A 66,416-nucleotide genomic window follows, 5' to 3' on the forward strand; every position below is an offset into this window, starting at 1 on the left:
ACCAGTGCTTTCTCTACCAGTGCTTTCTTAACCAGTACTTTCTCTACCAGTACTTTCTCTACCAGTACTTCCTCTACCAGCACTTTCTCTAAAAGTACTTTCTCTACCAGTGCTTTCTTAACCAGTACTTTCTCTAACAGTACTTTCTTTACAAATACTTTCTCTACCAGTGCTTTCTCTACCAGTACTTTCTCTACCAGTACTTTCTCTATCAGTACTTTCTCTACCAGCACTTTCTCTACCAGTGCTTTCTTAACCAGTGCTTTCTCTATCAGTACTTTCTCTACCAGTGCTTTCTTAACCAATACTTCCTCTACAAGTACTTTCTCTAAAAGTACTTTCTCTACAAGTGCTTTCTTAACAAGTGCTTTCTCTACCAGTACTTTCTCTACCAGTGCTTTCTTAACCAGCTCTTTCTCTACCAGTACTTTCTCCGCCAGTGCTTTCTTAACAAGTCCTTTTTATACCAGTACTTTCTCTACCAGTGCTTTCTTAACCAGCACTTTCTCTACCAGTGCGTTCCCTCCCCAGGAAAGTGCCTTCCCTCCACTGGAAAGTGTTTTGCCTCATCAAGAAAGTGCCTTCCCTCCCCAGGAAAGTGCCTTCCCTCCCCAGCAAAGTACCTTCCCTCCCCAGGAAAGTGTCTTCCCTCCCCAAGAAAGTACCTACCCTCCCCAGGAAAGTACCTTCCCTCCCCAGGAAAGTGTCTTCTCTCCCAAGGGAAGTGTCTTCCCTCCCTTGGAAAGTGTCTTCCCTCCCCTGGAAAGTGCCTTCCCTCCCCAGGAAAGTGCCTTCCCTCTCCAGGAAAGTGCCTTCCCTCCCAAGAAAAGTGCCTTATCTCCCCTGGAAAGTGCCTTTCCTCCCCAGGAAAGTGCCTTATCTCCCCTGGAAAGTGCATTCCCTCCCCAGGAAAGTGCCTTCCCTCCCCAGCAAAGTACCTTCCCTCCCCAGGAAAGTGTCTTCCCTCCCCAAGAAAGTACCTACCCTCCCCAGGAAAGTACCTTCCCTCACCAGGAAAGTGTCTTCTCTCCCAAGGGAAGTGTCTTCCCTCCCTTGGAAAGTGTATTCCCTCCCAAGGAAAGTGTCTTCCCTCCCCAGGAAAGTGTCTTCCCTCCCAGGAAAGTGCCTTCCCTCCCCAGCAAAGTACCTTCCCTCCCCAGGAAAGTGTCTTCCCTCCCCAAGAAAGTACCTACCCTCCCCAGGAAAGTACCTTCCCTCCCCAGGAAAGTGTCTTCTCTCCCAAGGGAAGTGTCTTCCCTCCCTTGGAAAGTGTCTTCCCTCCCAAGGAAAGTGTCTTCCCTCCCCAGGAAAGTGTCGTCCCTCCCAGGAAAGTGCCTTCCCTCCCCAGGAAAGTGTCTTCCCTCCCCAAGAAAGTGCCTTCCCTCCCCAGGAAAGTGTCTTCCCTCCCCAGGAAAGTGCCTTCCCTCCCCAGGAAAGTGTCTTCCCTCCCCAGGAAAGTGCCTTCGCTCCCCAGGAAAGTGCCTTCCCTCACCAGGAAAGTGTCTTCCCTCCCCAGTAAAGTGTCTTCCCTCGCAAGGAAAGTACCTTCCTTCCCCAGGAAAGTGTCTTCCCTTCCCAGGAAAGTGCCTTCCCTCCCCAGGAAAGTATCTTTCCTCCCCAGGAAAATGCCTTCCCTCCCCAGGAAAGTGCTTTCCCTCCCCAGGAAAGTGTCTTCCCTCCACAGGAAAGTGCCCTCCCTCCCCAGGAAAGTGCCTTCCCTCCCCAGGAAAGTGACTTCCCTCCCAAGGAAAGTGCCTTCCCTCCCCAGGAAAGTGCCTTCCCTCCCAAGGAAAGTGCCTTCCCTCCCCAGGAAAGTGCCTTCCCTCCGCAGGAAAGTGCCTTCTCTCCCCAGGAAAGTGCCTTCCCTCCCAAGGAAAGTTCCTTCCCTCCGCACGAAAGTGCATTCCCTCCCCAGGAAAGTGCCTTCACTCCCCAGGAAAGTGCCTTCCCACCCCAGAAAAGTGTAATCCCTCCCCTGGAAAGTGCCTTTCCTACCCAGGAAAGTGCCTTCCCTCCCCTGGAAAGTATTTTGCCTCCTCAAGAAAGTGCCTTCCTTCCCCAGGAAAGTGCCTTCCCTCCCCAGCAAAGTACCTTCCCTCCCCAGGAAAGTGTCTTCCCTCCCCAAGAAAGTACCTACCCTCCCCAGGAAAGTACCTCCCCTCCCCAGGAAAGCGTCTTCTTTCCCAAGGAAAGTGCCTTCCCTCCCCTGGAAAGTGTCTTCCCTCCCCAGGAAAGTATCTTCCCTCCCCAGGAAAGTGTCTTCCCTCCCAGGAAAGTGCCATCCCTCCCCAGGAAAGTGTCTTCCCTCCCCAGGAAAGTGTCTTCCCTACCAGGAAAGTGACTTCCCTCCCCAGGAAAGTGTCTTCCCTCCCCAGGAAAGTGCCTTCCATCCCCAGGAAAGTGTCTTCCCTCCCCAGGAAAGTGCCTTCGCTCCCCAGGAAAGTGCCTTCCCTCACCAGGAAAGTGTCTTCCCTCCCCAATAAAGTGTCTTCCCTCCCAAGGAAAGTGCCTTCCCTCTCCAGGAAAGTGTCTTCCCTCCCCAGAAAAGTGTCTTCCCTCCCCAGGAAAGTATCTTCCCTCCCAGGAAAATGCCTTCCCTCCCCAGGAAAGTGCCTTTCCTCCCGAGGAAAGTGTCTTCCCTCCCCAGGAAAGTGCCTTCCCTCCCCAGGAAAGTGCCTTCCCTCCCCAGGAAAGTGCCTTCCCTCCCCAGGAAAGTGCCTTCCCTCCCCAGGAAAGTGCCTTACCTCCCCAGGAAAGTGCCTTCCCTCCCCAGGAAAGTGCCTTCCCTCCCCAGGAAAGTGCCTTCCCTCCCCAGGAAAGTGCCTTCCCTCCCCAGGAAAGTGCCTTCCCTCCCCAGGAAAGTGTCTTCCCTCCCCAGGAAAGTGCCTTCCCTCCCCAGGAAAGTGCCTTCCCTCCCCAGGAAAGTGCCTTCCCTCCCCAGGAAAGTGCCTTCCCTCCCCAGGAAAGTGCCTTCCCTCCCCAGGAAAATGCCTTCCCTCCCCAGGAAAGTGCCTTCCCTCTGCAGGAAAGTGCCTTCCCTCCCCAGGAAAGTGCCTTCCCTCCCCAGGAAAGTGCCTTCCCTCCCCAGGAAAGTGTCTTCCCTCCCCAGGAAAGTGTCTTCCCTCCCCAGGAAAGTGCCTTCCCTCCCCAGGAAAATGCCTTCCCTCCCCAGGAAAGTGCCTTCCCTCCCCAGGAAAGTGCCTTCCCTCCCCAGGAAAGTGCCTTCCCTCCCCAGGAAAGTGTCTTCCCTCCCCAGGAAAGTGCCTTCCCTCCCCAGGAAAGTGACTTCCCTCCCCAGGAAAGTACCTTCCCTCCCCAGGAAAGTGCCTTCCCTCCCCAGGAAAGTGCCTTCCCTCCCCAGGAAAGTGCCTTCCCTCCCCAGGAAAGTGCCTTCCCTCCCCAGGAAAGTGCCTTCCCTCCCCAGGAAAGTGCCTTCCCTCCCCAGGAAAGTGCCTTCCCTCCCCAGGAAAGTGTCTTCCCTCCCCAGGAAAGTGCCTTCCCTCCCCAGGAAAGTGCCTTCCCTCCCCAGGAAAGTGCCTTCCCTCCCCAGGAAAGTGCCTTCCCTCCCCAGGAAAGTGCCTTCCCTCCCCAGGAAAGTGCCTTACCTCCCCAGGAAAGTGCCTTCCCTCCCCAGGAAAGTGCCTTCCCTCCCCAGGAAAGTGCCTTCCCTCCCCAGGAAAGTGCCTTCCCTCCCCAGGAAAGTGCCTTCCCTCCCCAGGAAAGTGCCTTCCCTCCCCAGGAAAGTGTCTTCCCTCCCCAGGAAAGTGCCTTCCCTCCCCAGGAAAGTGCCTTCCCTCCCCAGGAAAGTGCCTTCCCTCCCCAGGAAAGTGCCTTCCCTCCCCAGGAAAGTACCTTCCCTCCCCAGGAAAGTGCCTTCCCTCCCCAGGAAAGTGTCTTCCCTCCCCAGGAAAGTACCTTCCCTCCCCAGGAAAGTGCCTTCCCTCCCCAGGAAAGTACCTTCCCTCCCCAGGAAAGTACCTTCCCTCCCCAGGAAAGTACCTTCCCTCCCCAGGAAAGTACCTTCCCTCCCCAGGAAAGTACCTTCCCTCCCCAGGAAAGTGCCTTCCCTCGCCAGGAAAGTACCTTCCCTCCCCAGGAAAGTGCCTTCCCTCCCCAGGAAAGTGTCTTCCCTCCCCAGGAAAGTACCTTCCCATCCCAGGAAAGTGCCTTCCCTCCCCAGGAAAGTGCCTTCCCTCCCCAGGAAAGTGCCTTCCCTCCCCAGGAAAGTGCCTTCCCTCCCCAGGAAAGTGTCTTCCCTCCCCAGGAAAGTGCCTTCCCTCCCCAGGAAAGTGACTTCCCTCCCCAGGAAAGTGCCTTCCCTCCCCAGGAAAGTGCCTTCCCTCCCCAGGAAAGTGCCTTCCCTCCCCAGGAAAGTGCCTTCCCTCCCCAGGAAAGTGCCTTCCCTCCCCAGGAAAGTGCCTTCCCTCCCCAGGAAAGTGCCTTCCCTCCCCAGGAAAGTGCCTTCCCTCCCCAGGAAAGTGTCTTCCCTCCCCAGGAAAGTGCCTTCCCTCCCCAGGAAAGTGCCTTCCCTCCCCAGGAAAGTGCCTTCCCTCCCCAGGAAAGTGCCTTCCCTCCCCAGGAAAGTGCCTTCCCTCCCCAGGAAAGTGCCTTACCTCCCCAGGAAAGTGCCTTCCCTCCCCAGGAAAGTGCCTTCCCTCCCCAGGAAAGTGCCTTCCCTCCCCAGGAAAGTGCCTTCCCTCCCCAGGAAAGTGCCTTCCCTCCCCAGGAAAGTGCCTTCCCTCCCCAGGAAAGTGTCTTCCCTCCCCAGGAAAGTGCCTTCCCTCCCCAGGAAAGTGCCTTCCCTCCCCAGGAAAGTGCCTTCCCTCCCCAGGAAAGTGCCTTCCCTCCCCAGGAAAGTACCTTCCCTCCCCAGGAAAGTGCCTTCCCTCCCCAGGAAAGTGCCTTCCCTCCCCAGGAAAGTGTCTTCCCTCCCCAGGAAAGTACCTTCCCTCCCCAGGAAAGTGCCTTCCCTCCCCAGGAAAGTACCTTCCCTCCCCAGGAAAGTACCTTCCCTCCCGAGGAAAGTACCTTCCCTCCCCAGGAAAGTACCTTCCCTCCCCAGGAAAGTACCTTCCCTCCCCAGGAAAGTGCCTTCCCTCCCCAGGAAAGTACCTTCCCTCCCCAGGAAAGTGCCTTCCCTCCCCAGGAAAGTGTCTTCCCTCCCCAGGAAAGTGCCTTCCCTCCCCAGGAAAGTACCTTCCCTCCCCAGGAAAGTGCCTTCCCTCCCCAGGAAAGTGCCTTCCCTCCCCAGGAAAGTACCTTCCCTCCCCAGGAAAGTGCCTTCCCTCCCCAGGAAAGTGCCTTCCCTCCCCAGGAAAGTACCTTCCCTCCCCAGGAAAGTACCTTCCCTCCCCAGGAAAGTACCTTCCCTCCCCAGGAAAGTACCTTCCCTCCCCAGGAAAGTGCCTTCCCTCCCCAGGAAAGTGCCTTCCCTCCCCAGGAAAGTACCTTCCCTCCCCAGGAAAGTGCCTTCCCTCCCCAGGAAAGTGTCTTCCCTCCCCAGGAAAGTACCTTCCCTCCCCAGGAAAGTGCCTTCCCTCCCCAGGAAAGTGTCTTCCCTCCCCAGGAAAGTGCCTTCCCTCCCCAGGAAAGTACCTTCCCTCCCCAGGAAAGTGCCTTCCCTCCCCAGGAAAGTGCCTTCCCTCCCCAGGAAAGTACCTTCCCTCCCCAGGAAAGTGTCTTCCCTCCCCAGGAAAGTGTCTTCCCTCCCCAGGAAAGTACCTTCCCTCCCCAGGAAAGTACCTTCCCTCCCCAGGAAAGTACCTTCCCTCCCCAGGAAAGTACCTTCCCTCCCCAGGAAAGTGTCTTCCCTCCCCAGGAAAGTGTCTTCCCTCCCCAGGAAAGTACCTTCCCTCCCCAGGAAAGTACCTTCCCTCCCCAGGAAAGTGCCTTCCCTCCCCAGGAAAGTGCCTTCCCTCCCCAGGAAAGTACCTTCCCTCCCCAGGAAAGTGTCTTCCCTCCCTAGGAAAGTGTCTTCCCTCCCCAGGAAAGTACCTTCCCTCCCCAGGAAAGTACCTTCCCTCCACAGGAAAGTACCTTCCCTCCCCAGGAAAGTACCTTCCCTCCCCAGGAAAGTGTCTTCCCTCCCCAGGAAAGTACCTTCCCTCCCCAGGAAAGTACCTTCCCTCCCCAGGAAAGTACCTTCCCTCCCCAGGAAAGTACCTTCCCTCCCCAGGAAAGTGTCTTCCCTCCCCAGGAAAGTACCTTCCCTCCCCAGGAAAGTGTCTTCCCTCCCCAGGAAAGTAATTAACTTCTCGTATTATTTATTTTTCCTGACAAAATTTGGATCAACTTAAACTTATTAAGTCAAACTAACTTTGAATTATCACGAGGATTATCATGAATTATCACGAGGATTATCATGAATTATCACCAGCATTATAATGAATTATCACCAGGATTATTATGAATTATCACCAGGATTATTATGAATTATCACCAGGATTATTATGAATTATCACCAAGATTATCACGAATTATCACCAGGATTATCATGAATTATCACCAAGATTATCATGAATTATCACCAAGATTATCATGAATTATCACCAGGATTATCATAAATTATCACCAGGATTATTATGAATTATCACCAGGATTATTATGAATTATCACCAAGATTATCACGAATTATCACCAGGATTATCATGAATTATCACCAAGATTATCATGAATTATCACCAAGATTATCATGAATTATCACCAGGATTATCATGAATTATCACCAGGATTTTTATGAATTATCACCAGGATTATCATGAAATATCACCAGGATTATTATGAATTATCACCAGGATTATTATGAATTATCACCAGGATTATTATGAATTATTACCAAGATTATCATGAATTATCACCAGGATTATTATGAATTATCACCAGGATTATTATGAATTATCACCATGATTACGAATTATCACCAAGATTATCATGAATTTTCACCAGGATTATTATGAATTATCACCAGGATTATTATGAATTATCACCAGGATTAACATGAATTATCACCAAGATTATCATGAATTATCACCAGGGTTATTATGAATTATCACGAGGATTATTATGAATTATCACCAGGATTATCATGAATTATCCCCAGGATTATTATGAATTATCACCAGGATTATTACGAGTTATCACCAGGATTATTATGAATTATCACCAGGATTATCATGAATTATCACCAGGATTATTATGAATTATCACCAGGATTATCATGAATTATCACCAGGATTATCATGAATTATCACCAGGATTATCATGAATTATCACCAGGATCATCATGAATTATTACCAAGATTATCATGAATTATCACCTGGATTATCATGAATTATCACGAGGATTATCATGAATTATCACCAGGATCATCATGAATTATCAACAGAATTATTATGAATTATCACCAGGATTATCATGAATTATCACCAGGATTATCATGAATTATCTCCAGGATTATCATAAATTATCTGCAGGATTATCATAAATTATCTCCAGGATTATCATGAATTATCATCAGGATTGTCATGAATTATCACCAGGGTTATCATAAATTATCACCAGGATTATCATGAATTATCTCCAGAATTATTATGAATTATCTCCAGGATTATCATAAATTATCACCAGGATTATCATGAATTATCTCCAGGATTATCATGAATTATCTCCAGGATTATCATGGATTATCACCAGGATTATCAGGAATTATCACCAGGATTGTCATGAATTATCACTAAGATTATCATGAATTATCACCAGGATTATCATGAATTATCAAAAGGATTACCATGAATCATTAATTATCATGAAGAATATCATGAATTATCACCCGGATTATCATGAATTATCAACAGGATTATAATGAATTATCACCAGGATTATCATGAGTTATCACCAGGATTATCATGAATTATCACTAAGATTACCATGAATTTTCATGAGGATTATCATGAATCATTAATTATTTTGAGGAATATCATGAATTATCACCAGGATTATCATGAATTATCACCAGGATTATCATGAATTATCACCAGGATTATCATGAATTATCACCAGGATTATCATGAATTATCACCAGGATTATCATGAATTATCACCAGGATTATCATGAATTGTCACCAGGATCATCATGAATTATCACCAAGATTATCATGAATTATCACCAGGATTATCATGAATTATCACGAGGATTATCATGAATTATCACCAGGATCATCATGAATTATCACCAGGATTATTATGAATTATCACCAGGATTATCATGAATTATCACCAGGATTATCATGAATTATTTCCAAGATTATCATAAATTATCTGCAGGATTATCATAAATTATCTCCAGGATTATCATGAATTATCACCAGGATTGTCATGAATTATCAAAAGGATTATCATAAACTATCACCAGGATTATCATGAATTATCACCAGGATTATCATGAATTGTCACCAGGATCATCATGAATTATCACCAAGATTATCATGAATTATCACCAGGATTATCATGAATTATCACGAGGATTATCATGAATTATCACCAGGATCATCATGAATTATCACCAGGATTATTATGAATTGTCACCAGGATCATCATGAATTATCACCAAGATTATCATGAATTATCACCTGGATTATCATGAATTATCACGAGGATTATCGTGAATTATCACCAGGATCATCATGAATTATCACCAGGATTATTATGAATTATCACCAGGATTATCATGAATTATCACCAGGATTATCATGAATTATTTCCAAGATTATCATAAATTATCTGCAGGATTATCATAAATTATCTCCAGGATTATCATGAATTATCACCAGGATTGTCATGAATTATCACCAGGATTATCATGAATTATCACCAGGATTATCATGAATTATCACCAGGATTATCATGAATTGTCACCAGGATCATCATGAATTATCACCAAGATTATCATGAATTATCACCAGGATTATCATGAATTATCACGAGGATTATCATGAATTATCACCAGGATCATCATGAATTATCACCAGGATTATTATGAATTATCACCAGGATTATCATGAATTATCACCAGGATTATCATGAATTATTTCCAAGATTATCATAAATTATCTCCAGGATTATCATAAATTATCTCCAGGATTATCATGAATTATCACCAGGATTGTCATGAATTATCACCAGGATTATCATAAATTATCACCAGGATTATCATGAATCATCTCCAGGATTATTATGAATTATCTCCAGGATTATCATAAATTATCACCAGGATTATCATGAATTATCTTCAGGATTGTCATGAATTATCTCCAGGATTATCATGGATTATCACCAGGATTATCATGAATTATCACCAGGAATGTCATGAATTATCACCAGGATTATCATGAATTATCACCATGATTATCATGAATTATCACAAGGATTATCATGATTTATCACTAAGATTATCATGAATTATCACCAGGATTATCATGAATTATCAAAAGGATTATCATGAATCATTAATTATCATGAGGAATATCATTAATTATCACCCGGATTATCATGAATTATCAAGAGGATTCTAATGAATTATCACCAGGATTATCATGAGTTATCACCAGGATTATCATGAATTATCACTAAGATTACCATGAATTTTCACGAGGATTATCATGAATTATCACCAGGATAATCATGAATTATCACCAGGATTATCATGAATTATCTCCAGGATTATCATAAATTATCTCCAGGATTATCATGTATTATCTCCATGATTATCATGAATTATCACCATGATTATCATGAATTAATACCATGATTGTCATGAATTATCACCAGGATTATCACAAATTATCACCAGGATTATCTTGAATTAACACAAGGATTATCATGAATTATCACCAAGATTATCATGAATTACCACCAGGATTATCATGAATTATCACCAGGATTATCATAAATTATCACCAGGATTATCATGAATAATTAATTATCATGAGGAATATCATGAATTATCATCCGGATTATAATGAATTATCAACAAGATTATCATAAATTATAACCAGGATTAACATGAGTTATCGCCAGGATTATCATGAATTATCACCAAGATTATCATGAATTTTCACGAGGATTATCATGAAATATCACCAGGATTATCATGAATTATCACGAGGATTATTATGAATCTTTTATTATCATGAGGAATATCATGAATTATCACCAGGATTATTAAGAATTATCACCAGGATTATCATGAATTATCGCCATTAATATCATGAATTATCACCAGTATTATCGTGAATTATCATCAGAATTATCATGAATTATCACCAGGATCATCATCAATTATCACCAGGATTATCATGAATTATCGCTAGAATTATCATGAATCATTAATTATCATGAGGATTATCATGAATTATCACCAGGATTATCTTGAATTATCACCAGGATTATCATGAATTATCTACAGGATTATCATGAATTATCATCAGGATCATCATCAATTATATCCAGGATTATCATGAATTACCACTAGGATTATCATGAATTATCGCCAGAATTATCATGAATCATTAATAATCTTGAGGAATATCATGAATTATCACCAGGATTATCATTAATTATCACCAGGATTATCATGAATTATCACCAGGATTATCATGAATTATCACCAAGATTATCATGAATTATCACGAGGATTATCATGAATCATTAATTATCTTTAGGAATATCATGAATTATCACCAGGATTATCATGAATTATCACCAGGATTATCATGAATTATCGCCAAAATTATCATGAATCATTAATTATAATGAGGATTATCATGAATTATCACCAGGATTGTCATGAATTATCACCAGGATTATCATGAATTATGTCCAGGATTATCATGAATTATCACCAGGATCATCATCAATTATCTCCAGGATTATCATGAATTATCACAAGGATTATCATGAACTATCACCAGGATTATCATGAATTATTTCCAGGATTATCATGAATTATCACCAGGATTATCATGAATTATCACCAGGATTATCATGAATTATCGCCAGAATTATCATGAATCATTAATTATCTCCAGGATTATCATGAATTATCACCAGGATTATCATGAATTATCACCAGGATCATCATCAGTTATCTCCAGGATTATCATGAATTATCACCAGGATTAACATGAATTATCTCCAGGATTATCATGAATTATCACCTGGATTATCATGAATTATCACCAGGATTATCGTGAATTATCACCAGGATTATTATGAATTATCACCAGGATTATCATGAATTATCACCAGGATTATCATGAATTATCTCCAGGATTATCATGAATTATCACCAGGATTATCATGAATTATCACCAGGATTATCATGAATTATCACCTGGATTGTCATGAATTATCTCCAGGATTATCATGAATTATCACCAGGATTATCATGAATTATCTCCAGGAATATCATGAATTATCACCAGGATTATCATGAATTATCACCAGGATTATCATGAATTATCACCAGGATTATCATGAATTATCACCAGGATTATCATGAATTATCACCAGGATTATCATGAATTATCACCAGGATTATCATGAATTATCACCTGGATTGTCATGAATTATCTCCAAGATTATCATAAATTATCTCCAGGATTATCATGAATTATCACCAGGATTATCATGAATTATCTCCAGGATTATCATGAATTATCACCGGGATTATCATGAATTATCACCAGGATTATCATGAATTATCACCAGGATTGTCATGAATTATCTCCAGGATTATCATGAATTATCACCAGGATTATCATGAATTATCACCAGGATTATCATGAATTATCTCCAGGATTATCATGAATTATTTATTAATAATTGTTAAAGGTTGAGGTCCCAGAGCTGTTGTAGATCGATAAGAGCCTCTCCTCCCTCCTCCCCTCCTCCCTCCTCTCACTCCTCTCCCTCCTCCTCCTCCCTCCTTCTCTCCCTCCTCCTCCTCCCTCCTCCCTCCCTCCCTCCTCCTCTCTCCCTCCCTCCCTCCTCCCTCCTCCCTCCTCCTTCTCTCCCTCCCTCCTCCCTCCCTCCTCCTTCTCTCCCTCCCTCCCTCCTCCTTCCCTCCTGCCTCCCTCCTCCCTCCCTCCCTCCTCCCTCCTTCTCTCCGTCCCCCTAACTCCCTCCTCCCTCCCTCCTCTCCTTCCCTCCTCCCTCCCTCCTCCCTCCTTCCCTCCTCCCTCCTCCCTCCCTCCTCCTTCCCTCCTCTCCCTCCCTCCCTCCCTCCTTCTCTCCTCCTCCCTCCCTCCCTTCCTCTCCTCCTCCTCCTCCCTCCCTCCCTCCTCCTCTCCCTCCCTCCTCCTCCCTCCCTCCTCCTCCTTCTCCTCCCTCCCTCCTCCTCCCTCCCTCCTCCTCTCTCTCTCCCTCCCTCCCTCCTCCCTCCTCCCTCCTCCTTCCTCTCCCCCTCCCTCCCTCCCTCCCTCCCTCCTTCCTCTCCCTCCCTCCATCCTCCTTCCCCTCCTCCCTCCCTCCTCCCTCCCTCCCTCCTTCTCTCCCTCCTAAGCTCCCTCCCTCCCTCCCTCCTTCTCTCCTCCCTCCCTCCTCCTCCCTCCTCCTTCCTCTCCCTCCCTCCCTCCTCCCTCCTCCTCCTTCTCCTCCCTCCCTCCCTCCTCCTCCTTAACCTCCTCCTCCTCCCTCCTCAACCTCCCTCCCTCCCTCCTCCTCCTCCCTCCTCCTCCCTCCTCCCTCCTCCTCCCTCCCTCCACTCTCCTCCTCCCTCCCTCCCTCCCTCCCTCCCCTCCTCTCTCCCCTCCCTCCCTCCCTCCCTCCCTCCCTCCCCTCCCCTCTCTTTTCTCCCTCCCTCCCTCCCTCCTCCTTCCTCCTCCTCCTCCCTCCTCCCTCCTTCCCTTCCTCCTCCCTCCCTCCTCCCTCCACCTCCTTCTCTCCTCCTAACTCCCTCCCTCCTCCCTCCTTCTCTCCCTCCCTCCTCTCTCCCTCCTCCCATCCCTCTGTCCTCTCCCTCTCCCCTCTCTCCTCCCTCCATCCTCTCTCCTCTCTCCTCACACTATCCCTCCCTCTCCTAACTCCCTCACCTCCCTCCCTCTCTCCATCCCTCCTCTCCTTCCTCCATCCCTCCTGTTTACCACCCTCCATCCCTCCCCTCTCTCCCTCTCCTCTCCTCCTCTTTCCCTCTCTCTCTCCCTCCCTCCATCCCTCCCTCTCTCCCTCCCTCACTCCCTCGCTCTCTCCATCCCTGCCTTCCTCCTCTCTCACCCTCCTACCCTGTCTCCCACCCTGTCTCCCTCCCTCCATCCCTCCCTCCATCCCCTCCCCTCCTCCTCCCCTCCCTCCATCCCTCCCTCCTCTTCCTCTTCCCTCCTCCTCCCTCCATCCCTCCTCTCCCTCCCCTCCTTTCCTCCCTCTCTCTCCATCCCTCTCTCCCTCCCTCTATCCCTCCCTCCTCCCCTCTCCTCCTCCCCCCTCCCTCCTCCCTCCCTCCCTCCCTCTCTCCCTCTATCTCCCTCCTTCGATCTCTCCCTATCTCCCTCCCTCCATCCCTCCCTCTCTCCCTTTCTTTCTCCCTCCCTCCATCCCTCCCTCTCTCCCTCCCTCGATCCCTCCCTCTCTCCCTCTTCCTCTCCCTCCCTCCTCCTCCCTCCCCTCCTCTCTTTCTTTCTCCCTCCTCTCTCCTTCCCTCCCCTCCCCTCCCTCCCCTCCTCCCCCTCTCTCTCTCCCCTCTCTCCCCTCCCTCCCATTTCTCTCTCTCTCTCCATCTCTCCCCTCCCTCCCTCTCTCCCTTTCCCTCCTCCCTCCCTCCCTCCTCCTCCCTCTCTCCTCTCTCTCCCTCCGTCTCTCCCTCCCTCTATGCCTCCCTCTCTCTCTCCCTCGGCCCCTCCCTCTCTCCCTCCATCCATCCCTCCCTCTCTCCCTCCCTTCATCCCTCTCTCTCTCCCTATCTGCTCTCTCCTCCCCTCCTCAATCCCTCCTCCCTCCCCTCCTTCCCTCCCTCCCTCTCCTTACCTTCCTCCTACACTCCCTCTCCCTCCTCCTTCCTCCTCCTTCTCCCCTCCCTCCCTCCCCTCCCTCCTCCTCCTCCTTCCTTCCCTCCTCCTTCCTTCCCTCTCTTCCTTCCTCTATTCTCTCTCCCTCCCTCCCTGCCGCAGCCGCAGGTAACTGTGATGGAGTTTGCCGCAGCTGCAGCTAATTGCATTCCGCAGCGTCAGTGGAGGGAGGGAGGGAGGGAGGGGGAGGGTCCGTGGGAGAGAGGGAGGGAGGGTGAAGGGAGAGTAGGAGAGGCAGGGAGTAAAGTCTACACTGGCAGGGCTTCCACTGCTGACCATACTGTGGAGGAAGAGGTTTAATAGTTAATCTGGTGTATATCTCAGTGTATAAACACTGTATTTTTTTAATATATCGTCCTTTTGTCCACCAAGGCAGGGTGATCCACCAAGGCAGGGTGATCCACCAAGGCAGGGTGATCCACCAAGGCAGGGTGATCCACCAAGGCAGGGTGATCCACCAAGGCAGGGTGATCCACCAAGGCAGGGTGATCCACCAAGGCAGGGTGATCCACCAAGGCAGGGTGATCCACCAAGGCAGGGTGATCCACCAAGGCAGGGTGGTCCACCAAGGCAGGGTGATCCACCAAGGCAGGGTGATCCACCAAGGCAGGGTGATCCACCAAGGCAGGGTGATCCACCAAGGCAGGGTGATCCACCAAGGCAGGGTGGTCCACCAAGGCAGGGTGGTCCACCAAGGCAGGGTGGTCCACCAAGGCAGGGTGGTCCACCAAGGCAGGGTGGACCACCAAGGCAGGGTGATCCACCAAGGCAGGGTGATCCACCAAGGCAGGGTGATCCACCAAGGCAGGGTGATCCACCAAGGCAGGGTGATCCACCAAGGCAGGGTGATCCACCAAGGCAGGGTGGTCCACCAAGGCAGGGTGATCCACCAAGGCAGGGTGGTCCACCAAGGCAGGGTGGTCCACCAAGGCAGGGTGGTCCACCAAGGCAGGGTGGTCCACCAAGGCAGGGTGGACCACCAAGGCAGGGTGATCCACCAAGGCAGGGTGATCCACCAAGGCAGGGTGATCCACCAAGGCAGGGTGATCCACCAAGGCAGGGTGATCCACCAAGGCAGGGTGATCCACCAAGGCAGGGTGGTCCACCAAGGCAGGGTGATCCACCAAGGCAGGGTGGTCCACCAAGGCAGGGTGGTCCACCAAGGCAGGGTGGTCCACCAAGGCAGGGTGGACCACCAAGGCAGGGTGGTCCACCAAGGCAGGGTGGACCACCAAGGCAGGGTGGTCCACCAAGGCAGGGTGGTCCACCAAGGCAGGGTGGTCCACCAAGGCAGGGTGGACCACCAAGGCAGGGTGGTCCACCAAGGCAGGGTGATCCACCAAGGCAGGGTGGTCCACCAAGGCAGGGTGGTCCACCAAGGCAGGGTGGTCCACCAAGGCAGGGTGGTCCACCAAGGCAGGGTGGTCCACCAAGGCAGGGTGGTCCACCAAGGCAGGGTGGTCCACCAAGGCAGGGTGGTCCACCAAGGCAGGGTGGTCCACCAAGGCAGGGTGGTCCACCAAGGCAGGGTGGTCCACCAAGGCAGGGTGGTCCACCAAGGCAGGGTGGTCCACCAAGGCAGGGTGGTCCACCAAGGCAGGGTGGACCACCAAGGCAGGGTGGCCCACCAAGGCAGGGTGACCCACCAAGGCAGGGTGATCCACCAAGGCAGGGTGGTCCACCAAGGCAGGGTGGTCCACCAAGGCAGGGTGGTCCACCAAGGCAGGGTGGTCCACCAAGGCAGGGTGATCCACCAAGACAGGGTGATCCACCAAGACAGGGTGGCCCACTAAGGCAGGGTGGCCCACCAAGGCAGGGTGGACCACCAAGGCAGGGTGGTCCACCAAGGCAGGGTGGTCCACCAAGGCAGGGTGGCCCACCAAGGCAGGGTGGCCCACCAAGGCAGGGTGGTCCACCAAGGCAGGGTGGCCCACCAAGGCAGGGTGGTCCACCAAGGCAGGGTGGTCCACCAAGGCAGGGTGGTCCACCAAGGCAGGGTGGTCCACCAAGGCAGGGTGATCCACCAAGGCAGGGTGGTCCACCAAGGCAGGGTGGACCACCAAGGCAGGGTGGTCCACCAAGGCAGGGTGGTCCACCAAGGCAGGGTGGTCCACCAAGGCAGGGTGGTCCACCAAGGCAGGGTGGTCCACCAAGGCAGGGTGGTCCACCAAGGCAGGGTGGTCCACCAAGGCAGGGTGGCCCACCAAGGCAGGGTGGTCCACCAAGGCAGGGTGGACCACCAAGGCAGGGTGGTCCACCAAGGCAGGGTGGTCCACCAAGGCAGGGTGGTCCACCAAGGCAGGGTGGTCCACCAAGGCAGGGTGGTCCACCAAGGCAGGGTGGTCCACCAAGGCAGGGTGGTCCACCAAGGCAGGGTGGTCCACCAAGGCAGGGTGGCCCACCAAGGCAGGGTGGTCCACCAAGGCAGGGTGGCCCACCAAGGCAGGGTGGTCCACCAAGGCAGGGTGGTCCACCAAGGCAGGGTGGTCCACCAAGGCAGGGTGGTCCACCAAGGCAGGGTGGTCCACCAAGGCAGGGTGGTCCACCAAGGCAGGGTGACCCACCAAGGCAGGGTGGTCCACCAAGGCAGGGTGGTCCACCAAGGCAGGGTGGACCACCAAGGCAGGGTGGTCCACCAAGGCAGGGTGGTCCACCAAGGCAGGGTGGTCCACCAAGGCAGGGTGGTCCACCAAGGCAGGGTGGTCCACCAAGGCAGGGTGGTCCACCAAGGCAGGGTGGTCCACCAAGGCAGGGTGGTCCACCAAGGCAGGGTGGGCCACCAAGGCAGGGTGGACCACCAAGGCAGGGTGGTCCACCAAGGCAAGGTGGTCCACCAAGGCAGGGTGACCCACCAAGACATGGTCGTCCACCAAGGCAGGGTGGTCCACGAAGGCAGGGTGGACCACCAAGGCAGTGTGACCCACCAAGGCAGGGTGACCCACCAAGGCAGGGTGGTCCACCAAGGCATGGTGGTCCACCAAGGCAGGGTGACCCACCAAGGCAGGGTGGTCCACCAAGGCAGGGTGGTCCACCAAGGCAGGGTGGTCCACCAAGGCAGGGTGGTCCACCAAGGCAGGGTGGTCCACCAAGGCAGGGTGGTCCACCAAGGCAGGGTGGCCCACCAAGGCAGGGTGACCCACCAAGGCAGGGTGGCCCACCAAGGCAGGGTGGTCCACCAAGGCAGGGTGGTCCACCAAGGCAGGGTGGTCCACCAAGGCAGGGTGGTCCACCAAGGCAGGGTGACCCACCTAGGCAGGGTGGTCCACCAAGGTAGGGTGGTCCACCAAGGCAGGGTGGTCCACCAAGGCAGGGTGACCCACCAAGGCAGGGTGGTCCACCAAGGCAGGGTGGTCCACCAAGGCAGGGTGGTCCACCAAGGCAGGGTGGTCCACCAAGGCAGGGTGGCCCACCAAGGCAGGGTGGTCCACCAAGGCAGGGTGGACCACCAAGGCAGGGTGGCCCACCAAGGCAGGGTGACCCACCAAGGCAGGGTGGCCCACCAAGGCAGGGTGGACCACCAAGGCAGGGTGGCCCACCAAGGCAGGGTGGTCCACCAAGGCAGGGTGGTCCACCAAGGCAGGGTGGTCCACCAAGGCAGGGTGGTCCACCAAGGCAGGGTGGTCCACCAAGGCAGGGTGGTCCACCAAGGCAGGGTGGCCCACCAAGGCAGGGTGGTCCACCAAGGCAGGGTGGTCCACCAAGGCAAGGTGGTCCACCAAGGCAGGGTGGACCACCAAGGCAGGGTGGTCCACCAAGGCAGGGTGGTCCACCAAGGCAGGGTGGTCCACCAAGGCAGGGTGGACCACCAAGGCAGGGTGATCCACCAAGGCAGGGTGGACCACCAAGGCAGGGTGACCCACCAAGGCAGGGTGACCCACCAAGACAGGGTGGACCACCAAGGCAGGGTGACCCACCAAGGCAGGGTGACCCACCAAGGCAGGGTGGCCCACTAAGGCAGGGTGGCCCACCAAGGCAGGGTGACCCACCAAGGCAGGGTGACCCACCAAGGCAGGGTGACCCACCAAGGCAGGGTGATCCACCAAGGCAGGGTGACCACCAAGGCAGGGTGACCCACCAAGGCAGGGTGGCCCACCAAGGCAGGGTGGACCACCAAGGCAGGGTGACCCACCAAGGCAGGGTGACCCACCAAGGCAGGGTGACCCACCAAGGCAGGGTGACCCACCAAGGCAGGGTGGCCCACCAAGGCAGGGTGACCCACCAAGGCAGGTTGACCCACCAAGGCAGGGTGGATCCACCAAGGCAGGGTGGCCCACCAAGGCAGGGTGACCCACCAAGGCAGGGTGACCACCAAGGCAGGGTGGCCCACCAAGGCAGGGTGATCCACCAAGGCAGGGTGGCCCACCAAGGCAGGGTGGACCACCAAGGCAGGGTGGTCCACCAAGGCAGGGTGACCCACCAAGGCAGGGTGACCCACCAAGGCAGGGTGATCCACCAAGGCAGGGTGACCCACCAAGGCAGAGTGACCCACCAAGGCAGGGTGACCCACCAAGGCAGAGTGACCCACCAAGGCAGGGTGACCCACCAAGGCAGGGTGACCCACCAAGGCAGGGTGACCCACCAAGGCAGAGTGACCCACCAAGGCAGAGTGACCCACCAAGGCAGAGTGGCCCACCAAGGCAGGGTGATCCACCAAGGCAGAGTGACCCACCAAGGCAGAGTGACCCACCAAGGCAGGGTGACCCACCAAGGCAGAGTGACCCACCAAGGCAGGGTGATCCACCAAGGCAGGGTGACCCACCAAGGCAGGGTGACCCACCAAGGCAGAGTGACCCACCAAGGCAGGGTGACCCACCAAGGCAGAGTGACCCACCAAGGCAAGGTGACCCACCAAGGCAGAGTGACCCACCAAGGCAGAGTGACCCACCAAGGCAGGGTGACCCACCAAGGCAGAGTGACCCACCAACGCAGGGTGATCCACCAAGGCAGGGTGGCCCACCAAGGCAGGGTGATCCACCAAGGCAGGGTGACCCACCAAGGCAGAGTGACCCACCAAGGCAGGGTGGCCCACCAAGGCAGGGTGATCCACCAAGGCAGGGTGACCCACCAAGGCAGGGTGGCCCACCAAGGCAGGGTGATCCACCAAGGCAGAGTGACCCACCAAGGCAGGGTGGCCCACCAAGGCAGGGTGATCCACCAAGGCAGGGTGGCCCACCAAGGCAGGGTGACCCACCAAGGCAGGGTGATCCACCAAGACAGGGTGATCCACCAAGGCAGGGTGATCCACCAAGGCAGGGTGACCCACCAAGGCAGGGTGATCCACCTAGGCAGGGTGATCCACCAAGGCAGGGTGGACCACCAAGGCAGGGTGACCCACCAAGGCAGGGTGATCCACCAAGGCAGGGTGATCCACCAAGGCAGGGTGATCCACCAAGGCAGGGTGATCCACCAAGGCAGGGTGGCCCACCAAGGCAGGGTGACCCACCAAGGCAGGGTGACCCACCAAGGCAGGGTGACCCACCAAGGCAGGGTGATCCACCAAGGCAGGGTGATCCACCAAGGCAGGGTGATCCACCAAGGCAGGGTGACCCACCAAGGCAGGGTGATCCACCAAGGCAGGGTGATCCACCAAGACAGGGTGATCCACCAAGGCAGGGTGACCCACCAAGGCAGGGTGATCCACCAAGGCAGGGTGACCCACCAAGGCAGGGTGATCCACCAAGTCAGGGTGATCCACCAAGGCAGGGTGACCCACCAAGGCAGGGTGATCCACCAAGGCAGGGTGACCCACCAAGGCAGGGTGATCCACCAAGGTTGGGTGACCCACCAAGGCAGGGTGATCAACCAAGGCAGGGTGATCCTCCAAGGCAGGGTGATCCACCAAGGAAGGGTGACCCACCAAGGCAGGGTGATCCACCAAGGCAGGGTGATCCACCAAGCAGGGTGATCCACCAAGGCAGGGTGACCCACCAAGGCATGGTGACCCACCAAGGCAGGGTGATCCACCAAGTCAGGGTGACCCACCAAGGCAGGGTGATCCACCAAGGCAGGGTGATCCACCAAGGCAGGGTGGTCCACCAAGGCAGGGTGATCCACCAAGGCAGGGTGACCCAACAAGGCAGGGTTATCCACCAAGGCAGGGTGGCCCACCAAGGCAGGGTGATCCACCAAGGCAGGGTGATCCACCAAGGCAGGGTGACCCACCAAGGCAGGGTGATCCACCAAGTCAGGGTGATCCACCAAGGCAGGGTGGCCCACCAAGGCAGGGTGAGCCACCAAGGCAGGGTGGCCCACCAAGGCAGGGTGACCCACCAAGGCAGGGTGATCCACCAAGGCAGGGTGATCCACCAAGGCAGGGTGGACCACCAAGGCAGGGTGACCCACCAAGGCAGGGTGATCCACCAAGGCAGGGTGATCCACCAAGGCAGGGTGATCCACCAAGGCAGGGTGATCCACCAAGGCAGGGTGGCCCACCAAGGCAGGGTGACCCACCAAGGCAGGGTGGATCACCAAGGCAGGGTGACCCACCAAGGCAGGGTGACCCACCAAGGCAGGGTGATCCACCAAGGCAGGGTGATCCACCAAGGCAGGGTGATCCACCAAGGCAGGGTGACCCACCAAGGCAGGGTGATCCACCAAGGCAGGGTGATCCACCAAGGCAGGGTGATCCACCAAGGCAGGGTGACCCACCAAGGCAGGGTGATCCACCAAGGCAGGGTGACCCACCAAGGCAGGGTGATCCACCAAGGCAGGGTGATCCACCAAGGCAGGGTGACCCACCAAGGCAGGGTGATCCACCAAGGCAGGGTGACCCACCAAGGCAGGGTGATCCACCAAGGTTGGGTGACCCACCAAGGCAGGGTGATCAACCAAGGCAGGGTGATCCTCCAAGGCAGGGTGATCCACCAAGGAAGGGTGACCCACCAAGGCAGGGTGATCCACCAATGCAGGGTGATCCACCAAGACAGGGTGATCCACCAAGGCAGGGTGACCCACCAAGGCAGGGTGACCCACCAAGGCAGGGTGATCCACCAAGACAGGGTGACCCACCAAGGCAGGGTGATCCACCAAGGCAGGGTGGCCCACCAAGGCAGGGTGGTCCACCAAGGCAGGGTGAACCACCAAGGCAGGGTGACCCACCAAGGCAGGGTTATCCACCACGGCAGGGTGACCCACCAAGCCAGGGTGATCCACCAAGGCAGGGTGATCCACCAAGGCAGGGTGACCCACCAAGGCAGGGTGATCCACCAAGGCAGGGTGATCCACCAAGGCAGGGTGGCCCACCAAGGCAGGGTGATCCACCAAGGCAGGGTGACCCACCAAGGCAGGGTGATCCACCAAGGCAGGGTGATCCACCAAGGCAGGGTGACCCACCAAGGCAGGGTGACCCACCAAGGCAGGGTGGTCCACCAAGGCAGGGTGGACCACCAAGGCAGGGTGGTCCACCAAGGCAGGGTGATCCACCAAGGCAGGGTGATCCACCAAGGCAGGGTGGTCCACCAAGGCAGGGTGGTCCACCAATGCAGGGTGGACCACCAAGGCAGGGTGGTCCACCAAGGCAGGGTGATCCACCAAGGCAGGGTGATCCACCAAGGCAGGGTGATCCACCAAGGCAGGGTGGTCCACCAAGGCAGGGTGGACCACCAAGGCAGGGTGGTCCACCAAGGCAGGGTGGTCCACCAAGGCAGGGTGGACCACCAAGGCAGGGTGGTCCACCAAGGCAGGGTGGACCACCAAGGCAGGGTGGACCACCAAGGCAGGGTGGTCCACCAAGGCAGGGTGGTCCACCAAGGCAGGGTGATCCACCAAGGCAGGGTGACCCACCAAGGCAGGGTGATCCACCAAGGCAGGGTGGTCCACCAAGGCGGGGTGGACCACCAAGGCAGGGTGGTCCACTAAGGCAGGGTGGACCACCAAGGCAGGGTGATCCACCAAGGCAGGGTGGTCCACCAAGGCAGGGTGATCCACCAAGGCAGGGTGATCCACCAAGGCAGGGTGGTCCACCAAGGCAGGGTGGACCACCAAGGCAGGGTGGTCCACCAAGGCCGGGTGGACCACCAAGGCAGGGTGGCCACCAAGGCAGGGTGATCCACCAAGGCAGGGTGGTCCACCAAGGCAGGGTGATCCACCAAGGCAGGGTGGTCCACCAAGGCAGGGTGGTCCACCAAGGCAGGGTGGTCCACCAAGGCAGGGTGGTCCACAAAGGCAGGGTGGTCCACCAAGGCAGGGTGGTCCACCAAGGCAGGGTGGTCCACCAAGGCAGGGTGGTCCACCAAGGCAGGGTGGTCCACCAAGGCAGGGTGGTCCACCAAGGCAGGGTGACCCACCAAGGCAGGGTGATCCACCAAGTCAGGGTGGTCCACCAAGGCAGGGTGGACCACCAAGGCAGGGTGGTCCACCAAGGCAGGGTGATCCACCAAGGCAGGGTGGACCACCAAGGCAGGGTGGTCCACCAAGGCAGGGTGGTCCACCAAGGCAGGGTGGTCCACCAAGGCAGGGTGGTCCACCAAGGCAGGGTGGTCCACCAAGGCAGGGTGGACCACCAAGGCAGGGTGGGCCACCAAGGCAGGGTGGACCACCAAGGCAGGGTGGTCCACCAAGGCAGGGTGGTCCACCAAGGCAGGGTGACCCACCAAGGCAGGGTGATCCACCAAGGCAGGGTGATCCACCAAGGCTGGGTGGTCCACCAAGGCAGGGTGGTCCACCAAGGCAGGGTGGTCCACCAAGGCAGGGTGATCCACCAAGGCAGGGTGGTCCACCAAGACAGGGTGATCCACCAAGGCAGGGTGATCCACCAAGGCAGGGTGGTCCACCAAGGCAGGGTGGTCCACCAAGGCAGGGTGGTCCACCAAGGCAGGGTGGTCCACCAAGGCAGGGTGGTCCACCAAGGCAGGGTGGTCCACCAAGGCAGGGTGATCCACCAAGGCAGGGTGGTCCACCAAGGCAGGGTGGTCCACCAAGGCAGGGTGGTCCACCAAGGCAGGGTGGTCCACCAAGGCAGGGTGGCCCACCAAGGCAGGGTGGTCCACCAAGGCAGGGTGATCCACCAAGGCAGGGTGGTCCACCAAGGCAGGGTGGTCCATCAAGGCAGGGTGATCCACCAAGGCAGGGTGGTCCACCAAGGCAGGGTGGTCCACAAAGCCAGGGTGATCCACCAAGGCAGGGTGGTCCACCAAGGCAGGGTGGACCACCAAGGCAGGGTGGTCCACCAAGGCAGGGTGGACCACCAATGCTGGGTGGTCCACCAAGGCAGGGTGATCCACCAAGGCAGGGTGGTCCACCAAGGCAGGGTGGACCACCAAGGCAGGGTGGCCCATCAAGGCAGGGTTGTCCACCAAGGCAGGGTGGTCCACCAAGGCAGGGTGGTCCACCAAGGCAGCGTGGTCCACCAAGGCAGGGTGGTCCACCAAGGCAGGGTGGTCCACCAAGGCAGGGTGGCCCACCAAGGCAGGGTGGTCCACCAAGGCAGGGTGGTCCACCAAGGCAGGGTGGTCCACCAAGGCAGGGTGGACCACCAAGGCAGGGTGGTCCACCAAGGCAGGGTGGTCCACCAAGGCAGGGTGGTCCACCAAGGCAAGGTGGCCCACCAAGACAGGGTGATCCACCAAGGCAGGGTGATCCACCAAGGCAGGGTGATCCACCAAGACAGGGTGATCCACCAAGGCAGGGTGGTCCACCAAGACAGGGTGATCCATCAAGGCAGGGTGGTCCACCAAGGCAGGGTGATCCACCAAGGCAGGGTGGCCCACCAAGGCAGGGTGACCCACCAAGGCAGGGTGACCCACCAAGGCAGGGTGACCCACCAAGGCAGGGTGATCCACCAAGGGAGGGTGATCCACCAAGGCAGGGTGATCCACCAAGGCAGGGTGGCCCACCAAGGCAGGGTGATCCACCAAGGCAGGGTGACCCACCAAGGCAGGGTGGCCCACCAAGGCAGGGTGATCCACCAAGGCAGAGTGACCCACCAAGGCAGAGTGACCCACCAAGGCAGGGTGACCCACCAAGGCAAGGCAGGGTGTCCACCAAGGCAGGGTGGCCCACCAAGGCAGTGTGACCCACGAAGGCACCCACCAAGGCAGGGTGGACCACCAAGGCAGGGTGTCCACCAAGGCACCCACCAAGGCAGGGGCCCACCAAGGCAGGGTGATCCACCAAGGCAGGGTGGCCCACCAAGGCAGGGTGATCCACCAAGGCAGAGTGACCCACCAAGGCAGGGTGACCCACCAAGGCAGAGTGACCCACCAAGGCAGGGTGATCCACCAAGGCAGAGTGACCCACCAAGGCAGAGTGACCCACCAAGGCAGGGTGACCCACCAAGGCAGAGTGACCCACCAAGGCAGGGTGATCCACCAAGGCAGGGTGGCCCACCAAGGCAGGGTGATCCACCAAGGCAGAGTGACCCACCAAGGCAGGGTGACCCACCAAGGCAGAGTGACCCACCAAGGCAGGGTGACCCACCAAGGCAGAGTGACCCACCAAGGCAGAGTGACCCACCAAGGCAGGGTGACCCACCAAGGCAGAGTGACCCACCAAGGCAGGGTGATCCACCAAGGCAGGGTGGCCCACCAAGGCAGGGTGATCCACCAAGGCAGGGTAAGGCAGGGTGAGGGTCCACCAAGGCAGGGTGACCCACCAAGGCAGCAGTGACCCACCAAGGCAGGGTGACCCACCAAGGCAGAGTGACCCACCAAGGCAGGGTGGCCCACCAAGGCAGGGTGATCCACCAAGGCAGGGTGACCCACCAAGGCAGGGTGACCCACCAAGGCAGGGTGACCCACCAAGGCAGGGTGGCCCACCAAGGCAGGGTGATCCACCAAGGCAGGGTGACCCACCAAGGCAGGGTGGCCCACCAAGGCAGGGTGATCCACCAAGGCAGGGTGGCCCACCAAGGCAGGGTGACCCACCAAGGCAGGGTGATCCACCAAGACAGGGTGATCCACCAAGGCAGGGTGACCCACCAAGGCAGGGTGACCCACCAAGGCAGGGTGATCCACCTAGGCAGGGTGATCCACCAAGGCAGGGTGGACCACCAAGGCAGGGTGACCCACCAAGGCAGGGTGATCCACCAAGGCAGGGTGATCCACCAAGGCAGGGTGATCCACCAAGGCAGGGTGATCCACCAAGGCATTGTGGCCCACCAAGGCAGGGTGACCCACCAAGGCAGGGTGGACCACCAAGGCAGGGTGACCCACCAAGGCAGGGTGACCCACCAAGGCAGGGTGATCCACCAAGGCAGGGTGATCCACCAAGGCAGGGTGATCCACCAAGGCAGGGTGACCCACCAAGGCAGGGTGATCCACCAAGGCAGGGTGATCCACCAAGACAGGGTGATCCACCAAGGCAGGGTGACCCACCAAGGCAGGGTGATCCACCAAGGTAGGGTGACCCACCAAGGCAGGGTGATCCACCAAGACAGGGTGATCCACCAAGGCAAGGTGACCCACCAAGGCAGGGTGATCCACCAAGGCAGGGTGACCCACCAAGGCAGGGTGATCCACCAAGGTTGGGTGACCCACCAAGGCAGGGTGATCAACCAAGGCAGGGTGATCCTCCAAGGCAGGGTGATCCACCAAGGAAGGGTGACCCACCAAGGCAGGGTGATCCACCAATGCAGGGTGATCCACCAAGACAGGGTGATCCACCAAGGCAGGGTGACCCACCAAGGCAGGGTGACCCACCAAGGCAGGGTGATCCACCAAGACAGGGTGACCCACCAAGGCAGGGTGATCCACCAAGGCAGGGTGATCCACCAAGGCAGGGTGGTCCACCAAGGCAGGGTGATCCACCAAGGCAGGGTGACCCAACAAGGCAGGGTTATCCACCAAGGCAGGATGATCCACCAAGGCAGGGTGATCCACCAAGGCAGGGTGATCCACCAAGGCAGGGTGACCCACCAAGGCAGGGTGATCCACCAAGGCAGTGTGATCCACCAAGGCAGGGTGATCCACCAAGGCAGGGTGATCCACCAAGGCAGGGTGACCCACCAAGGCAGGGTGATCCACCAAGGCAGGGTGATCCACCAAGGCAGGGTGACCCACCAAGGCAGGGTGACCCACCAAGGCAGGGTGATCCACCAAGGCAGGGTGGCCCACCAAGGCAGGGTGACCCACCAAGGCAGGGTGATCCACCAAGGCAGGGTGATCCACCAAGGCAGGATGATCCACCAAGGCAGGGTGACCCACCAAGGCAGGGTGACCCACCAAGGCAGGGTGATCCACCAAGGCAGGGTGATCCACCAAGGCAGAGTGACCCACCAAGGCAGGGTGGCCCACCAAGGCAGGGTGATCCACCAAGGCAGAGTGACCCACCAAGGCAGGGTGGCCCACCAAGGCAGGGTGATCCACCAATGCAGGGTGATCCACCAAGACAGGGTGATCCACCAAGGCAGGGTGACCCACCAAGGCAGGGTGACCCACCAAGGCAGGGTGATCCACCAAGACAGGGTGACCCACCAAGGCAGGGTGATCCACCAAGGCAGGGTGAGGGTCCACCAGGGTGATCCACCAAGGGTGACAGGGTGATCCACCAAGGCAGGGTGATCCACCAAGGCAGGGTGGTCCACCAAGGCAGGGTGATCCACCAAGGCAGGGTGACCCAACAAGGCAGGGTTATCCACCAAGGCAGGATGATCCACCAAGGCAGGGTGATCCACCAAGGCAGGGTGATCCACCAAGGCAGGGTGACCCACCAAGGCAGGGTGATCCACCAAGGCAGGGTGATCCACCAAGGCAGGGTGATCCACCAAGGCAGGGTGATCCACCAAGGCAGGGTGACCCACCAAGGCAGGGTGATCCACCAAGGCAGGGTGATCCACCAAGGCAGGGTGACCCACCAAGGCAGGGTGACCCACCAAGGCAGGGTGATCCACCAAGGCAGGGTGGCCCACCAAGGCAGGGTGACCCACCAAGGCAGGGTGATCCACCAAGGCAGGGTGATCCACCAAGGCAGGATGATCCACCAAGGCAGGGTGACCCACCAAGGCAGGGTGACCCACCAAGGCAGGGTGATCCACCAAGGCAGGGTGATCCACCAAGGCAGAGTGACCCACCAAGGCAGGGTGGCCCACCAAGGCAGGGTGATCCACCAAGGCAGAGTGACCCACCAAGGCAGGGTGGCCCACCAAGGCAGGGTGACCCACCAAGGCAGGGTGGTCCACCAAGGCAGGGTGACCCACCAAGGCAGGGTGACCCACCAAGGCAGGGTGACCCACCAAGGCAGGGTGATCCACCAAGGCAGGGTGATCCTCCAAGGCAGGGTGATCCACCAAGGCAGGGTGATCCACCAAGGCAGGGTGATCCACCAAGGCAGGGTGACCCACCAAGGCAGGGTGGCCCACCAAGGCAGGGTGACCCACCAAGGCAGGGTGGTCCACCAAGGCAGGGTGACCCACCAAGGCAGGGTGACCCACCAAGGCAGGGTGACCCACCAAGGCAGGGTGACCCACCAAGGCAGGGTGATCCACCAAGGCAGGGTGATCCACCAAGGCAGGGTGATCCACGAAGGCAGGGTGACCCACCAAGGCAGGGTGATCCACCAAGGCAGGGTGACCCACCAAGGCAGGGTGATCCACCAAGGCAGGGTGATCCTCCAAGGCAGGGTGATCCACCAAGGCAGGGTGATCCACCAAGGCAGGGTGATCCACCAAGGCAGGGTGACCCACCAAGGCAGGGTGGCCCACCAAGGCAGGGTGACCCACCAAGGCAGGGTGGTCCACCAAGGCAGGGTGACCCACCAAGGCAGGGTGACCCACCAAGGCAGGGTGACCCACCAAGGCAGGGTGACCCACCAAGGCAGGGTGATCCACCAAGGCAGGGTGATCCACCAAGGCAGGGTGACCCACCAAGGCAGGGTGACCCACCAAGGCAGGGTGATCCACCAAGGCAGGGTGATCCACCAAGGCAGGGTGATCCACCAAGGCAGGGTGACCCACCAAGGCAGGGTGACCAGAAAAAAAAGAAGAAACACTTCTATCATGACTCACTCCATCACTGTCTTGTGAGTGGCATGCCGTTACTACAGTGCAGATACTACAGTATATCTTCACCCTTCCTTCGGAGTTCAGGATCTGTTCTTTTCACCAGGACTCAAGTCCAGCTAACTTTTTCGTTGAATCCCTTCATAAATGTTGCTTTGGTTACACTCCTACAGCTTGTCAATTCATAAAAACCAGTTGCTTTCACTCACTCTTATCTAATGTGCTGAAGCATGCTGGAGTCTAAGCCCTTAGTTCACAAAACCTCCTTTTACCATTTCTTTCTAACTTTTTGTTGGCCGACCCCTACCTCATCTGCCTTTAACGAACAGATTTATACACCCTCGTGGTCATTCTGTTTTGTTCCATCATCTCTAAATGTCTGAACCACCTCAATAACCCTTCCTCAGCACCACCTCAACAACCCCTCCTCAGCACCACCTCGAGAACCCCTCCTCAGCCCTCTGGATAATAGTTTTGGTAACCCTACACCTCGTAATTTCCAAACAACAGATTCTGTGCATTATATTCACACCACACAGACATGACATCTCAGACATGACATCTCAGACATGACATCTCAGACATGACATCTCAGACATGACATCTCAGACATGACATCTCAGACATGACATCTCCGCTGCCTCCAGCCTTCTCCTTGTTGCAACATTTACAACCCATGCTTCACACCCATACAAGAGTGTTGGTATAACTATACTCTTATACATTCCCCTCTTTGTTTCCATGGATAAAGTTCTTTGTCTCCACAGACTCCTCAGTGCATCACTCACCTTTATCCCCTCATCAATTCTATGATTCACCTCATACTTCACAGACCACATCTGCTGACACGTCCACTCCTAAATATCTAAATACATTCACCTCCTTCATACTCTCTCCCTCCAGTCTGATATCCATTCTTTCATCACCTAATTCCTTTTATTACCCTCATCATCTTGTTCTTCCCTATGATCACTTTTAATTTCCTTTCCTTTACATACTCTCCCAAATTCGTCCATTAACCACTGCAACTTCTCTTCAGAATCTCCCAACAGCACAGTGTCATCAGCAAACAGCAACTGTGACAGCCCTTACTATGTCTCAGATTCTCTATCTTTTAACCCCACACCTCTTGCTAAGACCCTCGCATTCACTTCTCTTACACTCTCATTTATAAATACATTAAACCCCAATGGTGACATCACACATCCCTGTCTAAGATCCCTGTCAATATCCTACTGTAACTGGAAAACAACATCCCTCTCTCCTACATACGTGAGCCTCACTATCCTCCAAACATCTGCCACATTGCTTCCCTATCCAGTGTATCATCTGCATTTTCCAAAAGGGGTGGAGACATTGGACGTGTTTCCTTACACCTGTTGTCTATGTTCGCCCATCTGTAAATAGGTACCTCCTGGGTGTTAGTGGACTGGTGTGGGTGGCATCCTGGGGACAAAACTGACCTAATTTGTGGGAAATACTCAGCATAACAAGGGACTTTCCATATAGTAGTATGTCACTGATGTCAACTATGGTCTGTATACATTGTGCAGGTAGTAAATAAAGGTGAATTAGTGTTATAACGAATAAATGCAACGAAAGCGAGTTCATGAACCCGAGTCGTAGCCGGTGAACGACCACGCGGGGTCGGTGAACGACCACACGGGGTCGGTGAACGACCACACGGGGTCGGTGAACGACCACACGTTTCCCCATAGTTTGTGTATGCATGGATGGTGGGGGGGGTGAAAGTTCCTGGCATGAACAAACAGAATAACAATACCAGAACACAGATGGAATACATAGGTATTAGAATGAGGTGAGAGGCATAATTTAATTGTTGTACTTAGTAGTAGTAATACTATTAGTAGTAGAGGTACTTTTGGTAGTAGTATCAGTAGTAGCAGTAAGAGTTGTTTTCAATACCTCAGAGATGATGGACTACCCAAGACCCATACACATAATATTCCTCTATGATCAGTCACATAAGGTATAGGCAGTGTACCACAAATTAGCCGGAGTTCTTGCCTTTCCTGTCTTCTGGAGACCATCAGTCCCGCTCATCAAAAGCATCGGGGCGACCTCCTCAACCTCATCAGGGACCTCTCCATCCGACACAAGAAACTAAGTAGTTTGGACGTTACTACCCTCTTCGCTAAAGTACCCACCACACAAGCCATTGACGTTCTCCGGCTCACGAAATCGAAATGACTCGATTGCAAACAAACCATACCACGAGTGGGGATAGAACCCGCAATCAGAGAGTCTCAAAACTCCAGACCGTCACGTTAGCCACTGGACCAGCTAGCCACAATAAGATTCGTCCAACTAGGAATATTTCTACACCATAGGAAGGTTAGCATAGGCACCACTGTGACCACAAATGCAAGTTTTTACAGACGAATCTCCAGCTAGCGTGGCCGTGACGAACTCTAGTTCAAGTCCCCTCAAAGCCGTTAACATGACTCACGAAATCTTATTGTGGCTAGCTGGTCCAGTGGCTAACGCGACGGTCTGGAGTTTTGAGACTCTCTGATCGCGGGTTCTATCCCCACCAGTGGTATGGTTCGTTCTCCGACGTAAACTCGATCAGGACTTTAGTCTTCCTCTACCTCCCGGAGATTTCGTTGACCTGACCAAACTCTGCATCACCTTCAACTGTTTTACTTTCAACAAGTCTCTACAAACAGTCCTATGGTATGGAAATGGGGCTCCCTACCAGCGCCGTCTTAGCCAACTTATACATGGAACACCTGGAAGCTGAACGCTTCGCCAACATTATCCTCACCAGCGTCACTTGGTTACGTTATGTGGACGACGTTCTCATAATAACTCCTAAACGTTTTAATATGCGGAATTTTCAGGGAACTCACAACGTAGATGAACCAACTATCCAGTTTACACTTGAAGAGTCTAATGACAAGCTACGTTTTTTAGATGTCCTTATTCACTCCAAGTTTACATGAAGCCTTCAGACTGGAACGATCCCACGCACTGCTATTCAAGAAACTAAAACCGAAAAAGGCATCATCATTGGATTTTTCCTAAGAGATTACAGAATATGTAGTCAGAGTTTATGGTACGTCTTGGTACAAAAGAAAAAACACTTTGGACAACTCCTTCAAGTGAGAATTTTTGGTCGTGGGAGGGACGTGACTTCTCAGTGACTGTGTTCTCACTTCTACTACTGTGCGCCTCTTCTTCCGATGGTATATAAGTGCCTGACCAGCCGGGTTGTGGCTCGTACGTTGGATTGCGTGCAGCCAGCAGTAACAGCCTGGTTGATCAGGCTCTGATCCACCAGGAGGCCTGGTCACAAACCGGTCCGCGGGGGGCGTTGACCCCCGGAACTCTCTCCAGGCAAACTCCAGGTAAACGCTGTCGCTTGTTTCTTCACATTGATTCAGTCTACAGAAGAGAACTCTTCTCCAGGCTGAGGGACTGACAACCTCAAATCTACGACTTCAAGGGTGATGGACTGATTACATCGTCCTCACATCTCTACTGCTCCTGCCTACTTTCTGTACTCGACTGAAGACGCTTAACTGAAGTTACCTAACTGTTGCCTATGTATCTTACCTCCTAGTCCAGAGATTCTTGGCGAGGAGTGTGCATACATACACCAAACCTTCACGGAGTTACATTCTTCTTTCTTTTTTAATCAAACTGAGACTGCAAGAAATGAGCTCTTCAGATAATCAATTCTCCACGCACTGATACCTCTTCCATCACTAAAGTCAACATCTGGGTATCTTTACTGTAGAGGTGTCGCCATCCAGTGGCTTTATCAATACAGATTCTAGGACATAACTTGAAGACAGTAGGACTATATACAGAAGATGAGGTAATCAGTCCCTCAACCTTGGAGTTGAGGGATTGATTACCTCATCTTCTGTATATAGTTCTCCTGTCTTCAAGTTATGTCCTGGAATCTGTACTGATAAAGTCACTGGATGGCGACACGTCTACAATGACGATACCCAGATGTTACACATGTGTCTAATTTTTATCTTGTCTGTTTGGATACCGTTCGTGTACATCACTAGAGTCGTCTTTGCAACTAGCACCTCCATGAGAGATCTAACTAGGACAAAACTGAAGCACCTTGAACTAGTCAACTCAGGGATTTACGCTATCCCTTGTGGAGGCTGTGACAGAATATACATAGGCAAAACAGCACGAAACCTTGAAACACGTCACAGTGAACACACTAATGCATGTAGGAACGATAACTTTAACAAAGCCTGTGTACAACACCAGAATTCTGCCAACCACCTGTTGAAATTCAATAACATCTGCCTAGTGATTAAAGTACCCAATTTTTGAAAAAATGCTTTGAATCCTCCTCAAAAGCAATAAACCTCGCAATCACATAGCTGCTACCACCAACACCACCACCACCATCACCACTACTACTACTACTACTACTACTACTACTACTACTACTACTACTACTACTAGTAGTAGTATTACTATTACTACTACCTACAACGATTATATTATGCCTTGCACCTCACTCTAATGCCTGTAGTATAAGAATGGTATACACTACCTATATACCTATATATACACTATGTCCTTGTTTGCAACGGCTTGACAAAGCTCCTGGAGAGCGAAACGTTGCCACAGTAAAATGTCACATTAGCTGCACTTGTGTCCTTTTACTTAACATATTGTCGGTAATTCTATCAACGTTAATACAAGATCGTTTTCGTAGGTAGTTTTATGGTAGACTTTAAAAGAAATTTTGTTTTCACCTCTGAGTAGGAGACGACGACATCGTCGGCGTCTAAGATCTTGTTCGGTGAGGGCGAGCTGTACCTCATCCCAATTCCTCAAATTTCCCGTGGAGTCTCTGTGGAGGACACAGGTGTATCTTAGCGTGGAGTCCCTGTGGAGGACACAGGTGTACCTTAGCGTGGAGTCCCTGTTGAGGACACAGGTGTACATTAACGTGGAGTCCCTGTGGACGACACTGGTGTACATTAACGTGGAGTCCCTGTTGAGGACACAGGTGTACCTTAACGTGGAGTCCCTGTGGAGGACACAGGTGTACCTTAGCGTGGAGTCCCTGTTGAGGACACAGGTGTACCTTAGCGTGGAGTCCCTGTGGAGGACACTGGTGTACATTAACGTGGAGTCCCTGTTGAGAACACAGGTGTACCTTAACGTGGAGTCCCTGTTGAGGACACAGGTGTACCTTAACGTGGAGTCCCTGTTGAGGACACAGGTGTACCTTAACGTGGAGTCCCTGTTGAGGACACAGGTGTACTTTAGCGTGGAGTCCCTGTGGAGGACACTGGTGTACCTTAACGTGGAGTCCCTGTGGAGGACACTGGTGTACATTAACGTGGAGTCCCTGTTGAGGACACAGGTGTACCTTATCGTGGAGTCCCTGTTGAGGACACTGGTGTACCTTAGCGTGGAGTCCCTGTGGAGGACACTGGTGTACCTTAACGTGGAGTCCCTGTTGAGGACACTGGTGTACCTTAGCGTGGAGTCCCTGTGGAGGACACTGGTGTACATTAACGTGGAGTCCCTGTTGAGGACACAGGTGTACCTTAACGTGGAGTCCCTGTGGAGGACACAGGTGTACATTAACGTGGAGTCCCTGTTGAGGACACAGGTGTACCTTAACGTGGAGTCCCTGTTGAGGACACTGGTGTACCTTAGCGTGGAGTCCCTGTGGAGGACACTGGTGTACCTTAACGTGGAGTCCCTGTTGAGGACACTGGTGTACCTTAGCGTGGAGTCCCTGTGGAGGACACTGGTGTACATTAACGTGGAGTCCCTGTTGAGGACACAGGTGTACCTTAACGTGGAGTCCCTGTTGAGTACACTGGTGTACCTTAACGTGGAGTCCCTGTGGAGGACACAGGTGTACATTAACGTGGAGTCCCTGTGGAGGACACAGGTGTACCTTAAGGGACGCCTGTGTCCTCCACAGGGACTCCACATTAAGGGACGCCTGAATCCTCCACAGGGACTCCAACGGGACATTTGCTGAATTAGAATGAGACACAGCTCGTCCTCACGGAACAAGATCATAGACGTCGACAATGTCTGGAAGCCTCACTAATCACCACCACCGACATACATGTTACTCAACCAGAGAAAGCAACACCTACCTAACAACACAGGAGTCACGTGACCTAGTTATCTACCTGACCTCATCCCAATACGTCTTTCAACCTCTGTTAGAAGTGATCAATGTCCCAGGACCGAAACGTTTCAAACATGACCTGTGTTTGTTCACGAGTCTTTCTAAATCAATGTCTCAGTGTACAAACACTATAACATGCAAAATTAACATTTCTAACATAATAAATGATTATTAATTACTGTAATAATTTATGTGTTAATTATTGCGTTTAACTGTAGTTAAAATTTAACTCTAAAATACTCGGAAAACTTAAAGAAAGTTCTACACACTTTTCAGGTTTCCAGTACCTTTTAAGTAACTTTCCAGTAACTTTCCAGTAACTTTTTAGCAACTTTCCAGTAACTTTTTAGTAACTTTCCAGTAACTTTTTAGTAACTTTCCAGTAGCTTTTAAGTATCTTTCCAGTATCTTTCCAGTAACTTTCCAGTAACTTTCCAGTAACTTTCCAGTAACTTTCCAGTAACTTTCCAGTAACTTTTTAGTAACTTCCCAGTAACTTTTTAGTAACTTTCCAGTAACTTTCCAGTAACTTTTTAGTAACTTCCCAGTAACTTTTTAGCAACTTTCCAGTAACTTTTTAGTAACTTTCCAGTAACTTTTTAGTAACTTTCCAGTAACTTTCCAGTAACTTTCCAGTAACTTTTTAGTAACTTTCCAGTAACTTTCCAGTAACTTTCCAGTAACTTTCCAGTAACTTTTTAGCAACTTTCCAGTAACTTTTTAGTAACTTTCCAGTAACTTTTTAGTAACTTTCCAGTAACTTTCCAGTAACTTTTTAGTAACTTTCCAGTAACTTTTTAGTAACTTTCCAGTAACTTTTTAGTAACTTTCCAGTAGCTTTTAAGTATCTTTCCAGTATCTTTCCAGTAACTTTCCAGTAACTTTCCAGTAACTTTCCAGTAACTTTTTAGTAACTTTCCAGTAACTTTCCAGTAACTTTCCAGTAACTTTCCAGTAACTTTTTAGTAACTTCCCAGTAACTTTTTAGTAACTTTCCAGTAACTTTCCAGTAACTTTCCAGTAACTTTCCAGTAACTTTTTAGCAACTTTCCAGTAACTTTTTAGTAACTTTCCAGTAACTTTTTAGTAACTTTCCAGTAACTTTTTAGTAACTTTCCAGTAGCTTTTAAGTATCTTTCCAGTATCTTTCCAGTAACTTTCCAGTAACTTTCCAGTAACTTTCCAGTAACTTTCCAGTAACTTTCCAGTAACTTTCCAGTAACTTTTTAGTAACTTTCCAGTAACTTTCCAGTAACTTTTTAGTAACTTTCCAGTAACTTTCCAGTAACTTTCCAGTATCTTTCCAGTAACTTTCCAGTAACTTTCCAGTAACTTTCCAGTAACTTTCCAGTAACTTTTTAGTAACTTTCCAGTAACTTTCCAGTAACTTTCCAGTAACTTTTTAGTAACTTTCCAGTAACTTTCCAGTAACTTTCCAGTAACTTTCCAGTAACTTTTTAGCAACTTTCCAGTAACTTTTTAGTAACTTTCCAGTAACTTTTTAGTAACTTTCCAGTAACTTTCCAGTAACTTTTTAGTAACTTTCCAGTAACTTTTTAGTAACTTTCCAGTAACTTTTTAGTAACTTTCCAGTAGCTTTTAAGTATCTTTCCAGTATCTTTCCAGTAACTTTCCAGTAACTTTCCAGTAACTTTCCAGTAACTTTCCAGTAACTTTTTAGTAACTTTCCAGTAACTTTCCAGTAACTTTTTAGTAACTTTCCAGTAACTTTCCAGTAACTTTCCAGTATCTTTCCAGTAACTTTCCAGTAACTTTCCAGTAACTTTCCAGTAACTTTCCAGTAACTTTTTAGTAACTTTCCAGTAACTTTCCAGTAATTTTCCAGTATCTTTCCAGTAACTTTCCAGTAACTTTCCAGTAACTTTCCAGTAACTTTCCAGTAACTTTCCAGTAACTTTTTTAGTAACTTTCCAGTAACTTTCCAGTAACTTTCCAGTAACTTTCCAGCAACTTTCCAGTAACTTTCCAGTAACTTTCCAGTAACTTTCCAGTAACTTTCCAGTAACTTTCCAGCAACTTTCCAGTAACTTTCCAGCAACTTTCCAGTAACTTTCCAGTAACTTTCCAGTAACTTTCCAGCAACTTTCCAGTAACTTTCCAGTAACTTTCCAGTAACTTTGCAACAGAGTTTTATCAGACTGAAAAGTCTTCAATTTCATCATATTATCAATAGCCACTGAAATTGGTTTCTTTCTTCACAGGAAACCAAGTCTGCGATCATCAAAGCCACTGGAAGATCATCAAAGCCACTGGAAGATCATCAAAGCCACTGGAAGATCATCAAAGCCACTGGAAGATCATCAAAGCCACTGGAAGATCATCAAAGCCACTGGAAGATCATCAAAGCCACTGGAAGATCATCAAAGCCACTGGAAGATCATCAAAGCCACTGGAAGATCATCAAAGCCACTGGAAGATCATCAAAGCCACTGGAAGATCATCAAAGCCACTGGAAGATCATCAAAGCCACTGGAAGATCATCAAAGCCACTGGAAGATCATCAAAGCCACTGGAAGATCATCAAAGCCACTGGAAGATCATCAAAGCCACTGGAAGATCATCAAAGCCACTGGAAGATCATCAAAACCACTGGAAGATCATCAAAGCCTCTGGAAGACCCCAAAAGTCACTGGAAGACCCCGAAAGTCACTGGAAGATCCCCAAAGTCACTGGAAGACCCCGAAAGCCACTGGAAGATCCCCAAAGCTACTGGAAGACCCCCAAAACCACTAGAAGATCCCTAAAGCCACTGGAAGATCCTCAAAACCTCTGGAAGATCTTTAAAGCCACTGGAAGATCATCAGAACCACTGGAAGATCATCAGAGCCACTGGAAGATCATCAGAACCACTGGAAGATCATCAGAGCCACTGGAAGATCATCAGAGCCACTGGAAGATCATCAGACCCACTGGAAGATCATCAGAACCACTGGAAGGTCATCAGAGCCACTGGAAGATCATCAGAACCACTGGAAGATCATCAGAGCCACTGGAAGATCCTCAAAGCCATTTACGCCGCTGGTTCAAGCCACCCTGGTCACCACTTCTATGTGACTGTCTACTTCTATCTTAAGAGATAGCATTGTATGACGTACATCAACGGATCATACAGCTGTATGTATGTGTATGCTCTGGGTGTGAGCATTTAGTGGGAAATATACATACTGTGTGCTTATCTTGTATACATATGTCTCTAGTGTGTGTCCAGTCATACAAGAACATTGCTGCCTATACATCAAAGTATACACGCTGGGAACGTGTATGATCACAGGTGCTCATACTACGAGGTATACACACTGGACACGTATACCAGGAGGTATACATACTGGGCACGTATACCTCGTGTATAAACATTCTTGACACCCTGTATGCCCACAGTAGACGTTCAGGTGCCTATCTCCCGGTCCAGGAGACACAGAGGGTCACCTAAGGGCCACCTACTTACCAGGAACCACGCCCACCTTAGGCAGGTGCTCACTAGGGGCCGATGTCAACTATCATCCAGCCTCCCAAGTCACCTACCCTCCTGGGCAGGTGACATCACCTGCTTATACGAGGCAGGTGACGTCGCTCTCTCGCACCTGCACCTATCCTCTCAAGGGGACTTCACCTGCCAGGGAAGTCAACTACTCACGTCAGGTGACGACACTTGCCCGGGCTGCCACCTACCCTTCACAGCAGATTTCACCTACAAGGGAAGTCACCTATTTGCGCCAGGTGACACCACTTGCGCGTGTTGCCACCTATCCTTCACAGTCACCTTCACCTACCAGGGAAGTCAACTACTCACGTCAGGTGACGCCACTTGCCCGGGCTGCCACCTACCCTTCACAGCAGACTTCACCTACAAGGGAAGTCACCTATTTGCGCCAGGTGACACCACTTGCCCGTGTTGCCACCTATCCTTCAGAGTCACCTTCACCTACAAGAGAGGTCACCTACCCACACCAGGTGACTCCACTTTCCCGAGCTGCCACCTACCCTTCACAGTCACCTTCACCTACAAGAGAGGTCACTTACCCACACCAGGTGACTCCACTTTCCCGAGCTGCCACCTACCCTTCACAGTCACCTTCACCTACCAGGGAAGTCACCTACCCACACCAGGTGACTCCACTTTCCCGACCTGCTACCTACCCTTCACAGTCACCTTCACCTACCAGGGAAGTCACCTACCCACACCAGGTGACTCCACTTTCCCGAGCTGTCACCTACCCTTCACAGTCACCTTCACCTACCAGGGAACTCACCTACTCACGCCAGGTGACGCCACTTGCCCGAGCTGCCACCTACCCTTCACAGTCACCTTCACCTACCAGAGAACTCACCTACTCACGCCAGGTGACACCACTTGCCCGAGCTGCCACCTACCCTTCACAGTCACCTTCACCTACCAGGGAAGTCACCTACCCACGCCAGGTGACACCACTTGCCCGAGCTGCCACCTACCCTTCACAGTCACCTTCACCTACCAGGGAACTCACCTACCCACGCCAGGTGACACCACTTGCCCGAGCTGCCACCTACCCTTCACAGTCACCTTCACCTACCAGGGAACTCACCTACTCACGCCAGGTGACACCACTTCCCCGAGCTGCCACCTACCCTTCACAGTCACCTTCACCTACCAGGGAACTCACCTACCCACGCCAGGTGACACCACTTGCCCGAGCTGCCACCTACCCTTCACAGTCACCTTCACCTACCAGGGAACTCACCTACCCACGCCAGGTGACACCACTTGCCCGAGCTGCCACCTACCCTTCACAGTCACCTTCACCTACCAGGGAACTCACCTACCCACGCCAGGTAACACCACTTACCCGTGCTGCCACCTACCCTTCACAGTCACCTTCCCCTAGCCGCAACACTACCTACCCTCAGGTTCCCAGGACCAACCGCTCACCACACCACCTAGATCAGGTGACTATAGTCTCCTGCACATCCCAGGACTCTGAACAAGCGTCAACATCAACCTTCAGTATGAGTAGAAAGTCTAGGAAGCGGTCACCCTCCGCCAAGTTTGTCTATGAGGCACCTCCAGCACCCCAACACTGTACACAGGTGCGTACACAGGAGTACGTACACAGCTGAGTGTACACACGGGACAGTTTATGTGTATTTGCTAAGAGACAGGCCTAGGAGCTGTGACTCAACCCCTGTGGTATTAGATAGGTGAGGACAGATAGATGTGGGTTATATCCCACAAGGAGAAATAATCTTTGGAGGTAAGCCTTAGGCTTATTTGGGTATATTGTATAGGCAGAGAATTGGTTGCTAGGCCAGATTGAGGCCTGATGAAAGAGTTGTGGGGTCAGTCTCACTATTTCTAGGTTTGTTGAGGAAGTGAGAACTATATAGCATGTCGTGGACCAAGCTCTAGATTTCAACTAGGCCTACCTGACGTCAGCACGAGGCCTAGGAAGCATAGAATGAAATACAATCTGGACAGTTATATTATCGCTTGGCCACGGTACCCATAGTCATCCCAACTGTGACTAATAATCCAATTCAATTGAATTCAAGTTTATTCTCTATAAGGGTCACAATGCTGGGTTTACATGTTATAAAATACTAATTACAGAGGGGGGCCACTAGGACATCTAGCATGGCTAGGCATTACAGAGGGGGGCCACTAGGACACCTAGCATGGCTAGGCATTACAGAGGGGGCCACTAGGACACCTAGCATGGCTAGGCATTACAGAGGGGGCCACTAGGACACCTAGCATGACTAGGCATTACAGAGGGGGCCACTAGGACACCTAGCATGGCTAGGCATTACAGAGGGGGGCCACTAGGACACCTAGCATGACTAGGCATTACAGGGGGCCCACTAGGACACCTAGCATGACTAGGCATTACAGAGGGGGGCCACTAGGACACCTAGCATGGCTAGGCATTACAGAGGGGGGCCACTAGGACACCTAGCATGGCTAGGCATTACAGAGGGGGCCACTAGGACACCTAGCATGGCTAGGCATTACAGAGGGGGCCACTAGGACACCTAGCATGGCTAGGCATTACAGAGGGGGGCCACTAGGACACCTAGCATGGCTAGGCATTACAGAGGGGGCCACTAGGACACCTAGCATGGCTAGGCATTACAGATGGGGCCACTAGGCATGGCTAGGCATTACAGAGGGGGGCCACTAGGACACCTAGCATGACTAGGCATTACAGGGGGCCCACTAGGACACCTAGCATGACTAGGCATTACAGAGGGGGCCACTAGGACACCTAGCATGGCTAGGCATTACAGAGGGGGCCACTAGGACACCTAGCATGGCTAGGCATTACAGAGGGGGCCAATAGGACACCTAGCATGACTAGGCATTTCGGGCAGACTTTAACAATGTGAATGCTTTTGTTTTGGCACAATACAAAGTGTCTATATTGGAGTATCATAGGCAAACTTATGACTAGTTAGGATTTATTATTTTAAGATTAAGATTAGTATTTCTGGGTTTATAGTCAGTGGATGAGTGAGTGTAATTGTGAACCACCAGGTGGTATTCGTGTAGTTAGTTGACGGGGTGTATCAGGGAGATAAGATGTTTTCCAATGGTAGTTTTGAAGGTGATGAATGTGTCTGCAGTTCTAGAGTTCTCAGGTAGGGTGTTCCAGATTTTAGGGCCTTTGACATACATTGAATTTTTGTAAAGGTTTAGTCGGACACGGGGAATGTCATAGAGATGTTTGTGTCTGGTGTTATGCCTATGGGTTCTGTCACAACTATCAAGAAAGCGTTTTAGGTCAAGGTTGATATTGGAATTTAAGGTCCTGTATATATAGATTGCACAGTAGTAAGTGTGGATGTACTGAACAGGGAGTAAGTTTAGATCTATGAAGAGTGGGGGGGGTGTGTTGCCAGGGATGGGATTTAGTGATTATTCTTACTGTGGCTTTTTGTTGGGTTATTATTGGCTTTAGGTGTGTTGCTGCAGTTGATCCCCAAGCACATATAGCATAGGTGAGGTATGGATATATAAGTGAGTGGTATAGTGTGAGAAGGGCAGTTTGCGATACGTAGTATCGTATCTTGGAGAGGATCCCAACCGTTTTGGATACTTTTTTGGTTATGTGTTGGATATGGGTGCTGAAATTTAGGTTGTTGTCGAGGTATAGGCCTAGGAATTTGCCCTCATTATGTCTGGCAATTAGAGTGTTGTCGAACACAGAGCATTGGCATGGATGCCAGGCATGAATGACAAGCAATTACATAAAACAAAGAAGGGTAGGAAAAAAAGGGCGGGGGTGCTAAAAATGGTGTAGACAGTGCCACTGCAAAGCAGGAACTCGTGCTAGAGGCAGTAAGCCATCCTAAGTCGGAGACCATAGAAAGTGCGACATCACACAAGAAAACATTACTTGGCTGAGCTGTGGAGCCAGACAGGGTTGTTGACTGGGAACTGTGTTGCAGGGAAGTCATGGCAGGGTTGCTCTAATGTGGCACAACTTAATGATTCCAGCAAGTGGGGTGTCCTGGAAACTTGTTATGCTGGAACAGGGCCTGCAGACTAAGCCGTATTCCAGATTTCTTGACTGGGAGTGTGTAAGGCAGTCGCTGGAAGGGTAACTCAAGCAAAGGCACCACCTGCCAGAGAGTAGGGTATTTTGGAGACAACGTCGTCGAGTGGTGAGCCATAAGGACGACTCGGGTGAATGTGTCTTCAGTGATGCCAGTAGAAGTGGTCACTGCCAGAGAATGAATCTGTTTGGGAGTCGTAGACAAAAATGACTCAGTTTGTGTGATGTTAGCGAGAGTCAGCAAGCATAGTTCTCTCTGTACAGGATGTATGGAAGACTCATGTATTTGACACTGGGACTGACAGAAGGGTGTCAGTGGACATGTCAGAGTGTGACCTGTAACCCTAAGGGATGTGTTTTGATGGGCTAGACCAGGGGTCTCCAAACTGCGGCCCGTGGGTCACATGCGGCCCACCAAAAGATTTTACGCTGCCCACAGCGACTTGAAATATGTATAAACAGTAAAAGTATTAACCCCTAATTTCAGTCACTTAAAGTTAAGAATTTTGTTGCTTGTAACAATTTATACGTCAAAATTCATTTTTGAGATATACCCTTCAGTTGAAGAAGGAAAGAAGCAGTGCAGAGTGAGTACCTCGTGTTTAATAAAGAATGGAGAATAAAGTACGAAACTTTTCAGCTTTGAAGAAATACAATGTACGTCGGTATTGTGGGACCAAATATATACTAAATTGTTCCCAATTCACAGGAACACAGCGTTCGGAAAATTTTGAATCAATGCAGCACAGGTTGCTTTCCCAAGAAGGTTTTTTATGCATAAGAGAGATGAAAACTAAGCTATAAGCAGAGACAATTACGAAGTAACTTATACGTTAGCTAAAACAGGAAAGCCAAGGAGATATAATCCAAGAGTGTATAATGGAAGCAGTGACGGAGTTAGGTCAAAAAAAAATCAAATCTGTTTAAAATCCTCAGTCTTGTGCCAGATACTATTGCTAGTAGAGCTGAAGATGTATCAAGAAATATATTTATTCTCTTACTCCTCATAAATGAATGATGTGACATCACTGACAAGTGATGGAGGACAGAGTACGTCTGGGGTGAAGGAACGTTTGGTTGGACAAATCACAGAAGCTTCTGAGGATGATGGATTCTCAAAGACGATGTTTCTACGTTGTGTGGAGAATATGTGGTTATACCAGGTTATTACAGCGGGGCTCTGGTGGCCTGGTGGTTAAAGCTCTGGCTTCACACGGTGAGGGCCTGGGTTCGATTCCCAGCCAGAGTAGAAACATTGGACGTGTTTCTTTCCACCTGTTGTCTATGTTCCCCATCAGTAAAATGGGTACCTGGGTGTTAGTGGACTGGTGTGGGTCGCATCCTGGGACACTGACCTAAGGAGGCCTGGTCACAGACCGGGCCGCGGGGGCGTTGACCCCCGGAACTCTCTCCAGGTATATCTTGTGTTTCTTAAACCTGTTGTTTCCACAGTAATTTTCATTCGAACTGATCAGGGTCTTAGTCATCGCCAGTTTCGTGATTTTCTGAAAGAAACTGATTCTCAGTTCGTTGACTTGTCTTATTGTAGAGCAGTTCGATGGCTTAGTTATGGTTCGGTCACAGTTCGTTCAGCTCAGAAAGGAAATTGATTCATTCCTCACAGAGAAGAATAGACCAGAACCACATCGAACACTGACTGGCTTTTGGAAATTGCCATTTGTGTGCTGATGTGACGAGACATGAACCAATTGATTCTGAAGTTGTAAGGTGAAACGAATCTGATTTATGATCTGTTTACACATGTTAAGGTAATCAGGGCTAAATTGATGCTATTTGAAGAACAGGTGAAGGTTTCTATCTTGGTTCGTTTCCCAAGTTGTGAAATATTTCATGAAAAAAGGTGGAGCAGGATTTCCTTTTTCATTTCCGTCAGAAATCATCAATGATTTGCAAAAACAATTTTAGAAATAATTTTCCTATTATTATAGAAAAAACAGATCTCAAAACAAATGACATGCTAAAAGTATATGGGAAGAAATCTGATCCAATTTTATAAATCTTTGCACCACGAAAAGTCTCCAAATTTCAAGCGATTTCTTTGTGGATTCCTGTCGGATTTTGGTATAATGTACCATTTAAAATCCGTTCTAATATTTGGCTCAAGCTGGACACCTCATTCAGCAATGATGTGGCCCTCGTATTGGAAAAGTTTGGAGACCCCTGTTTAGATATTGACCACTCTGCTGAACACACACATAAGAGTTTAGAGCGTCATGTGTGATTTTCGTTCACCATGAGGTGGGCCAAAACGACATGTGTTCGAACCCTTGCCTAGTTGCAGTGTTGTTATTTGATTCTGACAGTACATGCACAAGGTATACAGACCATAGCTGACATCAGTGACATACTACTATATAGAAAGTCACTTGTTATGCTAAGCATTTCCCGAAAATTAGGTCAATTTGTCCCAGGATGCGACCCACACCTGTCGATTAACACCCAGGTACCCATTTTATACTGGTGGGTGAACACAGACAGCAGGTGTGTTATGGAAACACGTCCCTAATATTCTCAGGTCGTACCGTGGATTCGAACTCCAGACCTCAGTCTGTGATCTGGGAGCGCTAGAAACATTGTTGGAACGATTTAAAGATTTTTCTGTACAAAAATGAACACTAAAGCACTTAAACATATGTGGTTGTGCAACAATGGTATAAAATACTGACTGAGAGAACATAACATGCATACTCAGTCGAACACTGTGCTATTGACTGGGAACACTCAGCATATCTACACTTTCTCAAATTTTGCGGAGATTACTGAAAAAAAAACACTTTAAACTGCTCACTGTGAAACAGTGACGTAACATTGGTTGTGTGACGTCTTAATATGACGTCAGGTCTGACACTGTAGCGTGGCGCTTGCATACCCTTTGACGCCAGAATAGCTAGAGAGAACATCGGGAAGCTAGTATTGTGATAGTGTCTGGGTATGGTTAGGACAATCACAGGCTGTGCTGAGCACATGTCTGGGGGCCCGACTGTGCCACTGACAGAGCAATTAGAGGCAGTAACAAAAAAACACACTAAAACACGCCAGTACTGACCTCAGGCTACAGAATAGTGGTAAGAAGCTGTAGAAAAGCTTCAGGTAACTCACAGCCGGGTGTAGGGTGAGACACCTGTGAGGTAAGGTGTCCAGGCTTGGACATACACGTGGTTTGGACATCCACGTTGCTTTGAGTGGCTTGGGCACTTGCATATACAGTTTTAGCCAGAAATTCACGAGGAACTCACTGAGATAGCATAGTGTTGGGAGGTCAGGCCTACGTGTGTGGGTAGTCAAGATAGCCTCAGGGTGAGCCACAGCGCCAGGGACAATCCAACAGAGAAAACCCTACTAAACTCACCCTGTCATGCTGTAAGGAACCGTAAAGAGCTGAAGTAGCCGTCAGCAAGTTACAGGTGATGCTGACCGCTAGTTAAGGACAGCATGGGAGGCTGGAAAGACCCAGTTAACACTGCCAAGATTTCCCAAAGTAAATTAAACATATTTGAGCATAAATCTTGCATGTACCTGAGTCTGATTTATGTAGATAGGGGACCCAGCAACAAGATAACATGCTGGCAGATGGGGAGATGAAGTATCTGGGGACTTCAATCTTAATTCTTCTTTCTCTGGGCATAGCACACCACTGCTGTCAGATATCTGCTAAAATAATGGTCTTCCAAGGTGAACCTTTGGGTATATGTTATAGGCAGTGTGTTGGTTGCTAGGCTACGCCAGGCCGAGAGCTACTGAGAGAGTTGTTGGGGACGTCCTGCTGTTTCTAGGTCTGCTGAGTTAGTGAGACAAATAGCGCTTCGCAGACCCAGCTCTAGGCTTGAACTAGGGGTTACTATGTGTGTGTGTGTGTTGTGGGTTAGTTGTGAATTGTTCCAGGCAGAGTATTGTGGGTTAGTTATGAATTGTTACAGATATGATACTGTGGGTTTTAATTAATAAGTTTTAAGGGTAACTAATGTAATTTTGTGTTCCAGGTGCTGGCCACCCTTGTTGTGTCACTGGGCCCTCTGTGTGCTGGCCTGGGCAAGGGGTATTCCTCGCCTGCCTTGGCCTCTATGGCCATGCTGTCTGCTCAGGGCCACCATTTCTCCATCAGTGAGGACCAGGGGTCATGGATAGCCTCCTTGTCACTGCTGGGGGCATTCTTCGGGGCCGTGCCGGGGGGCATGGCTATCAGGTTTGGGAGGAAGAAAGTGCTATGTGCTGTGGCTATACCCTTTGCCCTGTCGTGGCTGCTAACGGTGGTAGCGTGGAACGTTAGCATGTTGTATGTGGCAGCGCTGATGGGTGGTGTGTGCTCGGCTGTCATCGCTGTTGTCACGCCTGTCTACATCAGCGAAATCGCTCACCCGGAGATCCGGGGCTGTTTGTGTGCCTTAGCCAAGCTGAGTAGTAACATTGGTATGTTGCTTTCCTATCTGCTAGGAGCGTTTCTCAACTGGAGGGAACTGGCGACAGTTACTGCAGTGGCTCCAGTGTGCTTGTTCCTAGCAGCCTTGTTCATCCCAGAGACGCCAAGCTTTCTGTTATATAGTGGTCGTGACTCCGAAGCTGCCGATGCGCTGAGATGGCTACGTGGATCTGAAACCGACGTTGCTCGGGAGTTAACGACCATGAAGGCAAATATCGCTACTCTGCGCCGTGACACAATCTCCGGTCGTCAGCGCACGGCGCCGCGGGACCTCCTGCGGCCACTCTTCATCACCTGCGGCCTCATGGTCTTCCAGAAATTCAGTGGAGCCAACGCCTTCAACTTCTATGCTGTGCCCATTCTAGCCAAGACCTTCGTGGGCTTGAACCCCTACCGGGCGGCGGTAGTGGTGGCCTTCGTGCAGATCTGCGCGGGAATGGCATCCTCAGCTCTGATTGACACAGTTGGGCGTCGTCCCCTCCTGGTCTTCAGCAACATGCTCATGTCTGCTGCTCTAGCAGCCTTCGGAGGCTACATGTACATGAAGGGACTCGACAAGGATGAGAACATCCTCGCTCGCCAGCAGTGGAAAGACTCAGATTGGGTTCCTCTCTTCTGTATCCTCGTTATTGAAATAGCTTTTGCTCTTGGTGTTTCACCAATCAGTTGGCTCTACATCGGGGAGCTCTTCCCACTAAAGCACCGAGGGCTGGGCTCCTTAGCAGCATCCGTCAGCTACGCTTGCTCCTTCGTCAGCGTCAAGACCTTCGTCGATCTGGAGTTCTTCCTGGGTTTATATGGAGCCTTCTGGCTGTACTCCAGCGTCGCGGCTCTAGCTCTGGTCTTCACTCTTATATTCGTACCTGAGACTAAAGGAAAGAGCCTTCAAGAGATGCAGAGTGTAGATCATCAGAAGGAAACCCTGATATAGCAGCCAGCCCGCCCACTAGCACCGCTGCGGCCACCCACCGTCCACTGGGAGATGCCCCCTGGACAGCGACCCTACAGGGAGATTCTTCTGTAGGTGCTGCTGTAGGAACCAGAGCCCTGGCCCTGCGGCACTGCCCTGTCTTCCCAAAACTGGTGGCTAGCCACCCAACCTGCGGCGCCGCAGGAAACCAGGAGCCACAAGGGCCGCAGCTTTGCTAGAGGGCGGCTAACAGCCTTGTTACACCTGTCTTATGAACAGTATCTTCACTAGTGGAAATTTGTGAGAGTTCACGAGAGTATTGCAGTGTCCAAGGTCAACAATGTGTTGAACAGACACAACACTGATCATAAGAGCAGGCTCAGACGTGATTCGTGCTCATAACAGGTTCAAACCATGTTCTTCCGTGTTTTGGAAAAGACTTATGTGGGGTCCCCGACTTACGAACGCCCTAAGGTACACACACACACAACTCCACTTACGAACAGGGTACTTGTTACCCAATGGAATTTTTACAGCCACCAAATGAAAGAAGTACCAACACTTTGTACTGTTTGTAATGTAGATACCTTGTTTGTAAGTCGAAACACCAGCAATACAGCCTGTTCGTAAGTCGAAACACCAGCAATACAGCCTGTTCGTAAGTCGAAATACCAGCAATACAAGTTATATCTTAACTAAAACACCAGGAACACAAACTATTTGTGCTCCCAGGATTCTGGAAGTCTGAAACACCACGAACGCGTTGCGTTCTCAAGTCGAAACACCCACCTCCCCCCTATCCCCTAAGCTCCACCCGTTCGTAAGTCGGGGACCTGCCCAGAAAAACAAAACTTGCACCAATTTGATAATTTTCTGTGATGTGTGGCAACCAATGCTTCCTATCACCCACCCAAACGGACACACCAGAAGTGTTCAACACTCCCTTGAACACCATAGCAAGAGTGTGCTAACCAGCCTTAAAACCGATTGTACATATTAAACCACTTAGAGATAGTCCAGTAATCAGGGTTCATCTATTTCCCCTTCACCTATCTATCACCATAGTTGCCAGTCTATCGCTGCTAGGTCTATCGTCTATTCTCGCTAGTTCTGATAGATGCGCATGGTATTCACCCATTTGCTGATGGGGGATTAGAAGTGGAACTTGTGATCGAATTCTCAGCTATTCTTCAGAGTCTGAAATTAATTCTGAAGGAATCTTCTCTTAGAAAATAATTATAGGAATTAGTGAAGTAGCTAGCTAATTCCTTCACTAACTCTTCACTAATTCCCTCACTAATGCTTAATTCTTCCACTAACTCATCCACTAATTCTTCCACTGATTCATTTGCTAATTCCTCCACTAATTCCCAGTTTGTTCTTCTCTTGTTCTCTAAGGAGAATTTTCTAGGTTCTACAGTTGGATTAATAAATTCTGACCTATTAAGACTTTCTTAGTATTAACTTGAAGTATTTAAAGACTCATTTTAGGCATCATCAAAAAATGCTAGAATTTTTAGTAGTACATTTACATTTTAAGGTATTTATTTTAGGCTTTCTTAAGAAATACTAGCATTTTTACCATTAAATTCCTGTGTTGAGGCTCCTTTTAGGCTTTAGTAAAAAATGCTGGAATTTTTAGCATTAAATTCTCATTTTAAGGTACTTAGGCTTACAAAAGACCTTTCAGAATTTCTTAGGACGAACTCCTGGGCGTGACTTTTCATAGGCCTAGGCGTGACGTCTTATAGGCCTAGGCGTGACGTCTTATAGGCCTAGGCGTGACGTCTTATAGGTCTAGGCGTGACGTCTCATAGGCCTAGGTGTGACGTCTCATAGGCCTAGGCATTAGTAACTTCGTAAGGCTTGACTATAAGGAAGAATTTATTACCAGAATTAATCTCTATAATCCAGCATTTATCCTTCAATTCTAAAATTCTTAGAGTTACTTAGAGCTGCTTAGAGTTGCTCTAAGTTACTTAGATTTAGAGTCGCTTAGAACTACTTAGAGTTGATCTGAGTTACTTAGAGCTACTTAGAGTTGCTTAGAGTTCTAGGTTATTTAGATTTAGAGTTACTAAAGAGTTGCTCTATGTTGCTTAGAACTCTATATTACTTAGAGCTGCTTATAGCTGCTCAAAGTTACATAAAGTTAGAGTTGCTTAGATTTGCTTAGAGTTACTAAAGAGTTGCTCTAAGTTACGTAGACTAAGAGTTGCTTAGAGTTACTCAAAGTTAGTTAGAGTTAGAGTTACTTAGAGTTACCTAGAGTTACTTAGAGTTGCTTAGAGCTACTTAGAGTTGCTCTAAGTGTCTTATTGTGTCTTACTAAGCCAGTGTGATTCTGTCTTCCACGAAACAGTAGTTAAGCCAGTCAGCCAGTCAGCCAGTCAGCCAGGCAGCCAGGCAGCCAGCCAGCCAGCCAGCCAGCTAGCAAGCCAGCTAGCCAGTCAGCCAGCCAGTCAACCAGTCAGCCAGCCAGCCAGCTAGCCAGCCAGGCAGCCAGCCAACCAACCAACCAGCCAGCTAGCCAGCCAGTCAGCCAGCCAGCCACCCAGCTAGCCAGCCAACCAGCCAGCCAGCTAGCCAGCCAAACAGCTAGCCAGCTAACCAGCCAGCCAGCTAGCCAGCTAGTCAGCTAGCTAGCAAGCCAGCCACCCAACTAGCCAGCCAGCTAGCCAGCCAGTCAGCCAGCTAGCTAGCAAGCTAGCCAGCCAGCTAGTTAGTCAGCCAGCCAGCCAGCTAGCCAGTCAGCTAGCCAGCCAGCCAGCTACCTAGCCAGCCAGCTAATTAGCCAGCCAACAAGCCAGCCAGCTAGTTAGAAAGCTAGCCAGTCAGCCAGCCAGCTAGTTAGCTAGCCAGTCAGTCAGCCAGCCAGCCAGCTAGCCAGCTAGTTAACCAGCCAGCTAGTTAGCTAGCCAGCCAGCCAGTCAGTCAGCCAGCCAGCCAGCTAGTTAGCCAGCCAGCCAGCCAGCTAGTTAGCCAGCCAGCCAGCCAGCTAGTTAGTCAGCCAACCAGCCAGCTAGTTAGCTAGCCAGCCAGCCAGCCAGCCAGCCAGCTAGTTAGCTAGCCAGTCAGCCAGCTAGTTAACCAGCCAGGTAGCTAGGCAGCCAGCTAGCCAGCCAGTCAGCCAGCCAGCCAGCTACCTAGTCAGCCAACTAGTCAGCCAGCCAGCCAGCTAGTTAGCTAGTCATCCAGCCAGCCAGCCAACCAGCTAGTAACTCAACCAGCCAGTCAGCTAGCCAGCTAGCCAGCCAGCCAGCCAGCCAGCCAGCCAGTCAGCCAGCCAGCCAGCTAGCTACCTAGCCAGCCAGCTAGCTACCTAGCCAGCCAGCTAGTTAGCCATCCAGCCAGCCAGCCAGCCAGCCAGCCAGCAAGCAAGCCAGCTAGCCAGCCAGCCAGCCACCCAGAAAGCCACCCAGTATTGTGGAACTGTGTCTTCCAGAATTTTCTAAAGTAAATTTAGTTAATTCCAAATTCTGAACTGGCAAGAACTAGTAAGAGAATTAATGAACTGTCAAGGATTTTACCTGTCAAGGAATTTGTCTGTCAGAAAGTTTGTCTGTCAAAAAATTTGTCTGTCAAAAAATTTACCTGTCAAAAAATTTACCTGTCAAAAAATTTAGCTGTCCAGTAATTTACCTGTCAAATAATTTACCTCTCAAAGAATTTATCTGTCAAATAATATACCTGTCAAAGAATTTGATTGACAAAGAATTTGTCTGTCAAATAATTTACCTGTCAAAGAATTTATCTGTCAAATAATTTACCTGTCAAACAATTTATCTGTCAAATAATTTACCTGTCAAAGAATTTATCTGTCAAATAATTTACCTGTCAAAGAATTTATCTGTCAAATAATTTACCTGTCAAACAATTTATCTGTCAAATAATTTACCTGTCAAAGAATTTGTCTGTCAAATAATTTACCTGTCAAAGAATTTGTCTGTCAAATAATTTACCTGTCAAAGAATTTATCTGTCAAATAATTTACCTGTCAAAGAATTTATCTGTCAAATAATTTACCTGTCAAAGAATTTGTCTGTCAAATAATTTACCTGTCAAAGAATTGATCTGTCAAATAATTTACCTGTCAAAGAATTTATCTGTCAAATAATTTACCTGTCAAAGAATTTGTCTGTCAAATAATTTACCTGTCAAAGAATTTATCTGTCAAATATTTTACCTGTCAAATAATTTATCTGTCAAATAATTTACCTGCCAAAGAATTTGTCTGTCAAATAATTTACCTGTCAAAGAATTTATCTGTCAAATAATTTACCTGTCAAAGAATTTATCTGTCAAATAATTTACCTGTCAAAGAATTTGTCTGTCAAATAATTTACCTGTCAAAGAATTTTGTATCAAGAAATGAGATTTGTGCTACAGTGACGAGACTTACACAACACTACACAACACAACACAACACAACACAACACAACACAACACAACACAACACAACACAACACAACACAACACAACACAACACAACACAACACAACACAACACAACACAACACAACACTACACAACACAACACAACACAACACAACACTACACAACACTACACAACACAACACAACACTACACAACACAAGATAACACAACACAACACAACACAACACAACACAACACTACACAACACAAGATAACACAACACAACACAACACAACACAACACAACACAACACTACACAACACAACACAACACAACACAACACAACACAACACAACACTACACAACACAACACAACACAACACAACACAACACAACACTACACAACACAACACAACACAACACAACACAACACAACACAACACAACACAACACAAGATAACACAACACAACACAACACAACACAACACAACACAACACAACACAACACAACACAACACAACACAACACTACACAACACAACACAACACAAGATAACACAACACAACACAACACAACACAACACAACACAACACAACACTACACAACACAACACAACACAACACAACACAACACAACACAACACAACACTACACAACACTACACAACACAACACAACACAACACAACACAACACAACACAACACTACACAACACAACACAACACAACACAACATAACACAACACAACACAACACAACACAACACAACACAACACAACACAACACAACACAAGATAACACAACACAACACAACACAACACAACACAACACAACACAACACAACACAACACAACACAACACAACACAACACAACACAACACAACACAAGATAACACAACACAACACAACACAACACAAGATAACACAACACAACACAACACAACACAACACAACACAACACAACACTACACAACACAACACAACACAACACAACACTACACAACACAAGATAACACAACACAACACAACACAACACAACACAACACAAGATAACACAACACAACACAACACAACACAAGATAACACAACACAACACAACACAACACAACACAACACAACACAACACAACACAACACAACACAACACTACACAACACAACACAACACAAGATAACACAACACAACACAACACAACACAACACTACACAACACAAGATAACACAACACAACACAACACTACACAACACAACACAACACAAGATAACACAACACAACACAACACTACACAACACTACACAACACAACACTACACAACACAACACAACACAAGATAACACAACACAACACTACACAACACTACACAACACAACACAACACAACACAACACAACACAACACAACACAACACAACACAACACAAGATAACACAACACAACACAAGATAACACAACACAACACAAGATAACACAACACAACACAAGATAACACAACACAACACAAGATAACACAACACAACACAACACAACACAACACAAGATAACACAACACAACACAACACAACACAACACAACACAAGATAACACAACACAACACAACACAACACAACACAAGATAACACAACACAACACAAGATAACACAACACAACACAAGATAACACAACACAACACAACACAACACAACACAAGATAACACAACACAACACAAGATAACACAACACAACACAAGATAACACAACACAACACAACACAACACAAGATAACACAACACAACACAAGATAACACAACACAACACAAGATAACACAACACAACACAACACAAGATAACACAACACAACACAAGATAACACAACACAACACAACACAAGATAACACAACACAACACAAGATAACACAACACAACACAACACAACACAACACAACACAAGATAACACAACACAACACAAGATAACACAACACAACACAAGATAACACAACACAACACAAGATAACACAACACAACACAAGATAACACAACACAACACAACACAACACTACACAACACAAGATAACACAACACAACACAACACAACACAACACAAGATAACACAACACAACACAAGATAACACAACACAACACAACACAACACTACACAACACAAGATAACACAACACAACACAACACAACACAACACTACACAACACAAGATAACACAACACAACACAACACAACACAAGATAACACAACACAACACAAGATAACACAACACAACACAACACAAGATAACACAACACAACACAACACAACACAAGACAACACAACACAACACAACACAACACAACACAACACAAGACAACACAACACAAGATAACACAACACAACACAACACAACACAACACAACACAACACAAGACAACACAACACAACACAACACAACACAACACAACACAACACAAGATAACACAACACAACACAACACAACACAACACAACACAACACAACACAACACAACACAACACAACACAACACAAGATAACACAACACAACACAACACAACACAACACAACACAACACAAGACAACACAACACAACACAACACAACACAACACAAGATAACACAACACAACACAAGATAACACAACACAACACAAGATAACACAACACAACACAACACAACACAAGATAACACAACACAACACAACACAAGATAACACAACACAACACAACACAACACAAGATAACACTACACAACACAACACAACACAACACAAGATAACACAACACAACACAACACAACACAAGATAACACAACACAACACAACACAACACAAGATAACACAACACAACACAACACAACACAACACAAGATAACACAACACAACACAAGATAGCACAACACAACACAACACAAGATAACACAACACAACACAACACAACACAACACAAGACAACACAAGACAACACAAGATAACACAAGATAACACAAGACAACACAACACAAGACAACACAACACAAGACAACACAACACAAGACAACACAAGACAACACAACACAACACAAGACAACACAACACAAGACAACACAAGACAACACAAGACAACACAAGATAACACAACACAAGACAACACAACACAAGACAACACAAGACAACACAAGACAACACAAGATAACACAACACAAGACAACACAACACAAGACAACACAAGACAACACAAGACAACACAACACAACACAACACAACACAACACAACACAACACAAGACAACACAACTCAAGACAACACAAGACAACACAACACAACACAACACAACACAACACAACACAACACAAGACAACACAACACAAGACAACACAAGACAACACAAGATAACACAAGATAACACAACACAAGACAACACAACACAAGACAACACAAGACAACACAAGACAACACAAGACAACACAAGACAACACAACACAACACAAGACAACACAACACAAGACAACACAAGACAACACAACACAAGACAACACAAGACAACACAAGATAACACAAGATAACACAAGACAACACAAGACAACACAACACAAGACAACACAACACAAGACAACACAAGACAACACAACACAAGACAACACAAGACAACACAAGACAACACAAGACAACACAACACAACACAAGACAACACAACACAAGACAACACAAGACAACACAACACAAGACAACACAAGACAACACAAGATAACACAAGATAACACAAAACAACACAAGACAACACAACACAAGACAACACAACACAAGACAACACAAGACAACACAACACAAGATAACACAAGATAACACAAGATAACACAAGATAACACAAGACAACACAAGACAACACAACACAAGACAACACAACACAAGACAACACAAGACAACACAAGATAACACAAGATAACACAAGACAACACAAGATAACACAACACAAGACAACACATCAACTACATCATACAACAATACAACAATACAACAACTACATCATACAACAATACATCAACTACATCATACAACAATACATCAACTACATCATACAACAATACATCAACTACATCATACAACAATACAACAATACATCAACTACATCATACAACAATACAACAACTACATCATACAACAATACATCAACTACATCATACAACAATACATCAACTACATCATACAACAATACAACAACTACATCATACAACAATACATCAACTACATCATACAACAATACATCAACTACATCATACAACAATACATCAACTACATCATACAACAACTACATCATACAACAATACATCAACTACATCATACAACAATACATCAACTACATCATACAACAACTACATCATACAACAATACATCAACTACATCATACAACAATACATCAACTACATCATGCAACAGTACAACAACTACATCATACAACAATACAACAACTACATCATACAACAATACAACAACTACATCATACAACAATACAACAACTACATCATACAACAATACATCAACTACATCATGCAACAGTACAACAACTACATCATACAACAATACAACAACTACATCATACAACAATACAACAATACATCAACTACATCAACTACATCATACAACAACTACATCATACAATACATCAACTACATCATATAACAATACATCAGCTACATCATGCAACAATACAACAACTATATCGTACAACAATACAACAACTACATCATACAACAATACAACAACTACATCATACAACAATACAACAATACATCAACTACGTCATACAATACAACAATACATCAACTACATCATACAACAATACAACAACTACATCATACAACAATACATCAACTACATCATACAACAATACAACAACTACATCATACAACAATACAACAATACAACAACTACATCATACAACAGTACATCAACTACATAATACAACAATACAACAACTACATCATACAACAATACAACAATACATCAACTACATCATACAACAATACAACAATACATCAACTACATCATACAACAATACATCAACTACATCATACAACAATACAACAACTACATCATGCAACAATGCAACAATACATCAACTACATCATACAACAATACAACAATACATCAACTACATCATACAACAATACAACAATACATCAACTACATCATACAACAATACATCAACTACATCATACAACAATACAACAACTACATCATGCAACAATGCAACAATACATCAACTACATCATACAACAATACAACAATACATCAACTACATCATACAACAATACAACAATACATCAACTACATCATACAACAATACAACAATACAACAACTATATCATACAACAATACAACAACTACATCATACAACAATACAACAACTACATCATACAACAATACAACAATACATCAACTACATCATACAATACAACAATACAACAACTACATCATACAACAATACAACAGCTACATCATACAACAATACATCAACTACATCATACAACAATACAACAACTACATCATACAACAATACATCAACTGTATCATACAACAATACAACAACTACATAATACAACAATACAACAACTACATCATACGACAATACATCAACTACATCATACAACAATACATCAACTTCATCATACAACAATACGACAATACATCAACTACATCATACAACAATGCAACAACTACATCATACAACAATACAACAACTACATCATACAACAATACAACAACTACATCATACAACAATACAACAACTACATCATACAACAATACAACAACTACATCATACAACAATACATCAACTACATCATACAACAATACAACAACTACATCATACAACAATACAACAACTACATCATACAACAATACAACAACTACATAATACAACAATACAACAACTACATCATACAACAATACAACAATACAACAACTACATAATACAACAATACAACAACTACATCATACAACAATACAACAACTACATCATACAACAATACATCAACTACATCATACAACAATACAACAATACAACAACTACATCATACAACAATACAACAATTACATCATACAACAATACATCAACTACATCATACAACAATACAACAACTACATCATACAACAATACAACAATTACATCATACAACAATACAACAACTACATCATACAACAATACAACAATACATCAACTACATCATACAACAATACAACAACTACATCATACAACAATACAACAACTACATCATACAACAATACATCAACTACATCATACAACAATACATCAACTACATCATACAACAATACATCAACTACATCATACAACAATACAACAACTACATCATACAACAATACAACAACTACATCATACAACAATACATCAACTACATCATACAACAATACAACAACTACATCATACAACAATACATCAACTACATCATACAACAATACAACAACTACATCATACAACAATACATCAATTACATCATACAATAATACAACAACTACATCATACAACAATACATCAACTACATCATACAACAATACAACAACTACATCATACAACAATACATCAACTACATCATACAACAATACATCAACTACATCATACAACAATACATCAACTACATCATACAACAATACATCAACTACATCATACAACAATACAACAACTACATCATACAACAATACATCAACTACATCATACAACAATACAACTACTACATCATACAACAATACAACAACTACATCATACAACAATACATCAACTACATCATACAACAATACATCAACTACATCATACAACAATTCATCAACTACATCATACAACAATACAACAACTACATCAAACAACAATACAACAACTGCATCATACAACAATACATCAACTACATCATACAACAATACATCAACTACATCATACAACAATTCATCAACTACATCATACAACAATACAACAACTACATCAAACAACAATACAACAACTGCATCATACAACAATACATCAACTACATCATACAACAATACAACAACTACATCATACAAGAATACAACAATACATCAACTACATCATACAACAATACAACAACTACATCATACAACAATGCAACAACTACATCATACAACAATACAATAACTACACCATACAAAAATGCAACAATACATCAACTACATCATACAACAATACAACAACTACATCATACAACAATACATCAACTACATCATACAACAATACATCAACTACATCATACAACAATACAACTACTACATCATACAACAATACAACAACTACATCATACAACAATACATCAACTACATCATACAACAATACAACAACTACATCATACAACAATACATCAACTACATCATACAAAAATACGTCAACTACATCATACAACAATACAACAATACATCAACTACATCATACAACAATACAACAACGACATCATACAACAATACAACAATACATCAACTACATCATACAACAATACAACAACTACATCATACAACAATACAACAACTGCATCATACAACAATACATCAACTACATCATACAACAATACATCAATTACATCATACAACAATACAACAATACATCAACTACATCATACAACAATACAACAACTACATCATACAACAATACATCAACTACATCATACAAAAATACAACAACTACATCATACAACAATGAAACAATACATCAACTACATCATACAACAATACAACAACTACATCATACAACAATACATCAACTACATCATACAACAATACAACAATACAACAACTACATCATACAACAATACAACAATACAACAACTACATCATACAACAATACAACAATACAACAACTACATCATACAACAATACAACAACTACATCATTCAACAATACAACAATACATCAACTACATCATACAACAATACAACAACCACATCATTCAACAATACAACAATACATCAACTACATCATACAACAATACATCAACTACATCATACAGCAATACAACAACTACATCATACAACAATACAGCAACTACATCATACAACAATACAACAATACATCAACTACATCATACAACAATACAACAACTACATCATACAACAATACAACAATACAACAACTACATCATACAACAATACAACAATACATCAACTACATCATACAACAATACAACAACTACATCATACAACAATACAACAACTACATCATACAACAATACAACAACTACATCATACAACAATACATCAACTACATCATACAACAATACAACAACTACATCATACAACAATACAACAACTACATCATACAACAATACATCAACTACATCATACAACAATACAACAACTACATCATACAACAATACATCAACTACATCATACAACAACTACATCATACAACAATACAACAACTACATCATACAACAATACAACAACTACATCATACAACAATACAACAACTACATCATACAACAATACAACAATACATCAACTACATCATACAACAATACAACAACTACATCATACAACAATACAACAATACATCAACTACATCATACAACAATACAACAACTACATCATACAACAATACAACAATACGTCAACTACATCATACAACAATACATCAACTACATCATACAACAATACAACAACTACATCATACAACTATACAACAATACATCAACTACATCATACAACAATACACTCCGAGTAGTTCTATTTCTGTGTCTATTATCCTCCACCTATCTATTGCTCTGTTAATAGATCGATTTCTATTATATATATATAAGGGTAAAACAGAAATCACATTCATAATAGATAGATTGTGATAGATTATGATAGACTGTGATAGATTGTGATTGATTCTGATAGATTGTGATAGATTCCGATAGATTTTGATAGATTCCATTAGAACTTAGATTATGATCGATTCGATAGATTCTGATATATTCCGATAGATTCTGATAGATTCTGATGAATTCTGATAGATGACAATAGATTCGAATAGATTATTCTTGACAATATATTTTTAGGTAATAGAAAGAGCTTTTGTTGACTCTGTGTAGAGCTTTATCAGGTTATGACTCTGTGTAGAGCTTTATCAGGTTATGACTCTGTGTAGAGCTTTATCAGGTTATGACTCTGTGTAGAGCTTTATCAGGTTATGACTCTGTGTAGAGCTTTATCAGGTTATGACTCTGTGTAGAGCTTTATCAGGTTATGACTCTGTGTAGAGCTTTATCAGGTTATGACTCTGTGTAGAGCTTTATCAGGTTATGACTCTGTGTAGAGCTTTATCAGGTTATGACTCTGTGTAGAGCTTTATCAGGTTATGACTCTGTGTGCTTTATCAGGTTATGACTCTGTGTAGAGCTTCATCAGGTTATGACTCTAGAGCTTTATCAGGTTATGACTCTGTGTAGAGCTTTATCAGGTTATGACTCTGTGTAGAGCTTTATCAGGTTATGACTCTGTGTAGAGCTTTATCAGGTTATGACTCTGTGTAGAGCTTTATCAAGTTATGACTCTGTGTAGAGCTTTATCAGGTTATGACTCTGTGTAGAGCTTTATCAGGTTATGACTCTGTGTAGAGCTTTATCAGGTTATGACTCTGTGTAGAGCAGGTTTGACTCAGGCTTTATCAGGTTATGACTCTGTGTAGAGCTTTATCAGGTTATGACTCTGTGTAGAGCTTTATAGAGACTCTGTATAGAGCTTTATCAGGTTATGACTCTGTGTAGAGCTTTATCAGGTTATACTCTGTGTAGAGCTTTATCAGGTTATGACTCTGTGTAGAGCTTTATCAGGTTATGACTCTGTGTGACTCTGTGTAGAGCTTTATCAGGTTATGACTCTGTGTAGAGCTTTATAGGTTAGACTCTAGAGCTTTATTATAGAGCTTTATCAGGTTATGACTCTGTGTAGAGCTTTATCAGGTTATGACTCATTGTAGAGCTTTATCAGGTTATGACTCTGTATAGAGCTTTATCAGGTTATGACTCTGTGTAGAGCTTTATCAGGTTATGACTCTGTGTAGAGCTTTATCAGGTTATGACTCTGTGTAGAGCTTTATCAGGTTATGACTCTGTGTAGAGCTTTATCAGGTTATGACTCTGTGTAGAGCTTTATCAGGTTATGTCTCTGGGGAGGGCTTTATCAGGCTTTATTATGACTCTGTGTAGAGCTTTATCAGGTTATGACTCTGTGTAGAGCTTTATCAGGTTATGACTCTGTATAGAGTTATGACTCTGTGTCGATCTTTATCAGGTTATGACTCTGTGTAGAGCTTTATCAGGTTATGACTCTGTGTAGAGCTTTATCAGGTTATGACTCTGTGTAGAGCTTTATCAGGTTATGACTCTGTGTAGAGCTTTATCAGGTTATGACTCTGTGTAGAGCTTTATCAGGTTATGACTCTGTGTAGAGCTTTATCAGGTTATGACTCTGTGTAGAGCTTTATCAGGTTATGACTCTGTGTAGAGCTTTATCAGGTTATGACTCTGTGTAGAGCTTTATCAGGTTATGACTCTGTGTAGAGCTTTATCAGGTTATGACTCTGTGTAGAGCTTTATCAGGTTATGACTCTGTGTAGAGCTTTATCAGGTTATGACTCTGTGTAGAGCTTTATCAGGTTATGACTCTGTGTAGAGCTTTATCAGGTTATGACTCTGTGTAGAGCTTTATCAGGTTATGACTCTGTATAGAGCTTTATCAGGTTATGACTCTGTGTAGAGCTTTATCAGGTTATGACTCTGTGTAGAGCTTTATCAGGTTATGACTCTGTGTAGAGCTTTATCAGGTTATGACTCTGTGTAGAGCTTTATCAGGTTATGACTCTGTGTAGAGCTTTATCAGGTTATGACTCTGTGTAGAGCTTTATCAGGTTATGACTCTGTGTAGAGCTTTATCAGGTTATGACTCTGTGTAGAGCTTTATCAGGTTATGACTCTGTGTAGAGCTTTATCAGGTTATGACTCTGTGTAGAGCTTTATCAGGTTATGACTCTGTGTAGAGCTTTATCAGGTTATGACTCTGTGTAGAGCTTTATCAGGTTATGACTCTGTGTAGAGCTTTATCAGGTTATGACTCTGTGTAGAGCTTTATCAGGTTATGACTCTGTGTAGAGCTTTATCAGGTTATGACTCTGTGTAGAGCTTTATCAGATTATGACTCTGTGTAGAGCTTTATCAGGTTATGACTCTGTGTAGAGCTTTATCAGGTTATGACTCTGTTTAGAGCTTTATCAGGTTATGACTCTGTGTAGAGCTTTATCAGGTTGTGACTCTGTGTAGAGCTTTATCAGGTTATGACTCTGTGTAGAGCTTTATCAAGTTATGACTCTGTGTAGAGCTTTATCAGGTTATGACTCTGTGTAGAGCTTTATCAGGTTATGACTCTGTGTAGAGCTTTATCAGATTATGACTCTGTGTAGAGTTTTATCAGGTTATGACTCTGTGTAGAGCTTTATCAGGTTATGACTCTGTTTAGAGCTTTATCAGGTTATGACTCTGTGTAGAGCTTTATCAGGTTATGACTCTGTGTAGAGCTTTATCAGGTTATGACTCTGTGTAGAGCTTTATCAGGTTATGACTCTGTGTAGAGCTTTATCAGGTTATGACTCTGTGTAGAGCTTTATCACGTTATGACTCTGTGTAGAGCTTTATCAGGTTATGACTCTGTGTAGAGCTTTATCAGGTTATGACTCTGTGTAGAGCTTTATCAGGTTATGACTCTGTGTAGAGCTTTATCAGGTTATGACTCTGTGTAGAGCTTAATCAGGTTATGACTCTTTGTAGAGCTTTATCAGGTTATGACTCTGTGTAGAGCTTTATCAGGTTATGACTCTGTGTAGAGCTTTATCAGGTTATGACTCTGTGTAGAGCTTTATCAGGTTATGACTCTGTGTAGAGCTTTATCAGGTTATGACTCTGTGTAGAGCTTTATCAGGTTATGACTCTGTGTAGAGCTTTATCAGGTTATGACTCTGTGTAGAGCTTTATCAGGTTATGACTCTGTGTAGAGCTTTATCAGGTTATGACTCTGTGTAGAGCTTTATCAGGTTATGACTCTGTGTAGAGCTTTATCAGGTTATGACTCTGTGTAGAGCTTTATCAGGTTATGACTCTGTGTAGAGCTTTATCAGGTTATGACTCTGTGTAGAGCTTTATCAGGTTATGACTCTGTGTAGAGCTTTATCAGGTTATGACTCTGTGTAGAGCTTTGTCAGGTTATGACTCTGTGTAGAGCTTTATCAAGTTATGACTCTGTGTAGAGCTTTATCAGGTTATGACTCTGTGTAGAGCTTTATCAGGTTATGACTCTATGTAGAGCTTTATCAGGTTATGACTCTGTGTAGAGCTTTATCAGGTTATGACTCTGTATAGAGCTTTATCAGGTTATGACTCTGTGTAGATCAGGTTATGACTCTGTGTAGAGCTTTATCAGGTTATGACTCTGTGTAGAGCTTTATCAGGTTATGACTAGACTCTGTGTAGAGCTTTATCAGGTTATGATAGAGCTTTATCAGGTTATGACTCTGTGTAGAGCTTTATCAGGTTATGACTCTGTGTAGAGACTCTGTTAGAGTTTTAACAGGTTATGACTCTGTGTAGAGCTTTATCAGGTTATGACTCTGTGTAGAGCTTTATCAGGTTATGACTCTGTGTAGAGCAGGTTATGATAGATGACTCTGTGTAGAGCTTTATCAGGTTATGACTCTGTGTAGAGCTTGATCAGGTTATGACTCTGTTTAGAGCTTTATCAGGTTATGACTCTGTGTAGAGCTTTATCAGGTTATAACTCTGTGTAGAGCTTTATCAGGTTATGACTCTGTGTAGAGCTTTATCAGGTTATGACTCTTTGTAGAGATTTATCAGGTTATGACTCTGTTTAGGTTATGACTCTGTGTAGAGCTTTGTCAGGTTATGACTCTGTGTAGAGCTTTATCAAGTTATGACTCTGTGTAGAGCTTTATCGGGTTATGACTCTGTGTAGAGCTTTGTCAGGTTATGACTCTGTGTAGAGCTTTATCAAGTTATGACTCTGTGTAGAGCTTTATCAGGTTATGACTCTGTGTAGAGCTTTATCAAGTTATGACTCTGTGTAGAGCTTTATCAGGTTATGACTCTGTGTAGAGCTTTATCAGGTTATGACTCTGTGTAGAGCTTTATCAGGTTATGACTCTGTGTAGAGCTTTATGAGGACTCCGTTTAGAGCTTCATTTTTTACTGCATGATCAACCAGGCTGTTGATGAAATAGGCCGGCATAGGCCTGCCAGCCGTCACAGCCTGGTTCATCCGACACAAAGAGCTCCAGTTCCTTGGACGGAGAGCTCTTCTAGTGAATAAGCTTCTATTCCTGGTGAATAGAGCTTGTCTTAGTTCTATCCGGATAGACCTTCCTCTATTCCCTCTATGTGCTCTGGTGCCTTGGCCATAGTGGCCCTCTGCGGGCCGTTTGTGCCTCTGAGTGGGTCATAGTGGCCCTATTTGGGTCATTGTGGCTCTAAGTGGGCCACTGTGGCTCTGAGTGGGCCATAGTGGCTCTGTGTGGGCTATTGTGGCCCTGTGTGGGTCATTGTGGCCCAGTGTGGGTCATTGTGACCCTGTGTGGGTCATTGTGGCCCTATGTGGGTCATTGTGGCCTTATGTGGGTCATTGTGGCCCTGTGTGGTCATTGTGGCCCTGTGTAGGTCATTGTGGCTCTGAGTGGGTCATTGTGGCTCTAAGTGGGTCATTGTGGCTCTAAGTGGGTCATTGTGGCTCTAAGTGGGTCATTGTGGCTCTGAGTGGGCCATAGTGACCCTCTGTGGGTCATTGTGGCTCTGAGTGGGCCATTGTGGCTCTGAGTGGGCCATTGTGGCTCTGAGCCATAGTGACTCTGTGTGGGTCATTGTGGCTCTGAGTGGGCCATTGTGGCTCTGAGCCATAGTGACCCTCTGTGGGTCATTGTGGCTCTGAGTGGGCCATTGTGGCTCTGAGTGGGCCATTGTGGCTCTGAGTGGGTCATTGTGGCTCTAAGCGGGCCATAGTGACTCTGAGTGGGCCATATGGCCCATTTCTAAGCCTAATTCAGGCCTATTAATTAAATTTAAACCGAATTTCACAAGTTAATATTCAGTAGGCTGGTTTATTAGGCTGGTTTATTAGGCTGGTTTATTAGGCTGGTTCATTAGGCTGGTTTATTAGGCTGGTTTATTAGGCTGGTTTATTAGGCTGGTTTATTAGGCTGGTTTATTAGGCTGATTTATTGGGCTGGTTTATTAGGCTGATTCAGTAAACTGATTTAGTAGGCCAGTTCAGTAGGCTGGTTTATTCAGGGTTTTTCATAATGTTTCGTGTCTTGAGGGCCAGGAGATAGATACCAACTCTTAGTTAAGTTAGGCTAGGAATAATTTAGATTGGTTTAAGTTAGTTAAGAATGGTTTAAGTTAAGCTAGACAGGCTTAAGTTAGCTAAGACTGGTTTAATTTAGGTTAGACAGGTTTAAGTTAGGTTACACTGGTTTTAGTTAAGACTGGTTTTAATTTAGGTTAGACTGGTTTAAGTTAGTTATGACTGATTTAAGTTAGACTAAGCTGGTTTAAGTTAGGTTAGAATGGTTTAAGTTAGGTTAGACTGGTTTAAGTTAAGAATGATTTAAGTTAGGTTATGACTGGTTTAAGCTAGGTTAAACTGGTTTAAGTTAAGAATGGTTTAAGTTAGGTTAGACTGGTTTAAGTTAGGTTAGACTGGTTTAAGTTAGGTTAGACTGGTTTAAGTTAAGAATGATTTAAGTTAGGTTATGACTGGTTTAAGCTAGGTTAAACTGGTTTAAGTTAAGAATGGTTTAAGTTAGGTTAGACTGGTTTAAGTTAGGTTAGACTGGTTTAAGTAGGTTAGAGTGGTTTAAGTTAGTTTAGAATGGTTTAACTTAATTAAAAGTGGTTTAAATTAGGTTAGTCAGGTTTAAACCACAGAAAAAACTTTTTATATAGGCCTACCCACAGGAAAATCCTGGGAATAGGCCTACTCA

General features: G+C 47.5%; 1 protein-coding gene across 1 annotated transcript; it reads left to right on the forward strand.

Annotated features, from left to right (window-relative positions):
* Positions 1 to 37,674: 37,674 nt before the first annotated feature.
* On the forward strand, positions 37,675 to 52,728 carry LOC128700998 (facilitated trehalose transporter Tret1-2 homolog). The gene is made up of 2 exons (XM_053794549.2): positions 37,675 to 39,239; positions 45,706 to 52,728. The coding sequence occupies exons 1-2, from the start codon at positions 39,159 to 39,161 to the stop codon at positions 47,071 to 47,073; spliced, it is 1,449 nt and encodes a 482-aa protein (XP_053650524.1). The 5' UTR covers positions 37,675 to 39,158; the 3' UTR covers positions 47,074 to 52,728.
* The last annotated feature ends 13,688 nt before the right edge of the window (positions 52,729 to 66,416 follow it).

Source organism: Cherax quadricarinatus, unplaced genomic scaffold (genome assembly GCF_038502225.1).
Source record: "Cherax quadricarinatus isolate ZL_2023a unplaced genomic scaffold, ASM3850222v1 Contig905, whole genome shotgun sequence".
Taxonomy (NCBI): Eukaryota; Metazoa; Arthropoda; class Malacostraca; order Decapoda; family Parastacidae; genus Cherax; species Cherax quadricarinatus.

Coding starts and splice junctions, on each gene's coding strand:
- LOC128700998 (XM_053794549.2), top strand. CDS start 39,159: ATGAGTAGAAAGTCTAGGAAGCGGTCACCCTCCGCCAAGTTTGTCTAT. Junction 39,240..45,705: donor CACCCCAACACTGTACACAG/GTGCGTACACAG, acceptor TTTGTGTTCCAG/GTGCTGGCCACCCTTGTTGT.